Source organism: Sorghum bicolor, chromosome 4 (genome assembly GCF_000003195.3).
Source record: "Sorghum bicolor cultivar BTx623 chromosome 4, Sorghum_bicolor_NCBIv3, whole genome shotgun sequence".
In the NCBI taxonomy this organism is placed as follows: Eukaryota; Viridiplantae; Streptophyta; class Magnoliopsida; order Poales; family Poaceae; genus Sorghum; species Sorghum bicolor.
The window spans coordinates 57,584,230-57,639,586 of NC_012873.2; the positions used below are offsets into that span (position 1 = coordinate 57,584,230).

Sequence of the window (55,357 nt, forward strand, 5' to 3'; positions counted from 1 at the left end):
GGCTAGAGGGGGGGTGAATAGCCTATTTAAAAATTCTACAAACTCACTAAAGCAAGAGGTTAGTAAATAACAAAGCGAAGCTTTTTGCTCTAGCTCTAAAGGGGTGTTTGCAAGCCACCTATCCAACAATTCTAGTTGTTAAGATCACTAGGCACACAAGAGCTATGTCACTACTTACACTAGAGAGCTACCTAAAGTTTCTATATAAGTAAGTAAGCTACTCTAGTTTGCGGGAATGTAAGAGAGAATGTTTGATCTTTATACCACCGCGTAGAGGGGATGAACCAATCAATAATATGAAGTCCAATCACCGGGAGAAATCCAATGAACAAACACAATGGAGACAACAATTTTTCTTCCGAGGTTCACGTGATTGCCGGCACGCTACGTCCCCGTTGTGTCAACCAACACTTGGTGGTTCGGTGGCTAAGAGGTGTAGCACGAACCTCGTCCTCACTAGGACACCACAAGAACCTACCCACAAGTGAGGTAACTCAATAACACGAGCAATCCACTAGAGTTACCTTTCGGCTCTCCGCCGGGGAAGGTACAAGACCCCTCACAATCACGGGAGATGGCCACGAACAATCACCAACTCGTGCCAATCCTCCTCCGCTGCTCCAAGCCGTCTAGGTGGCGGCAACCACCAAGAGTAACAAGAAAACCGCAGCTAGAACGATCCCCAAGTGCCACTAGATGCAATCACTCAAGCAAATGCACTTGGAATCACTCACAACCTCACAAAGATGTTTAATCTATGAAGGAGATGAGTGGGAGGTGTTTGCTTAGGCTCACAAGGATGTTATGTATGCTAGAATGCCAAGAGAGTAAGCCTCAAGCCGGCCAAACACGTATTTATAGCCTCTCAAACAAATAGAGCCGTTGGCTCTTTCACTGGGCAAAATACGGGGTCACCGGACGCTCTTAAAGGGGCACCGGACGCTCAACACCAGCGTCCGGTGCTCCAACGTCAGCCGTGTGTCAGAGTCTAACGGTAACCTGCAGTGCACCGGACGCTGAGCAGGTTGGCACCGGACGCGTCCGGTGCACACCGGACTCATGCGCAGAGAGCTCTGCAAACTCGCAGGGTCACCGGACGCTAGCCACCGGACGCACCCTCAGCGTCCGGTGCTCACCGGACCCATGCGCAGAGAGGGTCGCAAAACGCCCGCACACCGGACGCTCAAGCCAGCGTCCGGTGCCTATCGTCCGGTGCCTTACCCTAGCTGGGACAGGCACTGTCTGCACCGGACGCTCAGACTCAGCGTCCGGTGCCTCTAAGCCAGCGTCCGGTGAGTGTTTCTCGGCGAGAAACACTCCCGCAACTTCTCCAAAATTTCCCACCGGCGCAATAGAAAATATGCACTTCATTTTCTCGAAAAGCGCCGAATCCCGCCGAGCTTACTCGGCGGGAGGGAGAGAGGAACCCAACCTCTCTCTACCTTCCAAACTCCACCTCCTTCTCAAAGTGTGCCAACACCGCAATGTGTAGACCAACAAGTGCACATGTGTTAGCATTTTCACAAACATTTTCTTCGAAGGAGTTAAGTTAGCTTACTAGGTTCTAAATGCATGCACATGAACAATAACACCTAGTGGCACTTGATAACCGCTTAGCCAAAGAATTCTCCTCTTTATAGTACGGCTATCTATCCTTAATGTGATTACACCCTCTATGGTGTCTTGATCACCAAAACCAAAACCCTAAGCAATACCTTTGCCTTGATCTCCATAGGGTTTTGTTTTTCTCTTTCTTCTTTTCCAAGTTGAGCACTTGATCATCTTTGAAACGACCTAGATTTTTCCACAAAGGGGAAAAATCCTCAGATTCGAATTATAATGTGATAATTCAGAAATTGAGCCATCACATTATCATATATCAGCTGTTATCACAGTCATACATCGTGAAAAAGAAGATTACAACACATTTACTTTACAACTCTTAGTCAACAAGCCTATTACATCGTTTTTCTAGCGGGAACACACACGGATCTTTATCAGAGTCGATGTAGAGCGTCAGCGGTGAAGGCTCCTCCTTCACGGGCAATCATCAGAGTCGGCGTAGTTTATCAGCGGGCGTAGCTTTCATCTCCGAACCAAACTTGAGCGCAGGAACGAGACCACCTAATCCTTCTATTCTCCATAGTTATCATCATAGACCGCGTTCAAAACCTGCTAAACAACTTTCAGTACGATTTGTACTGGCCACTGGCTCCCACCCTATGCTTTTGCGTAAGCTTTGTGGTAAGTGGAAGGCAAAGGGTAGATCAAGAGGCCTATATATATGGCTGTAGTTTTTCCTATGCAAGTTCATCAATATTTAATAATAATTCATCAAGTTTTATTCCATCTCATCCACACATCCATCCATCCATCCATCCCATCACACACATCTCACCACACTCTCACTCTCTAGGCGGCAAGTACGACTCCCGCTCGTGCCTTGCCTCAACGGCCAACGCCGGATCCAACACAAACCCAGAGGAAGGTAGAAAGGACTCCTCTCACTAGTCAAGTGAAGCTGTACTTAGGAAAGGTCCATAGCCGACGAGTCGGCATATGTATCGATCGATCAACCAAAACTCTGCAGAGGTTTGCACTAACCACAAGATCACCATCATCGACGAAGGCCCTCGTCTAGGCTGATTCCGGGCTGCCTTCCAACTAAACACGATGCCACCCTATCACTCAGAACTGGGACCATACCGGAGTACCACCGGTACGCTGAGACTGTGAGGCGTAGTACCGGGCCCCAAAGGTCACTACGCTGTCTTAGGAGGGTGTGGGTCCTCATGCCCGTACCTCCCTACACTATCCGCTAACAACCTAGTAGTAGTGGCACCGCCCTAGCTGGTCGTACATCCGTCTCCTTCCCATAAGAGCGAGTGGGGTGCAAGGCTTCCTAAGACCCGGTCCACAGAACATATCAGTCCTTAGGGTGACCGAACAGGACATCTTCACGAGGGGCCAACCGATGCCCGGCTCGACGGGACATCCGATTACCCCGTGCTAAACAGCACCTCCCATCCCGGTGCTTTGTCCCACGAAGACACTCCACTCCGGGACCTCTCCCTGTCACATGTACCCGCCATAGGTATCTCTCGTGGAGAACGCCCAGGTAGCGTTCCCCGGCAAGACTTGTCCCAAGACTCGTCGTAGATCCTGCTCGGTCGACTCGACCCTCACCACACACCCAAGACACACGCCAAGATCTCCCCAAATCCATTACCATCTCATTATCCAGTTATCGGCACCACGTGCCTTATCCACTCACATCCAATCTCCCACATTGCATCACATCACAGATATAATGCGTAGTAGAAGCAGTAGCAAGTAGTATGCAGCTTCTAACCTAACAGCGGGTGTGCGAGGGTTATAGGTTACAACAAGGCAATGGCTCACAAGCATTTCTACCATGCAACCTATCTCAGTTCATTTGCATAAAAGTAAAGCACTAGCATCTACATTATTGCATGTCTAATAGGGTTCTACGAGGTTGGGTGGGACGTGGCACCTGTTGAATGTCATTTCCAAGATCCTCATTTCACTTGTAGTTGTACTCCTCCAAGTCCTTTCTTCTATCTGCATGTCCTTCCTTCAACTGGTTCCGATTCGATCAACGCTAACCGTAGCAACTACCTCGTAAACGTCAAACAAGGCGAAACAATCAGACCACTAGACCTAGAAAGACCGCGAAGAAGGCGACAGAACACTGAAGAACAACTACACTAAAAGAGCACCGAAAGGAAGACGGCTTAGCCCTCTCGGCGGATGTCCGGTCCCTGGGCCAAAGAAATGGGAATGGTTGTTCACTAAGTACAAGCTGGAGTCTTGGCCTAGCCGGTACTTCCCGGGTTAACTGAGTCAACCTGTACGGCTTTAATAAGTGGCTTAGACTCTAACTCATTCTAGGCAAACACCATGGCTTACGGTCTTCCGATCCAAGTGTCATAGAGATCGACGAGAACCGAAAAGACTACGAGCACGAGAAGTTTCGGTCTCTCTCAATCCATACGCCATTGTAGTTGGCGAGAGCTGAGAGAGGGTGGAACAAAGAGAGAAGAAAAGGGGAGTGGTTTACTTCTTCCGATCCACTCGCCATGGTAAGAGACGGGGGATTAGAAAGAGTGACACACAAAGAACACGAGTACTCAAACCACTTGTAGGGTACCACAACCTAGGTGCACTAAATGCACTATGACATCACTAAGGTTCTTTGCGGTGCGGTTGTCACCACAAGAACCAAAGAAATGCTACGATCGATATAGGTACAAGCATACAAGAGTTTAAGCACGAAGAACCAAAAAGGTGGGAAAAGACACGGGATTCACCTTCCTTTGATCCGCTCGCCATAGTAACGACGGGAATCGCGGGATTGGAAACAAAACATCAAACAAGCAAAAGGGGCTTAATCCCCATCTTACTGGATCGACGGGATTGAGAACAAGAGAGAAGAAGAATGGAGTCCATACTCTTTCGACCAACTCATCATGGAACAACGACGGTTGGATAAAAGGAATACGACCCCACGATCCAACCCTACTCGTAGGGTACCACGACTGTGCAACTAAATCGGCACGAGGCTACTCCTAAGGCCCATAGCGATGCGGTTGTCACCACTAGGTCCGAGGGAATGTTCTAGTCAAGATGGTACAAGCATTCGAGGTGGTTAGGATAAACACCCGAGAAATGGGGTAAAGCCCGATGGTCATGGCAAGGGTGACTTGCGGCCATGAGCTTCACCTAACGAGTTGGTCTCCGACAATTCCACGAAGGTTGTCTCCCAATTCGTATCCCACTAGACTAAGTCACTTAGGTCTCGAGTGTGCGGGTAAGAACCGCGTCGATAAAGACATCGAGTCCACGATGACCACGTCTGCGGGACAAGAACAAGAGCTAACGACCGTAGCACGACAGAGTCAACTAAACACAGGGAATGAGTTATGCTCGGCATCGCGATCACGGCGGGACGAACCCACGATCAAAATGGTCGAACGCACTACCATTCCCCTAACCAGCTCGAAGGCTCGGTCCTCAAGCAAATAACACAAGAACAACGACAACACGAGAGAAGGGACATGCTTGGCACTACGACCATGGCGAGACGAACTCGCGATCGCAACATTCAAACACGTCACTCTCTCAACCGGCTCGACGGCTCGGTCCACAACCAACCCACCACACCACATAAGAAACAACGCACGAAGATCCACAACACAACGACTGGCAACACGATCGACGCAAGATGACACAGAGTAGCACATTTCCATAGCACGAGAGATAGATAGAGATGGATAAACAAATAATTAGACCGGCGCGAAGGCACGGCACAGACATAAATAGACAGAGATAAATCATGACAAGGACAGATGATAGATAACAAAATGATGTATGAACAAATATGATTTTAATATAGAGTTCCAGCGTCGACTAGGGTTTAGGGGGGGGGTTTCGACCTTGCCGAACACGAAGAAGGGCGTAGATCGGCTGCAAGTCTTCTGCTTGGCTGGTTGTGGCTCGCTGCGGCCGGCCGGAAAGGCGACACATCTTCGGCAAAAGCACGTCGAGGCCACTGCTTCCCTGCGACAGTGGATGAAACGCGGCGCGAAGGCCGGCCTCAGATAGGAGCACATCGACAAAGTAAAAAGGGATGGCCTGAGGTTTCGGCTACTCACTGGCGACAGCAAGGAGCCCTGTGTGAGGTGGTACCGCTGCTGCACGTTCTGGCTCGGGGTCGCGATCACCATGACCAGCGCTGACGCGGTGACCATGGCGACGTCCTGGCGTCGGGGTCACAGGTGCGTCGGGGCATGGGCGAGGTCGACACGGCGCGGGGACGACGGCGTCGCGGGGTCGGGGTCGGCAAGGGGCTCGGCGGAGCTCCTGCTCGGTGCACGACGAAGGTGGACGGCCCCGGGGCGGCGGCGTGGATGAAGCTCGGCGGAGACTCGCCGCGGCGTCGCTCCTGGACGCGGCGACCGTGGCGAGGGCGCAGGGTGGTGCCGAGGACGAGGCGTGTCGCGGACGCGGCGTCGCTACGGCTGGTGCGCGGGGACGGGGCTTGGCGCGGCGGGGCGTCCGCGCGGCCGGCCAGGTCGGAGACGCGGACACGGAGGGGCTCCGTGCTCGCGGTGCTGGCCGAAGACGGGGCTCGGGGAAGAGCTCGCGGTGCTGGCCGGCGAGGTCGAGGACGCGTCGGGGCTCGACAAGGATGGCCGCGGCGTCGAGGTTGGCCGTGGCGAGGACGGGGACGAACAAGGGCACGACGTCGTCATGGTGGTTCGGCTGCACGGCGAGGTAGAGGATGAGCTCGGTGGGGTCTTGACGAGGACGCACGGCGCCGTGGGGCTTGCTGTCGACACCGGCACGGTCGAGGTGGGGCGTGGCCGCAGCTCCATGGCGCGGTTCGGGGCTCGGCTCGACGGGCAGCAGCAGGGCGAGGCCGGTAGTGGCGCGGCTCGGTGGAGCACCGAGCGCCGTCGTGGGCGTGGAGGCGGCGAGCGGCTCTGCTGGGGAAGGAGATGGCGGCGGCTGGGAATGGAGTAGGGGCGCGCGCGGCTCTGGTTCTTGTAGGGCACCGCCTAGGGCTCCGAGGGCACTGACGGTGATCCTCGGCTTCCGTACCGCGGCTGGGCACGTGGCGGGCATCGGCACGGACGTCGAGGGGTACTGGGCAGGCGCAGGCAGAGGCACGGGTGTAGGGGCGCGGGCACAGGGGCGATTCTGCCCACCCTGGGCGGTGGCGGCGGCGCCTAGGGAGCAGCTGCTCCCTAGGGTTCAGGTGAGGGCGCGTCAGGTGGGCTGGGCCACGCGCGGGATGGGCTAGGCTCGCGAGCTGGGCTGGCCTGGCTGCTGGGCCAGCAGAGGGAGAGGGAGAAGAAAGGCTGGGCCGACCGGAGGGGGGGGGCGAGTTGGGCCGGCCTGGTGCGCGCGACTGGGCCAAGGAGAGGAAGCAGGGAGCTGGCTGGGCTCGGAGGGAAGGAGGGAGAGTTGGGCCGCGCGATTTAACCAGAGGAAGAGGAGTGGGCCGCGGGTGGAGGGGAAAAAGGAGGGGAAAAGAGTGGAGCCCAAGAGAGAAATATTTCCCACTTTTGATTTAAAGGATTTTGAGATTGATCCTAATAGACATTGAAACAATTTTTGGAAGATTACGAGAAAGATTCAAAAGGAGATTGAAAGGGTTTAACAAGAGGAGTCAAGGAGATGAGAGAGATCACAAAGGATTGGAAAGGAGTTGCCATGAATTCAAGGTGGATTTATCAGTGGAGATTTGGGATAAGATCAAAGAGGGAGAAGGTTTGAGAAGGGAATTTTGGGAATAGTTCAAAAAGGATCCGAAGGAGTTTGAGACGTACTCCTATAAAAAGGTTGAGAAGGGATTCGCTTCACCTTGAGATAGGCTCAATAGAGATTTAGAAAGACTTCGATACGAATTTGTGCACTTCCAAAAGGAGCTTAAACCCTAAACAAGACTTAACTCCAAAACGACTCGTGAACAAAAGCACTCGCCTACAAAACAAATCTACATGTATGCCACGATCTGTTAGCGGGTTAGGATCGAGTTAAACCTAAAAACTATATGATTCACACGATTACAGGAAAAATTTTAAAAAGCTCGTATTTTTTGTTTACGTAAAAATCTGGGATGTTACAATCTTGTGGTCATCACCATCATCACCATGATCATCACTTGCTCCATCACTTGGCATGTACCAACCTCAGTAAGTCTACACACACTTAGTATAGAGGTTAGTACTTAGGGTTTCATCAATTATCCAAAACCAAACTAGGGCTTTCAGCTGCAACAGTCAGTACTCGCCGGTCACTCCCGCGGCTTTTCTAAAACTTTCCTCTGGCGCAATAGAAAATATGCATTTTATTTTTCAAAAAACGTGGAATCTCGCCTCGCAAGCTCCTCTCCGACCCTTGCTCAAATGTGCTAAACACCAAGTATTCCACCTTGTGCACGTGTGTTAGCATATTTTTACAAAAAACATTTTCAAGGGTTAAGTTAGCTCACTAGGTTCTAAATGCATGCACATGAATAACGTCACCTAGTGGAACTCAATAACCGTTTAGCCAAAGAATTCTTCTCTTTGTAGTACGACTATCTATCCTAAATGTGATTACACCCTCTATGGTGTCTTGATCACCCAAACCAAAACCCTAAGCAATATATTTGTCTTGATCTCCATAGGGTTTGTTTTTCTTTCTTCTTTTCTAAGTTGAGCACTTGATCATCTTGTGGTCATCACCATCATCACCATAATCGTCTCTTGCTCCATCACTTGGCATGTACCAACCTTATTTAATCTACATGTATTTAGCATATAGGTTAGTACTTTGGGTTTCATCAATTATCCAAAACCAAACTAGGGCTTCAAAGAGTCATGTAGAGGCTAGGCTAAAATATGGTAACTTTAAGAACCAAAAGACAAATGTGGGTACAAAATTAGTTGAAGTAAGCAAGGAGGACGAAAAAGGATATGCGATTCATTTGACATCTTATTTAGAAGTTGCAAGATTTTTTTTACGGAAGGGGATACTTTCTGTGGGCATGACAAAACTTCTTATTCCCTTAACAAGGGTACATACAAGAGATGGTTGAATGTTATAAAGATAAGGTTGAGATAGCGAAGAAGGCATATAAAAAATGTTCTAAAAATTATCAGATGTTATCTCATTATATACAGAAGGACTTTACAAAAGCTTTTGCGGAAGAAGTCATGATTATTATTATGGATGAGATTCGAGGTAGAAAATTTTCGGTGCTTATAGACGAGTCTCAAGATGTATCAATAAAGGAGCAAATGGTGGTGAATTTAAGGTTAGTATTTGATTCTAAGGATAGTCGTAATGAACTAGGTTCTTATGGTATGAACTTGATTGTTTTAGTTTTCTATCAAAATTTGAGTTACTCCCTCTGTCCTAATATATAAGGCACTTAGAGAGAATTAAATGTTTTTTTGGTCTTTGAACTAGATGTGGTTATGACTTATATACTAGAATAGAGGGAGTATATTTTAATTGTCTATCCTTCACAAAGACATGGAACATTGATGTTCTAAACATCATCACGCTCGCAATATCGTTTTTTAGTAACAATACAACAACATTCATACTATGTTACCCTGACATTATTTTTTCCTGTTGAGACCCACGGGTATTTAGCTAGTCATCTTTCATTTGTAACATGGTTCAACCCAAAAACCAAAAACTTTTTAAGATTCCCCTTCAAATCAAATCTTGTGGCACATGCATAGAACATTAAATATAGTTAAAAACCAAAACTAATTATACAGTTTGCCTGTAAATCGCGAGATAAATCTTTTAAGCCTAATTAGTCCATGATTTGACAATAATTACCAAATAAAAACGAAAACACTACAATACTCAAAACCAAAAAAAATTGGAAACTAAACAAGGCCTAGGGCTAAAAGATGTTTAAGGATGTAACCTACCCATGTAGACTTTGCCTTCTCTCCCTCCACGTTCACAAATCTTGTATGGAGTACGTTGCATCTTTATGAAAAAAGTTTTGCCTGACAATTCACTGTCATAGTTCCTCTAAAAAATTCTGACAAAGTAAAATGGTTGGGTCGGGAAGGATTCAGATTTAAGATTCATTCGTAATTCAGAAATGGGGTTGTGAGTGAGGGATAGCAGGGATCATATTTACCATTGTCTACGAGTCACATCAAAAGAACTCTTGAACAAGAAACTATATATATACCGAGGGTGAGAACAAACTTAATCCTCCTCGAGTCATCGTCCTGAGAACAATAATTGTATAATATTTTCATTTAGCAAAACCAAGTTCCTTGGTCCATCCATCAATCCTACTAATAATAACATAATTAACAGAACTTGGAAGACCATACAATTGTCAGCCAATCCAAATGGTAACGTACGTGACACCATGGGAAAACGGTGGAGCATGCAGTCGGTGACTACCGACGACATTCCAACAAGACATTGCCGCGCACAGTAGCCCACAAACTTCACCTTCAACCGCCACCGCCAGACATGAGAGGGGACGCACGCACGCTCGCCCACACCACACGCCGATAATGGAGCGAGCCACGATCGAGCTACGACAGCTCGGAGATCACCTGCTGCATGTACTTGCAGCACCTCTGGTAGCTGACGAAGCCCATGAACCAGAACTCGAAGCCGTCGACGGTGGCCACCTGGATGTACTTCTGCTCCGGCTTGTCGGCGTTCTCGCTCGGCCGCACCCGCTTGATCCGCCTCAGGGGCACCACCACCTTGTACGGCACCCGCGCGACGACGGCGTCGCCGCCCGCCGGGGAGGTGACGGCGAGGGAGCGGTCGCTGCGGAACGCGATCCTGCGCGTGGAGACGAAGAGCATCCCGGCTATGGGCCCGCCCGTGGTGTAGAGGTAGCACTGCAGGGCCTTCACCAGGCGCTCGCCTTTCTCGGCCGAGGAGCTGAAGGCGTGCCGGAACGCGCGTTCCACGCCGCCGGCCTGCAGGATCCGCGCGCCCAGGCTCAGCTTCCCCTTCACCGTCTCCGACAGCTTCGGACCCAACGTCACTGCACCGGCCGGGAGGGGGACAATGTATCAGTTCGAGTACTGCGCTTGTAATCCAAGCTACATGTAGAAAATCTGTTGACTGGTGCTCACCATGGTCCCTGAAGCTCTGAGCTCGTCTTCCCAGCTTGTTCACCCAGTGGATCACCTGGCCCTTGCTGCCTGGAAAACATAGCAATGTTTAGCGCAGCGAATTGAAGCGACAACAAGCTTGATTGAGGGCCGGTTCCGCGGTTCGGTTCGGCCGGCCGGGTGCAGAACGTACTGTGCTTGTAACCGAAGGAAGTGTAGGGGCTCGGGTGCGTCAACGAGACCGCGAGGCGATCGTCTCCGGTCTTGGTAGCCGCCGGGCGGTCCGACTCCGACCTCGTCGTGTCCTCGATGGCGTACGCCGTGGAGGTGACGGGAACTCCGATCACATGGCTGCTGCCGCTCGACTTCTTCATGGCTAGCTCTCGATCAAGAGGGCTGAGCGATTCGGGGGAGGGATGGAGAGAGGGGGGAGGGGGAGGGAGACGACAGGGGCAGGGGAGCCGGTTTTATAAACCGCGGCCGGCGGGCGGGGGGTGATGAAATCTTGGGCGAGAAGGAGGGAGTGGATTCGCGCCGAGTCAGCAACAGCAACTCCTCATCGGCGCAAGGAAAAGCAGCGGTGGGTGGTCCATGCTCGCGAAAAGGGCAAGGCTTTAGGTGGGGCTGTGTCGTCCGCCCGCCGCTCTAGTCAGCTTTCGATCGTGCGCGCCGGCCGGCCGGCCGGCCGGAGTCATCGGTTAGTCAGGCCATGGCGAGCGAGCGGCCGGTCCGGCCAACCGTAGGATATTGCTTCTTTCCGCCGCGCGAGGGCGTGGAGGGCTTGCCCCCATTTGTCCACGGCCGCTGCGTCGCGGGGACAGGTGGCTCGGCGCGGCGGATGGATGGCCGCTTTCGAAGAAGCAGCCCATGTGCTCGCACAATCGTTCGTGCGCCGCCGCGCCGGGTTACGGGAAAAAGCGGAGGGTGGGGGATGGGCCGATGGGGACGTGGTGTGCCCTGCCATGCCCAGGGAGAGAGAGGGAGGCATATATGGAGATTTTTCTTTTCTTAGAGGGTTTATTTTTTTAATAGTACTATATGTAGTAGTACCTAGAAGTAGTTTTTTTTAGCGACGCTTCCTCTTTTTTTTTTGCCTGTATTAATTGCTGTGTGTTTTAGATTAAAAAAATGTTGTGTTTCGAGTTCAGATATTTTTTTTCTTAGGATGTAAGAAAGAACCTCATATCATCCAAACTACTACGTATTAGGAGTATTACAAAGAGAGAAGGGGTCCATGTCATGTGTTCGTGCATTAATTTGTTGGTAGCAAAGACCGCAGCATCAAGCACGGTAAATGGTATTTTTTTTAACAAAATGGAAAAACTTCTGCCTCTACATGTCCATATACAACGTTTACATTATTAAATATAGTTTTAGTGTCATTACTAGTGAATTAGAGAAACGAGGAATACAAAAAAAATATGTATAATATTATCTACTATTAAATTTTCATCTACTAGTATAGTGTCTGTGCTAACATCACGCCTTCTTTTTAGGGATACTCATGAAAACCAAATAATAATATTTTTTTAATAGTTCAAGTTTCATGTAATTGTATATTACCATGTATATAATCCAAAAAACACTTATACATAATAAGGATTAATAAAGTTATGTCACGCATGAACTCCCTAATTTACAATCTACTTAAGACCTTAAGTATGTCTTGGAGTTCTCCAAGGATATTGTCTCTGTATTCATTTGCATAGCTCTTCAAAATGTCCATCAAAAAATTTGTTCTCAGTGAAATTGATAGCTATGCATGATAGATAATAAGTTAACTTATTAATTTGCTATGTAGTCTACAAATTATATATAGAGAATTATATGCTCATAGAATTGATCAGTGACAATCTTACGCCACCCCATGACCGCATGAAACTGTATATACAAGAAAAACATGAGCAAGTGCTGATAATTAACTGATTATTTGACAAAAAATACTATGCTTAGAAATCTTTGTATGAATTTACATAGGGTCACATGGTGAGATATTGTAGTTCTAGTCGAATATTTTGTATGTACAGGCATTAAAAGAGAAAACTCTACAGTGAAGGCATATACAAAAACTCCTTATTATGAAGGAAGTAAGGGTTAATGGTTAATGGTGGTGGAGAATGTTAAATGGTGGTAAACACGTGAAAGAAATCCAAAGCACAGTAGGGACAATGCACAACTATGATCACTTATTCATTTACCTACTTGAGATATTTTGAATAGTCAAGATAAGGCAATGATAGACCTTCATTCCCTGCTGCTACTGTTTTGCTAACGCATGGCTGCAATTGTGAGTGCAAGAGGGGCAATATTTGTCACCTAATATACCAAAATTAGTAAATAGTGAAGTTGCTAATATACCTGCGTATACTTAGATATAGGGAGGATGCCGCAGCACACTTTAGAAGGCACCAGGTCCTGTCACTTGGTGAGGCATCATCGTTTTTACTAAAAATACTATCTTTTCGTTTTTACAATTTAAGAACCGAGCTTGCCATGCTTCTTGGATTACCAAACATACAGTTTACTACCGGCAATCTTTCGGTCCAAACGTTCGGACCGGAGACGCCGTCCGATGATTCCTGCCCGATGATTCCCGCGCGCGTGTGACGGGTTGCCAGGTACGTACGTTATCTTTTTATTTCTTTCCTTTTTTGTTTTTTCTCTCCTTTTCTTTTCTTCTTCTTTTCTTCCTTTTTATGTTTCTTTTATTTTTCCCTCTCGACGTTGCTGTTAGTTTTCTTCTCTTTTTTTGTTTCCTTTTTCTTTTTCTTTTTCTTGCTACATTTTCTTTTCTTTAATTTCTTTTCATTTTTTCTTTATTTTTTTCATTTTATATTCTGTTTGGTTCTTTTTTATCTTTTTTGTGCTTTATTTTATTTTTCTTTTTTGTTTTATATTATTCTTTGTTTTGTATCTTTATCTTTTTTCTTATTTTTATTATTTTCTTTGATGTTCACGTGCTGATGTTTTATTTTTTTATTTTTTCTTTTGATTTTGTTTTTCCTTTTATTTTTAAAATTATGTTTTCTTTTATTCATGTTTTATTTCTTAATCTTTATTTTCTTTAATTTCTCTTCATTTTTCTTTCATTTTTCATTTTATATTCTATTTGGTTCTTTTTCTATTTTTCGTGCTTTATTTTTATTTTTCATTTTTTGTTTTATATTATTCTTTTTTATACATGTAATGTTCTATGACGTATTCAATGATGTTCGCGTCATATACATGTGGTGTTCTACGATATATATTTAGTGATGTTCACGTAATATATATGCGATGTTCTATAATTTATTTAGTGATGTTCTATTGTGTATTTAGTAATGTTCACATATTACACATGTGATATTCTATAGTTTATTTTTAGGATGTTTAAAAATTATTCATGCGATGTAATATCACATATTACACATGTGATATATATGATGTTCTGTGTGTTTCTATGATGTTTATTTATTATACACCTAATGTTCTATGATATTTTTTATGTTCACGTAGTATATATGTGATGTTCTATAATTTTTTTATGATGTTTGCGTAGTATAAATGTGATGTTCATGTAAGTATACACCGATGTTCTATGATGCATTCTGTGGTATTCACATAATATACATATGATGTTTATGATGCTTTTTTATGATATTCACATGTGATATTCTATAATACATTTTGTGATGTTTACGTAGTATATATGTGATATTCGCGTAGTATACCTGTGATGTTCTATAACGAATTTAGTGATGTTCTATGGTGTATTTAGTGATGTTCACTGTGTATACTTGTGATGTTCTATATTATATTTTAGAGTATTTGAAAAGTATCCATATAATATTTTTTTTTTAAATTCTCTATTACTTGTTTTATTTGTTCCTTATGCTTTACTCTAGATTTATTATTCATATTAACATTATGTATTCATTTATTTATTTATTTATTTTTCTATTATAATATCAATATTATGAACCTAAAACTAGAATGTCGTTCTTTTAAACTGGGAACATTAGTTTTATGAAGACGGAACATTGTCCTGTAAACCTATACAGCTTAATAGAAGAAAAATATTCGTTAATAAAAATTTATTTAAATATATTCATGTGGGATCTAGTTTTGAAGGATTTATTATAAGAAACTCGATGGTGTAATTGGATTTCAATTTGAATATTTCGTTTATGAGTTATGACTGTTTTTAATTTGCTAAAAAGTTATTTGCATGGATGGATGAGTAGGCCCTACAAGATGCGGACAACTCAGTTCGTGCGCGCGTGTTCTACAGCTCTGGGTGCTAGTGGCGGGATTTTTGGGCGGGAAAAATAGGCGGAAGGAGTATCCCCGACTCTTTGTTTAGGCCATCCTCAATGGGAGTTTCATGACACAGTTTCTAACACATCAATATTTTGGAAACAATGCATAAGAGTTTCATGGGGATGAAACTCTCTCTACTCCCAGTTCCATGAAACTCTTATCATCTCTCTCTTCATTAATATAGCGTCACATCAGTATATTTAATGTGCATGAAACTCTAATGAAACTCCATTGAGACTGGCCTTACTACCAGTCTTGCAATGTATTCTCAAGAAGCTAACAGAATGGTGAAACGTGAATTAGCAAGAAGAGATGGGCCATGTGAAGCCTTTTAATCATTTTAAGTAAGAAAATAATGTTGGCCTATAGATAAAACTAGAGTTGCTACGAAGTTTGCAAAGTTCAGACTATGACCATGATCTAGAAAATAAATCACAGACTAATACATAGGTACTATTAAGATGAAAGAATGAAATCGATGAGCATTCTTGTGTATAGCTATAAACTATAATCACTACGTTCTCTTGAAAATAGACTACATAAAATAAATATATTAGCAATTTTCAAAGGTTAGATCATTATGACGTCTGTAAATTACCCAACATAATGCGGCTACCTCAACCAGAATATATTTCTTCTCTTTAAATCAAAAATTTGATAGCCAACTTTCTAACATGATGAATTAACTCAGTAGCTATAGAAACAGTCCTTCGGATTGTATTGACATGATGACAATCAAAGAAAGATGTTTATGGTGCCATTATAATGACAGAGACAATACTCTGACTGCCTTTTCAATTTCTCCTTATCATGTTGTTCTTTGTTAAAATTACCTCCGCCGAAGATACCAATGGAAAATCTTGATTTTTAGATGAAGGTTTTTTTAGACGAAGGCACACCGAACACTGTAGGAAGATGACGAACCATTGGGATGGACGGGGAACTTACTTCTAAAACAAGGGCAGGACGTAGGAGCGGTGTTATTCCTTATTCGTTCAAGAAAAATGAAGCTGACTCAGTGAAGAAAGAGATGGTGGCACAGAAAGAGATGGTGGCAGGACTGGATGGTTATCCAAAATTGCTCATCGTATAAATAAACATTACTAAACCATGGAAAACATGCCCACATGATCCGACTCATAGTCATAGCAGAAGAAAACACTGACCTGTGACCTTTTCCTTCCAAATCAAAAAGGAAAAAGTTACGGGAAAAACTCAACTAGCAGCAGCCTCCTGCAGAGATGAGAAGATCCACAGCAAGGGCCCACGTCTAGGCTTCGGATGATGCAGATCCATGGCGATCCAACGTGTAAAACAACGCCCCCTTTTTTTCCAGCGAAAATCCTCTGTCCTCTGGGTTTTGGTCACTTCGGGATCGGAATCGCCCGACCGCTCTCCTTTCTCATGTCTCGTCGGGTTTCCCTCCCGTCCGAAGTCTCCGCTCGCCACTCGCGTCCTCGGCCAGCGAAGTCGCCGACGTCGAGTCCGTCCGTATTGCGTCCCACGCGGCACGGACTCAGCAATGGCCACTTCGTCGTCCTCGCCCAACGTCCGACCAGCGACCATCGCCGCCCTGCTGTCCTTGTCCACGGTTCCACCGGCATCCGGCAGATGGAGAGGATCATGGCTGCAGGGCCAGGACAGCCTCCTCTGACAGTACTCCACACTTGTGCATTTGCAGAGCAAGCTCCTGGCGATCAATTTCAAAGAAGTACTACACTCGCCGGCGCCGTGTGAGTGACATGGAAAGCTCGGAGCATGAGGGCGATGAGCTGGGTCCTTCCGGTGTCGAGGTCGGCAAAACCCAAAACCCGAGTCATGGCGATCGACGTTTCGTTCGTGTCGATCCTGCTGCCATGGATGGAATCATGCCACGCTAGAGGTGGTGGAACCTGTTGGTTTCTGTCGGAAATACCTCCACGGTGCAGCGTTTTTGGTCCAACAGCAACAACAACAATGCTGTCCTGTCTTGTCAAAGAAAAGATGTGGAGACTGATCACTGCTAGCGCCCGAAATCCAAATCCAAATCCAATCCAGACTGTCCAGCCAGCAGCCCTGCAACTGCGGCTTTGGACCCGACCCAAGTTGCCGATCAGATCACTTTGCATGAGCTTGTTATGGTTAATGGATCGGCCCTTTTTTTGCTCCAGTGGTGCTCCTGCGCCTCTTGTAGGCGATAGCTTCATGGGCAAGACAAACCGTGTTGCATTGCATGGCCTTTTTGCTCGGGTCATCATCAAGTGGGGGTAAAAGGCCATCTCATCTGAATCTGATCGGATAACTGGGAGAAGATTCTGAAAGAGGGTTTTGCCTGATCCTGGTCCTGGGGGAGGTCCAAAGCGGCGGGACAGAGCACATTGTTCATCCAGATATGGAACGGAAATGACTGAAAGGGAGGAGGACCATGGACGAGACCACCAGCCAAACCAAAGGAAGCCGTAAAAGTCGAACCGCGTATCGTTCGTTTCGTTTCCTTCCCTTGGCCTCCAAACAAAAACTCGCCATTGGGCGCTTTGGCGCTAAGGTTTGAATGCTGTCGTGGATACGATTCGGCATTGCCGATTTGGACAGAGTCCGTCAGGCACGCCGCACGCATGGTTCTTGACTAGTTCAAGGCCTTGTTTAGTTCTCAAAAAATTTTGCAAAGTTTTTCAGATTCCCCGTCACATCGAATCTTTAGACACATGCATGGAGTATTAAATATAGACAAAAATAAAAACTCGGAATTGACGAGACGAATCTTTTGAGTCTAGTTAGTTTATGATTGGACAATATTTATCAAATACAAACGAAAGTGCTACAGTGTTGATTTTCCAAAATTTTTTGGAACTAAACAAGGCCCAAGTCTGCGTAGTTATCCTTTTTTTTTTTCCTGGAACCTGTAATCCTGTATACTCCGTAGTTTATTTGCCGTGACTATACTAAAGAATTGATGACCCAGCATTATTTTTCCTTTTTAGTAACAAAAGATATACCAGTCTGTAGTAATTGATAAGATATTAGCTCTCTTTTTTTTGTTTTGTTTTTTGAACGAACCGACATTGATAGTAGTGTTTGTTTCTATTGATACGGAAGAAATAAGACATTAGCTAATGGGTTTATTGGTCTCTCTTAGTTAAATCTTTACTTTTTGTTTCTTTTTTTTTCCAAAGTAAATTGTGTAAACTTTGGAAATAGTGCGCTGAACAGATGTTCAAACTATGTAATAATTGGTCTGATTCTACTTGTTGGTAGATGAAGCCGGATATAAACTATCCTTTATCTAAAAAAAAGCTAATGGTTAGTGGTCCTTCTTAGCAGATGCAGCTTATGATTATAACTTGGATGGCGAATGGCACATGAAGCTGCCTTCTGAACATCTCTGTTGTTCTGTAAGCAGCTGATGATTGATTTACCTGCACTTGCAACCAGTTCCAACAAGTAGCAGCAAAAGGGTATGAACTATGAAGAGATGGTATGAAGCTCCATGTTTTTCCTTCTTAGTAGCTCTCTGGTGTTCAGTCTATCCTGGAGTTCCTAATAAATACATTTGTTGGATCAGAAATGTTGCTGCTGAGGACGGATCCGAAAGCTTAGTTCACAAGCTAATCGATTAGGAAGGTCAGAGGGATATGGTTATTGATTTCTGTGTGTCTGACATGTGGTCGTCCACTAGTCCCACGTGATATTGTGAGAACCACTAAGAACCACAATATCATGTCTTTCTCCTTTTTAGCGAATAACCAAGCTGTACATTGCTACTCCATCAATGCAGCCGCACCTGACTCAATAAGACATGATAGTGTGAGGACCATTGAATTCAATTGAATTTCTTTCAGTCTGGTTTTGTGTAGTTTCTGTAGTCTTTACGAAAACAGAAAACTGAATTCCAGTCTCTATCATTCAGATATATATGCTACCTTTCAGTCAGAAATTTGTGTTGGTTTTGATTTTCTTTGTGCTACATCAGTGCAGTTATGCCGGGACCTGATTGAATAAGACTAGATTCTGTAAGAAACCAGCGAATTGAATTCAGTTGTTTGAGTCCTGATTTGTGCAAAAACAGTTAACTGGATTCAATCATTCAGTCAGATGTAGCATCAGTACTTGTTGGACAGAGTAATAAGTGTTGTGAACACGCTTAATGTCGGAATTCTTCAGACATCACCTTAATCAAAGCAATAAGAAAACGTAGCTACACTTCGATCTTGTATCATCCTGCACATCAATTTACACTTGCAAAATCGTTGCGTTAACACTATGTGGGAGCTACACCCTGTTATGTCAAAAAGAAAGAAGAATAATTTGGATAGGCCCTGTGGTGTGAATACTGAATACCCTTTCGGCACATCTTTTTTTTTCTTCAGAAAAGAATGGATATTGATGGCGGTTTTGCCATTTCCACACAGCCATTTTCTGTTCCAAATCCATGAATTTTCCTCTTCCCCATCCCACCAAAAAGACCACATGCCCCGATCGATCGCCTCTAAAACCAACCTGCTTCATCAGCCGATTAGTCAGTCGGCAAACCCATCCCCCAAGATGTACAACGACATGTTGCAGCCTACACATACACAGCCAGAACAGAAACCAACTAGCCCACCCTACACGTACACAAACCAGCAAGCACACGCAGCAGTCGCGCACGGCGCTCACATGATGACATGAAGAAACTACTACCCCCATCGCCGGCCGGCGAGGGGCCTGCCGTCATTGCGCCGCCTGCTGCGCGTAGGCGACGGCGCGCTCCAGGTGGTGCAGCGACTTGTTGTAGGTGACGAAGCCCATGAACCAGAACTCGAAGCCGTCGTTGGTGGCGAGGTGCACGTACTTCTGCTCTGGCCGGTGCTTGTTCTCGCTGGGCCGCACGGCCTTCACCTTCCGCAGCGGGATGGTCACCTTGTAGGGCACGCGCAGCCCGGCGCTGTCGCCGCACGGGGTGGGCACCGCCAGCGACCGGTCGCTGCGGAACGCCACCCGCGCCGTGGACACGAACAGCATCCCGGCGATGGGACCCGCCGTCGTCGACAGGTAGCACTGCGACGCCCGCAGCAGCTTCTCGTTCTTGTCCACCGAGAACCACTGCCGGAACATCTTCTCCACGCCGCCGGCCTGCAGGATCTTGGTGGCCAGCGACAGCTTCCCCTTCACCGTCTCCGAAAGCTTTGGCCCCAGGGTCACTGCATCAGGAGGTCAGAGCAAGCAACTTCGTCAGTCGTCTCGTCTACTTCCGTGGCCAATAAGAAAGCATCGACTTCCTTCCTTTCCAGTTTCCACACACCCTTAAATTAGCTACAATTGTTCCATTCTCCAGCATGGAAAAGAACATTAGATTAAACTAATTACCGTGTTCTTTGATGCCCTGAGCGATCCTGTCTCCCTTCCTGCTGGCTGCTTGTTGTTGTTGATTGCTCGTTGGCCGATCGGTGGTCGTTGTCGTCGTTGAGCTGGTAGCATCTGAATGAAAAGGTGAAAACAGCTTGATCAGCAACAGGCTTCGATTTTCTTGGTTCCTTCCGTGCTTTCTTGCAGGAGTGAACTTGACTCGAGCAGACAAATAATCAACAACAGGGGTATGTTAGGTGAAGCTCTCACCATGGCTATGGCTGCTGTACTGGAAGGAGCTCGGGAATTCTCCACGGTCGGGCGTCTCCTCCGCCGGGAAGTCGGGCTCCTCGATGCCATACGCCCTGGTGCTCACCGGGATCCCAACCACATGGCCTTCCGTCGTCGTCGATCCCTCCATCGCCGAGTCTTTACACAGAACGAAGACGAAGACCAAGACTTGGCACTTTGGCAGGCAGCTAGCTGCCCTGAATTGCTCGGTTCTTGCCTGCCTGCCTCTCGATCGGTACCTAACGTGCGGTGCGGTGGTTGCGGGTTGCTCAGGCCCCAAATGAGAAGGGGGGAAGCTTCTTTTATAGCGTTGGTGTGCCTATCGTCCCCCAGAAAGATCCAAACAGCCTCGGTGGACGCCTCCGGTTCGGCACTTTGGAATTGGGAATAGATGCAAACAGTCCTCATCTCTTCATCATGATAAAAAGCCCGGCCGCGCGACAGAAAAAAGCTCGGTGCGTACGTGGTGGCTACCCAATTTGCTAGACCACTGACGAGGGGGCCGGCCTCCTAGCTTTTCTGCGTGTGTGTAGCAGCAGCAGCAGCAGTAGTATTTTTGTATTCATGGCGCTTTTTCTGAAAGTCATGGATTTGTCGAGCTCGTTTAGAGTAAGAGCATATGGAATTTATGCCCTTCGATGCGTCCGCATGCGAGATAGATGCGTGGGAATTCATGAGATGGCACCAAATGGTTGGATCAGGCTGCATGTTGGGTGCGGCTGTGGCTTTTTTGCTGCCGGCGAGTTTTTGGAGCTTGGCAGTTTGGCAGTGTTCACTTTTTTATTTTGGGCCTTGTTACCCTGAGAAGCATCGAAATGGATCAAGCGTTTGACTCGCGTTTGCGTTGCGTACAAAGAGATAATGCTAGGGTTTTGGCAATGATTTTTAATAGAGAACGTGTCCGTCAAATGACTGCCCTTTCTGCTTGGATTCTCATCAAAAGTACTTGCATCCTACGAAGCAAGATAACTATTGAGGGCAACTTTCCGTTGAGTAAGATTTGGGCAAGCATTTTGACTGTTAAGCGCTATTGTTCTTTTGGGTGGGGGTGGGTAGGGAAGAGGGTAAACTGCATTTGAAATTAGTTCTGGCGGCAAAAAAGTTCTGAACAAACTTTTATTATTATGTCTGCATAAAAGCTCCAAATGCTTTTGGGTCATGGTATTTCAGTCTATGCAATTGATACCACAAATTCCTATTTACTATAAATTTGAAGAATCAAGCATAGTTTAAATGGTTAACGGAGGTGATCATACCACATACCCATGAGGGAAGGAACCCCATGTTTGATGTCATTTACGTGTGTGAATAAGGGCGTCTATGGTGATATCAGTTTATTAATTACAAAATCTTCATGCCTAGTCTCTATAGACATTTCTATGTCTACATCGACCACTAAGCATATGCATACAAACGTGTAACTCTTCCAAATTATATTCTCACAAGCGTTCAATCGTTTCCAATCCTATGAACGATCCGAAGGAACGAACACTCAACACCACGTGTCCAACTGTCCATGCCATGCATTGCTCCTTCTCTCGTGTAAAGCTAGCTGTTTCTCTGTCTCTTCCTTGCCTCTTTTTGTTACACGGAGTGAAGGCTGCCGAGCTGGTCAGATGCGTGCAAGTGCTCACACGCTAATCGAAGGTGCGTCCATCTTTCACTCTCTTTTATTTTCTACTTTTCTCTTCCCTTTTTATACATTAACCTATCTATTTTACATGATTATATATGTATAATGTATTCATATACTAGTTGTAGATGTATAATATAAAACAATGCACCATGTTTTTTCTTTTCACCAGTTTTCTCTCTTCTCACATTTTTCTTCTTTCGATCTAATTGAGCCTCATGCATGATCATAGATCTAGAAAAGTTATAATAAAAAGTTGTAATACTGATTTGTCACATAAAAAGTTATTTACATAAGTTCTGAGTATAACTTTGTAATTTAATTTTGAGAAGAAAAACATTTTAGTTTTCTAAAAAAAAATTCTTTTTCCAAAAAAGAAAGTCTAAAAAAATTAAGATGATAAGTTTTTTCCGCAAAACGTTATGCACATAATTTATGTGTAGAACCTGTAACTTTCTAAGAATAAAAAATGTGAAAATAACTTTAGAAAACATTAAAGTGATGGTGAAAAATCATGATGATAAGTTGTTAAAAAGTTGTGCTTACCAGTTACATGTGTAATCTTGTAATGTTCCAAAAAAATGTGGGAAATACTTTTTCCATAAAAGGAAATTTTGTTAAGTTATGTTTTGTGAAATATTATATATAAAAGTTATCTGCATAACTTTGCAACATTCTAAGAAAATACGGTGAAAAATTTTGCACAAAAAGTTATTTGATTGGTGCATGGCAGAGTGCGTGATAAGAGAATGAACAGTGTGTGCGTGACACTGTCCAAATAGGGAAAGAGGTGGGAGTTTATTTTTTACGAATAAAGAAACTCGTGGGACTTTTCTAATTGATCATCGATCTAGAATTAAGTGAGCGTTCCCGAATTAATGGGTCAGCAACTCTATTTAAGCCCAAGGTTTTTTAACGAAACTAATAATAAGGAATTTTCCCAAATTTCTAAAATACATTAGCTTGCTGATATTATTTGGCTCGTGGAAAAACACGTACTTTTTTTCCTTTTTTGTTGTTAGTATGGTTCTTATTGTGAACTTCCTTTTCACTTCCGCTTTGAGATATTTGTGCAAACATCTTGGGTCTTATATAGTAAAATAAAGGAGAAAAATATTGTACCCAATTACATTTTTTTTATTTTCTTTTTACAAAAAAAAAAAGCAAGAGCTTTGCTGTTAAACTTATTAGGCCTTGTTTAGTTCTGAAAAGTGAAAACTTTTCGGAACTGTAGCACTTTCGTTTGTTTGTGACAAATATTATCTAATTATAGATTAACTAGGATCAAAAGATTCGTCTTGTGATTTACAGCTAAACTGTATAATTAGTTTTTATTTTCGTCTATATTTAATGTTTCATGCATGTGACACAAGATTCGATGTGACGGGGAATCTTAAAAACTTTTTGGTTTTCAGGGTGAACTAAACAAGGCCTTAGTCAAAGAAAGAAAAGAAGAAATGACGGTAAAACAACAATAAAGGAGGAGGGGACGGGAAAGAATAAGCAAATCAAACCAGAACCACTGAGCTTGATCCTGGCTACCCCCACCCCACCACCATCTACACACACTCACAAAAAAACAGAGGGAGTGAATTTAGTAGAGACAGTTCTCATGGAACATTTATGGAAGTATCCATCGTGGATTCATTAACACTATGACTATACAACAACACATGAGACTATTGCTTACATTTATGAGGAATAATTAGAAAGAAACTATAATTCTCTTATGCTTTAGATGTATATGCGAATATACACGTGTTGTAAATTCATGGTGGTTGCCCATAAGTGTTCCGCAGGACAGTACGTCCCCATTGATTTTTCTTTTCTAAAAAAAGGGAATTATAGAGAACCAACCAAAAAAGAAACAAAATCGAAAAGGACCAATCAAAAAGAAAAAAAAAGAGAGAGATCCTGTTACAACTTTTGGAATACAAGAAAATCATCTCTAAGACAACCTACGCTTGACAAATAGCATAACCAGTGTCTTGCTTGAATTGACTGTCCATATTTAACAAAAGCTAACATTACATCAACATTAATTTGCTAAGCAAAAGGGAGCATAATAATGAGATTCTTAAAATAATATAAAGGCATAGGCTCTTGTATATAAATATACACTTGAAAAAGAAGTAGGTTTTCGCACGGACAGACTTGGTGTTCAAGTCTCAACAACATGCTCTCTAGTGAGGGAAAGTATAGCAGGGAATAGGCGACGTGTTTGCAATTGCATCCTCGCAATCTGAAGCTACACGCAATTGTGTTCCCGGATTAATCTATACTAATTAATCTGAACAGCGCTTACAGCAACATAAACACGCCTGGACAAAGTCAATCAACAATTGACCAAATCCGCAGCAATCATTGGAGAATTCCAGGACCCCCAATTGAAGCAACCTTCTTCAATAAAAACCGGTTTTTGCTAGACTGGCCCCTGCTAGATCCGCACCGAATCCAAATCTGGGCTCCCCGGTGATTGTCGCTGTAAAGAAAGCACGGCTTGGTGACACCTCCTCGACGAGGCGGTGGAGCCTCCACAGCACGACGGGCCACTTGCTTGCTTCGGCCTTGGCCAATGGCGGGGTCAGAGGCACCGTCACGAGTTCGGCCGCCGGGTCCTCCCATAGTCCCATCCCCGGCGGCCCCGGCGCCCGTTGCTTTATCGCCGGCCACGGAGGACCGGGCCACTCGTCGGCGTCGCGCCCAGTCAGACGCCCGTGGCATGCCATGGCATGCTTTGCTGCTGGAGTGCAAACTCAGGGCGGCATGCATTTGTTGGTCGCTCGCTCGGTGGTGCGGTTGCGAGCTGTTTTTCCTTTTCGCTATTAGTGCCATTTTTTTTCTTTTTTCTTTTCCTTTTGCTCTTGTTGTTGTTGTTGTTTTTTTTCTTTATCAACCAAGTGGCATTACTTTTTTCTCCCCCTCTGTCGTGTAAAGTTTGATGTTGGACCATGTACTTACGTGGAGTGGGATTCTTTTCAAGTTTGAGCATTTCCTTTCCACAATATATGTTAGTACGCGAGCTGAAGAATTGTTTGTTTGGAGTTGAGAACATTCGAGTAACCGGTACCTAATGTCGTAGACTGATGGATTATTCTATCTCTATATATGTGTTGTTGCTTGGTGTATCGGTGTATGTACTTGTGTTTGCGTAGGGAGACTGCACTGCAAGGTCAACGACGACGACGAGCGAGACCTTTCTTTGCTTGGTAGCGTGCGAGTGCTACCATGTCGATCGCTGAATGAAACGGGAAAGGAACCGAGGAATCTAAGCGCGCGGAAACTTGCACAGCACTCCGTCGTTCCTTGCTCTATCAGATGTAGAAAGAATCTGCCAAAAAAAGGGGGTTCATACATAAAGAGCGGTAACTGGGGCACGAAAGGTACGGAGACGGTGTGTGTACATCCATTGTATCTCCGTAACAGCAAAACTGAAGTTGCCATCAGCTTGATGCTTCAGGCAGCAGAGTTCATTCAGACTTCCGGGACGGTGACCAGCTGGTACTGAATGCAGCGTCAATGCATCTAGAGCACCAATCCTAGCTAGTTCAACACTTTTTTTTCAATCTCCAGCTAGAACTCTAGGTGCTTTGGGTACGTAGAAACCTATGCAAGGTCCTACCATTCTGTTCGTTGGTTCGATCCTTTGCCTCTGGTGGCTTCAGCTTCAGTCATATATCTTAACGTGCAATACAATTACTAGATGATATTTGCTCATTCTTACTTATACTGGCTTATAAAGGCAAGATAAAGTGGCCAGCTTATCAACCAAGCAGCGACCGAACCGAACGACAAGACCGGCCGGTAGGAGGAAACTAAAGCACTTTTTGCGTCGTGTGTTTGCCCCATGGGATCCCCCTAGGAACACAGCATGCACTGGCCATTCTCAAATCTCCCACCCCACCCCACCCCACTGTTCTTTCCTTAATGAGGAGGTGCAGCAACCGTGCGAGCGAGACCATGTATAGAAAAAGCCAAGCCAAGCCATGGGCCATGGCTCCTCCCTCTCATCGCGGCCATCATCAGCCAGCTAGCTCCTGCATGCTCCCGCCTAGTGGTCGTCCTACCTCCTTTCCACTGATCGAAATTAAACACATCTTCTGCTCAGATTTCAGTCACAACGAACGGAAAAGGATCCATCGATCAGAGAAGCCGGCCTTTTGACATTGACCTCGCTCCACCCGCGCGGCTGCAGTTGCAGTCCGACGGCAAAAGGCGGCCGTGCCCGTTGTAAAGGCGCCCAAAGCTCGGCGGAAAGCATATGCAGCCGATGCGATCACAGATTATTTATTTACTCGGCGAAATCGCCAATCATGCGTGGGCTACTACCTCTCGCCTCTGGCCTCCTCGTTGGCTCGCTCGTGCGTGCGTGCGTGCGCGGGGGCTCCACCTCCTCCCCATCCCTATCCAACTCCACTCCACTCCACCACCGGCAGATAAGGATGCATGGCTTCCCCTGCGTAATGTAATGCGCTAGCTAGATTAACTTAACACGGGCTGTTACTCTGGTGTACTAGCTTCTTTTTCTGCTTGGTTTGTGCGTTCCAGTCGAAAGCACATGAAGAAAGGCTCGTAACTTAGCAGCGATCCGAGTCCGACGTTGCCGACATGACTTGGTGCGCTTAGTGCCCCCCCTGGCTTACATTGCAAATTGCATGCATACACTTGCTGCAGCAGCTAGCAGCAACATGCCCGATCCGTGTCACTGCTGATTCGGCTCTCGAGTAAACTAGCCGCTGGGCTCCGCAGCCACTGCATGCATGGTGGCTTTGTCAAGTGCCTGTGCCGGCCGCCTTTGCTCGTGCGCCGTGGCAGTCGTTGGAGGGTCTGGATCGTTCGTTGTTGGTGACTCGGTGAGGAGCAAGAGGTAGCTGCTGCCTGTATATATGTTGGCGGTCAGGAGTCGGGACCGGCAGCTCGATCCTGCAGGTTTGGAGAGCTTTTCGGTGCGCCACTGTACTCTACTGGGAACCATATATGTATCTGGTTGTCGTTTGGTTTTGGGTCGCTGTGCTGTGATCTCCCATTCTCCCGTGCCCTGTTTGCAGTTGCAGGTGTCAACACTGAACAGGATGCATCTCCTGTCCTGAGTCCTGGTCCTGACATCGCCAACTGCCAATCTTGCATTGGCGCCCCACTTATCTTATCGGATCATATTTGGTGTGCTTTCTCAGAGCTAGCAGACCAAAAGATTTGGAGAGCTAGCTAGCTAGGAGCAGGGGGGGACAGGGTTGCGGTAGTTAATGGGGCGTTTCAGTTTGCAATTGGAAGATTGTGCCTGCGTTGGTATGGTTAGGTATCAGACTCATGATGGAGCATGGTTGGCAGTAGATACATAAATAACCTATAGTTAAGCTAGCAGGATTTCAGAAGAGCACATGTTTGGTCTGACGATTAATTAGTTAATATAGTTGTTCAAGTCACTGTTCTAGACACGGCCCTGGCTTTGGCTTGCCGGCCGGTAGGAGCACGAGCAAGAAATTGTTGCAGGAAAACTGCAACCAAGAAATGGTTTACGCTGTCTTCCTCGATCCTCATACGTGGGACTACAGGGAAAAGTACGAGACAGCGTTACAGAACGGCTGGAAACTTGTCTGCATGCCAACAGGCCTTGGGTAACGAAATGTCAAAATTGCACCTACCGCACTACTAGCTCCATGCGATCGATCGAGCTACTAGCTAGCTGGAGTAGCTAGCAAAGGGGGCAATCAGGCAATGACCAGTTCGTCGGAAGATTTAATTTGTTCCCGGCCGCATTGCTTGGGCCGGCGATTCTGGATTTCTTGGCGTTGTGACACTTGGAGCCCCTGGCGGCTTTGCTGTTCGTAAATGGAGTACAGTAAAGCACAGACGTCGGTCGTAACTCGGTGTCGTTAGCATGGCCAGATTACGGGCTTTCGCAAACCATCGATAGGCCAGCCCACAAGAGCACGGCTTGTCTCAGGAGCGCAGAGGGCATGTGGGCCGCGACTTGCCCCTCGTCCTCGTGGGCTCACCATAGTTCGCCGCGTTAGCTTGAAATTAATAAATTACATTGCTTAAATTTGACAGTTGGGGATGTAGCTCAAATGGTAGAGCGCTCGCTTTGCATGCGAGAGGCACGGGGTTCGATCCCCCGCATCTCCATTGTCCTCTCTTTTTTTTTCAGAGCCCGTTTTCCTGTGATAGTTTCAAGGCTCAAATTTCAATATGGGTGTGACTAATTGCTTGGTGCTTGCAGTCTTAGGCCTTGTTTAGAATACACCTAAAAACACAAAACTTTACAAGATTCTCCATCACATCGAATCTTGCGGCACATGCATGAAACATTAAATATAGATAAAAAAGATAACTAATTGCACAGTTTACCTGTAAATCACGAGACGAATCTTTTAAGTCTAGTTACTCTATGATTAGATAATGTTTATCAAATAAAAACAAAAGTGTTACAGTGTCAAAATTCAAAAAAAATTTGGATCTAAACAAGGCCTTAGCCTATATCAGTCCTTGTGTAGAACCTTAAGCTAGTAGAATAAAAAAAATGTATGCAACGTGTGATTGTTTCGTAATTCTCGTGTACGTCAAAAATGCATTTGTAAGATTGTGTTGGATTGCTTATGCAGGGATATGAGGAAGAGTAAATTCGGAGGTATTCTTGTGGTACAAAGATTTTACCACGAGGTGTGTATATGATGAATATTTTATCATAATTACTGTTTTTTTAGCATGGATGCACCCTCATTGCCTAGCCTATATGTAGCTTTGCCCTTGCCTTCATGTTCTAGTAGAGTTCATGGGCAAGTGAGGATATTTCATTTCTATATGCTTATTTGCTTAATTTGCATTGTTCAAAATATGACATATGAAGTGCTCCCTCCGTTCCTAAATAAATCAATTCTTAGAATTTGTCCCAGAGTTTGACTAACTTTATAGAAAAAAGTAACAATGTATATGTCATAAAATGAACACCAAATAAAAATATATTTTACGATGAATTTAATGATACTAAATTGATACCATAAGTCTTAACATTTTTTTTAAAAAAAAATTAATCAAACTTTAGAAGTTAAAATTAAGATAACTCTAGAAATCTATTTATTCAGGAAGACAGTATGAACTAATGCAGTCATGAGACCGCTGATATGAGGATTATGCATTGTAGCCCGGCCCTGTCCCTGCATGGCTCCATATGAAAATATATTATGTGCTAGATTCCTTTTTCCGCTTCGTACTCAGCGCATCCGCAACCAAGTTCCTGCATGGCTCCAAGCAAACCACCCAAGCGAACGAAGGAAACACGCATCCACGCTGAACTCCACTGTTTAGGTTAATTAGGAGGCAGAAATTTGTTAGCATTGGTTTGAGTCACCGGTGTGGAAGCATATTTTACTTTTAGTTGGGAGTAAAGCTACACTGGCGACTGGCCTATGTAAATTGCAGTCTAGGTGCTCACATGACTAGTTTAGGAGGCAGAAATCTGTTAGGGTTTGTTTGGATGTTGTTGGATTCATTTTAATCCATGTGTGTTGGTGTGGGTTGTGATGAAATTTAGTTTAAATTCTACAACAATCCAACTCAACACATGTGGATTGATGTGAATCCGACTACATACAAACAAGGATGTAGTCGGATTCACATCAATCCACATGTATTGAGGTGGATTGGTGTGGAACTTGAACTAAATTCCACCCCAATCCACACCAACGTACATGGATTGAAGTGAATCCGACAACATCCAAACAAGCCCTTAGCAGTGTGTAAACCAAGGCTAAAACAGCTGTGGCCTGTGGCTTGTGCGGTTACGGCGGGAGCTAAACACCTAGCCTGCTGGCCGATGTGGAAGCATGCACGCTCCCAACGCCATAAAATGCCGCAGGCCGCACTGTGACCACTGCCCACAAACCACAAACAGACGCATCGCAAGATGTCGATCACCACCAATTTCCTCGTGCTCGCGCTAGCAGCAGGCCTCGTGCTAGTCGCCTTCCCGAGCCTCTGCCGCGGCGGCGGCGATGACGACGATGAGTGCCAGCCGGTCGGCACGCTGTGGGCGCCGACCCAGAATAACCACTCCTGCGAGGAATGCTGCGAGGCCGGGCACTCCTACAAGACGTACCGGTGCTCGCCGCCGGTGGTCGTCTCGGGGCCGGGGGGCGGCGGCGGCGGCGGCACCAAGGCCATCATGACGCTCAACAACTTCACGGAGGGCGGCGACGGCGGCGGCCCGTCGGAGTGCGACGGCGAGTTCCACAGGAACTCGGAGCGCGTCGTGGCGCTCTCCACGGGGTGGTACGCCGGGGGCAAGCGCTGCGGGAACAGCGTGCGGATCTGGGCCAAGGGCAGGTCCGTGCTCGCCGAGGTCGTGGACGAGTGCGACTCCCTGCGTGGCTGCGACCGTGAGCACGGCTACCAGCCGCCGTGCCGCTACAACGTCGTCGATGCATCCCAGGCTGTGTGGGACGCGCTGCGCATAGCGGGTGACGACGTCGGCGAGTACCCTATCACATGGTCCGATGCGTGTAGCGTTGGATATCGAGACTGTTATAGCTTTTTTCGAGCTTTTTTGGGAATTAGCATAATCTTATTTATCATAGTCTTCTGAATTGTTTGAGATCTAGCTTTATAGTGAGATCAAACAACATTCTTAGAAACCGGAGGGAGTACCTACTAAATCATGTCATGTGTAATCGATCCGCACTGCTAGCTCCAAGCGTGTGTCATGGATTTACTAGTACAGAAATCATTTTTTTACGGATGGCTTTCATTTCCAATGAAGATGGAGCACTTAGGAAACCGTTTGTAACCTCGGAGGAGAGCACTATAGCTAATTAAACGGTTACTAGAAATCAATTTTAAACCATCATTAAAAATACACCTATTTTCAAGGACAGTCAGTTTAAAAGATCCGTCTCTACAAAAGTAAGATTTTGAAGGATGGTTATTATATTAACCATCTCTAAAAATAGGTAATTTATAGGGATAGTTTTGTTAAGTCCACCGTCATCAAAAGTCGACTTTTAAGCGCAACAGAATAAGTCAAGAGTCCTTAAAAATAGCTACAGCACAAATAAATTCATATATTTTTTTCAAATGAAGTTGGATAAAGACAAAATTTATATCAAATTTGTGGACCTTTATGAGATCTAAAACTTCCTAGTTGATAAAATAGCTACGTCCGTAATGGTTATCTATCTTTAGCTATCATTAATAGTTCTAATTTATTATTTCAAATTTTACCTTGTGACGATACTGTTTATTATAATAGTTCCATAGTAGCTCGAGAACACATTGATTAATTAGAACAACAACAACTAAAAGGCACTTTGGTGCTGACAGTTTTTTTATGTGCCCTCCCCACCCCTCCCCCTGCCCTCCACCTCCCCCGAACTCTCACCAGCATCGTGCGGCACGTACCGAAAGGACATCAAGATTGGCTCCTAAGAGCATCTTACCTAAAACACACTACCTAAATATTTATTTAGGTAGCCTTCTATTTTTCTACTATTTATATTTTGCTCCAAACTCCAACAACACTACCTATTTTTGTCGTCCAAGACACTCGCCATGGATGGAACTAAAGGGCGCCGGAGGTACGTTGGGGGCAGTTACCGCGCCGAGTAGGCCACTGCGTCGCTGGGGAAAGGCCGCCTGCGCTACTGGGGATGGGCCACCTATGCCGCACCCTGTGCACCGACCAAGAAGGGGGTGCTCGGCACATCGGAGGATCGGGCGGGGACGAATCAAGCGGCGCCGGTGATGAAGCCACACTGCACCGAGGAAGAAGGCACACCCGAAGCCAATGAGTCACTGGTGGCTGGGCATAGTCGGAAGAGGAGGACAACGTGGAGCTCCCGAGATTGGCGTGGCTTCTTGGCACGAGGACAACCGAGGTGGCGTCGGGCAAGATACAACAGAGGAGGGCGCGAGCTATGGCGGAGGATGGCCAGAGCCGGCAAAGGACCTCCTGATCTGGCACGGAGGAGATCCGGCGGCGGCATCGATGCCAAGAAGAGACGGCGATGGCGGTGGAGAACTCACGGGGAAGAAAACCCGAGTGCGTGTGTACGTGAAATTGGCGAATAGAAATTTGGGTAGCCACCCTTGGCCCAACAAATAGGTAGTGCGAGAGGGGGAATTTGGGTAGCCAACAAATTTGTTAGGTCAAATAGGTAACTTGCTGGAGCTCGGTTTCTTGCCCCCACTACTTAAATTAAGAATAGATAGTCTGTTTAGTTAGTTTGCTAGAGATGCGCTCTTGGATCGAGTTTGCTCTTACGCTTCTTAGCTTCTTGATTTATGCCTTGTTTAGTTCACCCCAAAAATCAAAAACTTTTCAAGATTCTTCATCACATCGAATCTTGGGGCACATGCATGAAGCATTAGACATAGACGAAAATAAAAACTAATTACACAGTTTGCCTGTAAATCACGAGATGATTCTTTTGAGCCTAGTTAGTATATAATTGGATAATATTTGTCAAATAAAAACGAAAATGTTAAGTTTTCGGAACTAAACAAGGCCTCAGGTGAGCTATGATAAGTACTGTCGTCAAGATTGACGCCTATCACGAGTTTGCTCTTACACACCTTGGCTTCTTGCTTGAGGTACGGTGTGTCAGCTATGACAATACTGTCATCATCAGGCGGAGCCACGGAGCCACGGAGGTGCGCCGCCGGTAGTGAAAATACAGCGTGTCTGCACTGACCAAAATTAATTACAGAGGTAAACGAAGAAATGGAGGGCTTATGTCGTCCCCATCAAAGTTAACTACTGGATACGAGTATCCCATTGCCACTTGGCAGGCATCGTTGGCCACGATGGCTCCAGAATCTAAGAGAATACAGTCAGCTGCTGGCTGTAAGATTTTTTTACAGCCTTCTTGTAGCTCACTTATATAATGATTAGTTCATCACTATTAATACATGGCTCACTTGTCTATCTCACAGGTTTTCTTGGTTTTTGTGTCTGAGTCGGCTGTAAACTTACAACCCGCTTTTACTCTCTCTTCTTCTCTCTTCTCCACCTCAGCATTTAGCTGGCTTACACCTGCTATAATACTCGCCGCTCTGAGAGACTAACCCATGCGCGTAGGCTCCCTATAAATACGAACCACATGGTGATCTCCAGCTGCACACAACACAACGCAACGCAACACAACACAGAACAGTTTTCATCACAAAGATGTCGACGGCCAGCCTACTCATGCTTGCTCTGGCAGCGCTCCTGCTCGTCATCACCTTCCCAAATCTTTGCGGCAGCAGCGCAGCAGCTCACGGCCTAGACCAGTGCCGGGGCGACCCGCTGCGGGCGCCGAGGACGGGCCACACGTGTGGGGAATGCTGCAAGCCCGGGCACATCTACAAGACCTACCGGTGCTCGCCGCCGGTCTCCGGGGACACCAGGGCCATCATGACGCTCAACGACTTCTCCGAGGGCGGCGACGGCGGCGGCCCGTCGGAGTGCGACGGCAAGTACCATAACAACACTGAGCTAGTAGTGGCGCTCTCCACGGGGTGGTACGACAAGGGCGAGCGCTGCCACAAGCAGATACAGATCCACGCCAAGGGCAGGTCCGTGCTCGCTAAGGTCGTCGACGAGTGCGATTCCCTACACGGCTGCGACCCCAAGCACGCCTACCAGCCACCGTGCCGCCCCAACATAGTCGACGCGTCCCAGGCCGTGTGGGACGCTCTACACATCACCGGGGATGAGGTTGGCGAGTACCCTATCACCTGGTCGGATGCATGAGCTAGCTAGTCGTGTGTATATCTCTGCTGGCTTGACGGCAGCTATATATATATTTACCGTTTTGTTACAACTATCGATATGAATGTGTGGTGATATAGTGTAAGTTCATGAGTGCCTCAGATGTCGTTGATCAATGGATCAATAAATGATACTTCCTTCGTATAAAAACATTTATGACATTTAACTTGTAGGATCTTTGATGTGTGTTTGTGGTTATTTATTAATATGCTCTTAAATCCATCAAACTTATAGGGTTTTGTAAGTACTTGGTGAGGACGGGGTTCCCCATCTTTCGTTAGGTGGAGATAACTCTCATTTTTGGTTGGAACACGACACGCCGATCCAACTTTAAGTTTCTTTCTATCGTGCCACCACACTTCAACTAGGTGGCAATAGCGACGACATAGATCATTGACAAGGCTAGTCATCTAATGCTATCAAGGAGCATTGGCTCACCAAGTTCAAAGGTTGTCTCAATACTACATAAAAGATTTTGCGAGGCACTGCCTAAATGTTAATAGAGAAGGACATAAAATTTGAGTGCGTCCTAAAATATGCAACAATTCCGAGAGAGGAAAGACAATTTTTGGAGGCACCAAATAAATTGCCATCTCCATAGTCAATTAACGAAGGAGGGGCCTTATAAAAGATCCATCTTTGAAAATGGACATCATTTTCAGATATGCATCTCTCATATGGTCCGCCTCTATTAATCTAGCAAAACCATCTAACCTAAAAAATGAGAAAGAAATTTTGGTTCTTTGATATTAAGATAAGAAGATAGGTATAGATATATAGATATGGATTATCCTACCAAATATACGTATGTTGGTTCTTCAAATGTGTCCGGCCTCTTTGTTTAGGATAAAACCCATGAATGCAAAGCAAGACTTTCTTCAAATTTCATTCAACTGGATGATCATCTCGGGCGGCCTCATGTGTACGCTGTGCTAGTCAATATTGACCTCGATTGTGTCCGGGCCTTGTTTAGTTCCAAAATATTTTGCAAAATGGACACTGTAACTTTTTCGTTTGTATTTGACAAATATTGTCCAATCATGGACTAACTAGGCTTAAAAGATTTGTCTCGTCAATTCCGACCAAACTGTGCAATTAGTTTTTATTTTTGTCTATATTTAGTACTTTATGCATGTGTCTAAAGATTCGATGTGACGGGAAATCTGAAAAATTTTGCAAAATTTTTTGGAACTAAACAAGGCCCTAGTCTCGCAACTTCGACCGCCGGGCGAAGTCCACTTCGCATTAATGATCTCTACGGAGTATGTACCATTAGCTTTCCATTGGCATCTTTGTCAAGTCGACGAGGCCCCATCCAAGAGTCCAAGAGCAAGTGGTCTCTTCAATGTGAACAACTCAGCATATGTATATCGTATCGTACGCCACCGTGAGTTCTATCTCGGGTACTACGTACGCATCTGTGTCCTACTACCTGTCTCCAGCCTCCTCAATGGCGGCTTGGGCAGATTAGTTTGACTTCTCTTACAGGGGTTTTCCACGAGCTCAGGCCTCAGGACCAAGCTTAAGAATACCTACAAGGAGCAACTGCATCCACACACACACACACGTACATCCTCACGGCGCGCGGTCTCTATAAAATGCAGCAAGGATTGCTCGTCACATAGAGTGTCTTTGGTTCGCTTCTTAAATAAGCTTGGCTAGCAAAATTAAGACAGGCCAGCTCTAGTCAGTTTTAACTAATGCAAGCAGCACATGTTTGGTTGTCTGTACTAGCTAAGTTTGGCTAAGAATCGACTGGTTTAGTTTGCATAGACTCACTTGTTCCTTCACTTGGTAATTTTACCCCATTTGAAGACTTTAGTCGAACATCTTGTGGCAAGCACCTCGACAACCATGGCAGCATGCCACCACGCCATTGTGAGCTACGAGCTAGAGAAGGCCGAGTCAGCGAGATGGAAGAGGACGACCAGAAGGCTCGAGAGGCCGAGCTCTCATCCATGGCCGCATAGCCGAGCTCGATTTAGAGGCAGCGACTAGGAGAAGAAGGCCATGATGGACTCCGAAGGATGTCCATGAAAAGCCGGCCATGGTGGACTCCGAAGGGAGCCGCAACCATGCCACCAAGCGAGCGTAGAGGGGCCGAGGGAAGGGGGGCAGACCTCCTACCGTGGCGGACTTGGAACGCTGGAACCTTGCCGTCGGGCAAGCATGACTTCTATGGCAGACTCCATAGGTCGCGACCCACCCGCTAGGCGAGTCCAAGGCCGTGCTGTTGCCACCATGCCATGCGAGCCAGTAGAGCGTTGGAGGAGGCGAAGGAGCGGTGGTGCGCGAATCAGAGGAGCACCAGTAGGGTTCGTTCGGCCGGATCTAGAGGAGGAGGAGGAGGAGGAGGAGGAGGAGGAGGAGCCTTGCCAGCGGTATGGGGGAGTAGCATGAGCCTGTCTGGTGGCGTGGGGGAGCAGCGCGCCCTCTCGGCGACGTGGGGGAGCAGCGCCCTCTCGGCGGTGTGTGGGAGCAGCGCCCTCTCGCCGTCTGTAAGGTCCAAATGGCTAGAGGGGGGTGAATAGCCTATTTAAAAATTTTCTACAAACTTCAACTAGACAAGTTGATTAGTAAAACAAAAGACGAAGCTATTCTAGCACTAGCACAACTAAGCTATGCAAGCCACCTACACAAGTCTAGCAAGAAAGCTAAACACTTGTTACAACAAGAAAGCACAACAAGAAGCTTGCTACACTCCTAAACCAAAAGACTAAACTAAACAAGCTAAACAACTAGCAAGGTAAACAAGTAAGTAAAGGAGTGAAGAATGATTGTTATACCAACGTTGTAGAGTAGAGATATATCCAACCAATCACTCACAATCACAAGAGAATCCTCGGCAAGAGATGACACAAGATTTTTTACCGAGGTTCACTTGCTTCCCGGCAAGCTAGTCCTCGTTGTGGCGATACACCCACTTGATGGATCACGAGCTAATTGGCAATCCAAAGCCAAACCCTCAGCGGGTGCCGCACATCCATTCACAAGATGGAGATCCTCCAAGCCACAAGCAATCCACTAGAGTAGCCAATTGCTATCTCCTGCGGGGAAGGCTCAAGAACCCCTCACAAAAGACTTGGTGAGGCTCGAAACAATCTCCAATCACGAGCTCAACACCACCGCTGCTCCAAGCCGTCTAGGGCGTCGGGAAACACCCAAGAGTAACAAGAAATCCGCAGCAAACTCAAGAAACAAGTGCCACTAAATGCAACTCTCAAAGCAATACACTTGAATGTCACTCAATCTCACTAGGATGAGCAATCAAGCAAGGAGATGAGTGGAGGGAGTGTTCTCTAGCTCAAAGTATGTCTCAAGTAATCAAATGTGCAAGAGTTCACCTCCCAAAGCCGGCCACCTTCTATTTATAAGCCCCCTTAAGGAACTAGCCGTTGGCCACCTTCACTGGGCAGAAAACGGGGGCACCGGACGCTACCAAGTGATCACCGGACGCTCGACCCTCAGCGTCCGGTGCTCAGGGGTTGGCCACGTGTCCTTTTGAATCTCGCGTGTCAGTCTCTAACGGCTACCTGCAAAGCACCGAACGCTCTGCAGGTCCACACCAGACGCGTCCGGTGCACACCGGACTAAAACTGAGAGAGATCTGCAAAACCTCGGGGTCACCGGACGCTGAGCACCGGACTCTCTCCGGTGCGTCCGGTGCTCACCGGACTCATACCCAGAGAGGTTTGCAAAACCGCGCGGACACCGGACTCAGAACACCGGACGCTCCAACCTGCGTCCGGTGCCTAACCCTAGCTGCGCCAGGCAGCCCTGTACACCGGACGCACAGGCACAGCGTCCAGTGCCTCCAAGACCAGCGTCCGGTGAGTGTTTCTCAGCGAAAAAACACTTCCGCGACTTCTCCAAAATTTCCCACCCTAGGAACTCCACCTCCTTTGCAAATGTGCTAACACCAAAAAGTGTCCACCACTAAAGTGCATGTGTGTTAGCTTTTCACAAACATTTTCCCAAAGGAGTTAAGTTAGCACTTTACTAGATCCTAATGCATATGCTTCAAGATGTAGACCTAGTAGCACTTGATTCGAGAGATGACCGTGATTTCCCCTCTTGATAGTCGGCTATCTATCCTAAACCCGGTCAATCACTTCTCTACTCATCTTAGACCGGCAAAAGTAAAACCCTATGTTTATATCTTTGCCTTGATAACTTTGCTCCTCGTCTATCACCATGATCTTCACTTCATGCTTCATCCCTTTGTGATCATGTGGCCACCTTTCCATGCCACCTTGCTCCTTCATCACATGTGTTACTATGCCTAACTCAAATTACTCAAACACAAGGCATTAGCAACTTGGTGTCATTAATTACCAAAACCAAACTTGTGCTTTCACCGTCGAGGAAGAATCATCGGGAGGAAGGAAGAAGGCGGGGCGGACGCTGAGGTGAAGGGGCAAGAGGAGGAGGTGAGCGGATGCGGCAGTACAGACTAGCCAAGCCAGGCTTGCGGAGAACGACCGAATCGGCCGTTTCCAGCAAGCCACCCAAATCCCTCGGTTTGGGCTTGCTGAAGCCTGGTTAGCAGGCCATCCAGCCAGCCAACCAAACAAGCCCATATTGCATTCCACAAGATTGCCTAGGCCCTTATGCACGCAACCAAATACTCACATAGTTCACAATTCACAATTCACAGCAAGCTAAGCACAAAAATGTCGACAACCAGCCTCCTCGTGCTTGCATTGGCGGGGTTCTGCTGACCGTTAGAAGATTTGGACTGGCCTAAATAATAATTTCAAATAAATCCCACAAATGCATAGTATGGTGGAAAACTTTAGTCTCACATGCTACTCTAGGAAAAGTGAGCCCAACTTAAAAAGTTGAGTTTTCTCCATTTAGTTGAAGCTATTGGAGAGAGGGTGAGGCAAGGTGATGGTTCGATGATTTCCCACCTTAACCTTATAAGTGAACAACTTTCTTTTGCTACTCGATATTTTTACATGCATAGAGAAAAAGGTCAATCAATATTTCTTTTGCTACTCTATATTTTTGCATGCATAGAGAAAAAGGTCAATCAACATTAGTGTTGTGATTACATGGCTAATTACTTACCTTAGTTGCACTAATTGAAGCTATTGGAGAGAGGAAGCAGAGGAAACACACATGCAAGTTCGCTTGCCTCACCTCCCCGGACGGCCCCATCTTGACCTAACGATTGCGCAACTTTCTTTTGCTACTCAATATTTTTACATGCACGAAGAAAAAAGTCAATCAACATTTCTTTTGCTACTCCATATTTTCGCATACATGGAGAAAAAGGTCGATCAACATTAGTGTTGTGATTACGCACCTAATTACTTATCTTAGCACGTGTATATATATTTTGGATGCTAATTACTTACCTTAGTTTCACTAGTTAAAGCTATTGGAGAGAGCAAACAGAAGAAACACACGTGCAAATTTGCTTACCTCTCCTCCCTGAGGCGGGGCAAAGCGATGGTTCAGTGAGGCCTTGTTTAGATACACCCAAAAACCCAAAACTTTACAAGATTCTCCATCATATCGAATCTTGCGGCATATGCATGGAACATTAAATATAGATAAAAAAGATAACTAATTGCACAGTTTACCTGTAAATCATGAGACGAATCTTTTAAGCCTAGTTGCTCTAAAATTGGATAATATTTGTCAAATAAAAATGAAAGTGCTACAGTGTCAAAATCCAAAAAAAAATTGGATCTAAACAAGGCCTGATTTCCCTCCTTTGACCTTACGAGTGCGCACCTTTTCTTTTGCTACTCAGTTTTTTTAAAGGTATTTGAGCTCAGTCTACAAGCCCACGAATTCCCAACTTTTGGGCCATTTTCACTTCAGCCCGTTATTTAACGCATTTGCATCTGAGATTAGACCACACGCTGCTGCGTCCATCCCCGTCCGATCGTGCTTTGTCGTAGTAGTACAATGCTTCACTAGTGTCACAGCTATCGTGCGTGATAAACATTGTACCTGCGCCTGATAATCCAGTAGTACATAAATTATTACGACCGAGAAGCCAGCGAAAGCACATCCATTGGCACTTTTAATCACTTGACGATCCAGACATGCGCCATCGCTTTTTGGCTTTAGACGATGCCAGCGAGATGCTTGTTCCATTGGACCACTCCTGATGATGCCTTACCCACTCGAGTGCGCCAGAGTCTTTTATTATCGTTTATTTAAAACGAGATAAACTCAGCCTTGATGGTCAGATGGTGGTGATCTTGTTTATCAAAACCTGTTGAATCAAAATTTGCACCGCAGGATATTGCCCGTCAGTGTGGATGCCCAAGGATATATATTCGGCTCAACTTTTTGCGTCAAAAGTACCCAGCCTTACGGAGGAAAGAATATGGATGGATGAGACGACCGGACGGGCAACGGCTAGGTGTACCCAGCCTTTCACGTTTCTCTACACTGCGCCACCAACTTACTCCTGCTAGGTGTACTCCTAGGTTGCTTCTACTTCTACAGTGCTACACCTTCTTCCTCCTTTCGAAAATCTCATGGCCGGGCCCAAGAAATTGAACAGGCTTGTCACTCTCGTCTCCTGCATGTTTGGCTCATCAGTCGACAGTCGTCACCGTATACTACTTCCATCCCATGTGAAAACTGGAAGACCTGAGCTTTGCCCATCTTGCTGCTTCCCATCTCCGTGACTGCATTGTCATTTTGTCGTGTGGGCGCATGTGCAAGTGGCAATTGGCTCCCATTCGGGTTTGCCCGCTCATCCTGACTAGTAGGGACTAGAAGCTTTTTGTTTGTTCCTGACAAACGCTTGTATTGTATGCAAGTTCTCTTCTTTTTGTGCGCAAAACATACTACAACTACTTTGTAGGTTCTAAATCTAGTTCTACAAGAGCAATCTACGTCCACAAATAAATACGCTTCTCGAAAAGTTAAACTTTTTTAAATTTAATTAGAAATATATCAATATTTGTATTTACAAATAAGTATATTATGAAAGTATATTTTATGTTCAATCTAATAAAATATATTAGATATGATAAATATTAATATATTCTTATATATATTTAGTCAAACTTAAAAATGTTTGACTTAAACGACTCCTCAAGAAAAACGAGATGTATACTTATTTGTGGACCGATGGAGTATGTCATAAACATCAGTTATATGATTGTAGACATTTTTTCCTTTCCACTAAATGCTCCTGTTCTAGCGTTGAGAATTTGGAGCGGGGGAGGGGGGGGATCGCCTAGCAAAAGTTTTCCTACCTTCCTCCGAAGTTCAATTCAGTAACTGTACACACGCCTAGCTTTGAGACTCGATTGCTGCTCAGCCGAAAGAAACCTTCGTAATGGTACCATAAAGGTAAAAATTTGCAGGATGAACCACACAAGGAATTGTGAAGCACAAGCAAGAAACACTCCCAGAAACGAAGCATCATGGAAGCCAACAAAACACATGTGTTCTCCCTGCAAATCATGGTGTTAGATCTCGAGAAGAAAGCACCGCATCGCCGAAGGCGCAGAATTTGCATTCCAAATCACCAGAAACCGGGGGCATCTCCTAGCTGCGACTGCGCGTCAATGCAAGAATCGCAGAACGCAAGGCCACACCACACCACCCTACCATCTTTCTTCCATTACACAACCCTCTTCTTGCATCCGGAACAGGAGAGCCGAGACCAGCAGCCGCCGCATCCGGAGCAAGAAACCCAGTTGGCAGAGCGGATCGGCCGGACACCCATTCACCGGAGCGCGTCGTTGTCGCCGGGGACAAGGACGACGAGGTCGGCAGCGGCGGGGGCCGGGGCGGCGCGGCCGTCGTCGAAGTTGAGCGCGTAGCTGAGCGCGTCGTAGTGGAAGCTGAACCTGCGGCCGCGCCTGGCCCGCTCCGACCGCAGGCGCCGCAGGACCGCGCGCAGGCGCCAGTAGAGGCCCCGCACCAGCCGGCTGCTGCATCCCCGCCCGCTTGCCACCGCCACCACCCCCGCCTCCACCGCCGCCACCACGGCCGCCATCCCCTCCTCCGGCTCTCCCTCTCCTTCGCGCACGCTCTCGCCTAGACTCTACTAGACTGTGCAGTGGTCAGTGGTAAGCCGGCCGGCGCATGGGAGGAGATGGCGAAGCGGGGAAAGGCGGAAAAGCTATGCTGCTGCTAAATAGAGAGTAGTACTAAACACTAAGGCCTTGTTTAGTTTGGGAAAATTTTTGGATTTCGCTACTGTAGCACTTTCGTTTGTTTGTGGCAAATATTATTCAATCATAGACTAACTAGGATCAAAAGATTCGTCTCGCGATTTACAGGTAAACTGCGTAATTAGTTTTTGTTTTCGTCTATATTTAATACTTCATGCATGTGCCGCAAGATTCGATGTGACGGAGAATCTTGAAAAATTTTGGGAACTAAGCCTAACGCCGTCTCTCTGCGCTTCGCCATTTCCGCTTCGGCGCATCTTGTCATGCGAGACACAGACACCGAGACGGCGGCAATAGTTGCCTCAACAGACACTTTGCGCTCTCGTACACTCGTAATCCCTCCCAAAGAGTTTTCTACGGCTGTCTTAAGTTAAACTTTTGAAACTTTGACCAAATTTTTAGAAAAAAATACTAAGATTTATAGTATCAAATTAGTATTATTAGATTCATCATAGAATATATTTTCATATAATATGCATTTTATATTATAGATGTTGTTACTCTTTTCTATAAAGTTAGTCAAACTTTAAAAATTTTGACTGGCACAGATTCTAGAAATTGATTCTTTCATGGACGGAGGGAGTATCCGTCTTCCGTGAGACAGCAGGCAGTGTGGCTAGTTTCTATGATTTTGGTTATTTCTCTTCAATAACTACATTATCACATAAATAAAATACTTAGATGGTACTACAATTAATGTTTATAGAAACTATGATGGTACATTAAGAGTGCTCTATTAAGTACTCCTACTCCCTCTATCCCAAATTACTCTCTCTATATAAGATTTTAAAGACATTTTGGACAAGGTTTGGTTCAAATATTGGGAATATAAATCATCAATAGATTTTAAATCATTGAGTTTACAAATATGAAATTTATATGAATAAATTTATCTTAGAAAAATACTTTCATAAAAGTCTTTAACTCCCTCAATCTACTTCACCCTCTCACTTATAAAAATAGGTATCTGTAAGTGCAATCAAGCCTATTGTGGGTTTTGTCGTTGATGACCACTGAATTAGGGAACTAATGAGTTTTGCTGAGATGACAAGCAGGGAATATAACAAAGAGGTTGTTGAATACCATGGAGGATCCCCCATTTCTAAAGGATGGCTTTCCTAGCTCCAAAGGAGGTTTAATTCATTTTCGGTTTGAATTTGAGTATAGGAAAAGCCGTACTATAAAGAGGGACTCCAAGGTTGTGGATCAAATTGTGAACCAAAGGCTCAAAAGCTCATCAACATTCTCAGATCCAAGCCTAGCCAGCATATCTTTCTCTCTACACTTTGGTGTTTTCAGGCTGGTTCAGGCAAGGGCGGCACTGCCGCCCTACCCTGTGACAGTTGGAGAGCTGGGTATAAATACCCTTCCAGACCGTCTCAAACGGTAACCTGCTCATCTTCCTCGCTTCCAACCGTTGCAAACAGACCAGAGCTCACTTCTCTCTCCCTCCTTTGTTGCTCCTCAAGCCCCCAAGCCAATCCTTGATTCTAGCCATCAAAACTTGAGGGAAAAGGCAGCAAACTTCGATTGGAGAGCAGATCCATTGATTCCCAGCGTCAAAAAGAGCTTTTGGTTCACGTTTGGCCGGCAGCCTTGAGTTTGTTACTCTTGGAGCTTGCTCCTAGCCGGCTAGGCGTCGCCCTAGAGCTTGCCAACTTGTGTGGCAGCCAAGGGAAGGTTTGTAAGGTTACCCTTGCAGCTAATACATTCTTTACTCTTTGCAAGGGGTAAAATCCTTGCTTTGAGAACGAGGAGAAGGTAAGCCTGTGTGGCTAAGCCGGTCCTAGTGTGGGCACCTCAACAACGTGGAGTAGGCCAAGCTTTGTTGTGGCAACAGCTGAACCACGGTAAAAATCGTGTGTCTTGTGTGCTTTCGCTTGTGTATGAGTTTGTGTTAGGATTTGAGGCCGATCTACTTGGTGGGGAGGCTCCAGCACATTCTAGCCACGTACCTGTGCTCTAACATCTTGCAGGAAGCTTGGAAATTTAGTCGATCTAAATTTCCCTGGGTAAACTTTGAATCAATTCAATTAAGCTTCTGTCTGTTTTTCTGTTGAGGCCGTCAGTGCCGCCCTGGGAGGGCCTCACTGCCGCTCTTACCTGTGTGACTGATAAACTTTGCTGAAAAAGTTTGAACAGGCCTATTCACCCCCCCTCTAGGCCACTTCCTGTACATCCAGAGATCCTACAGTATCCTACATTTTGGACAAGGTTTGGTTCAAATATTGATAATATAAATCATCAATATCTTTTAAATTGTTTAGTTTATAAATATGAAAAATCTATGAATAGATTTGTCTTAGAAAATACTTTCATAAAAGTCTACTTAACTCCCTCAAACTACTCCACCCTCTCACTTATAAAAATAGGTATCCTACACCTCAAATTATTGAAAACTATCTAAATAACCTCTCATGCGGTTTTAAAGGTGGTTTTTGCTAAGGTGGCATATTAAAAAGTCTATATAACTCCCTAACATATCAAGATTTGGCTGCATGATCCTCTCAACTATAAAACATAATATTATAGCTCGTAAAATATGAAATAGTGTTTCAGATGACTCATTCGATAGTCTTTAGGATCGTTTGGACATCGTATCCCGTCATACTAGCCTAAGCACACATGTTTGACATAGGAGCCAACATGTTTGACATAGAAGCCAGATGACAAGGACACAATCTTGGGTGTTTGGTTGTAGTTGTTAAAGTTTAGCAGGTATTGTAGCATTTTTATTTTTATTTGACAACTAGTGTCCAATCTTGAACTAATTAGACTCAAAAAAATTCATCTCGCAAATTACTCTCTAGCCATGTTTTTAGTTTTATAAATAGTTTATATTTAATATTTCAATGATAGACACTTAATTACAGAGTCTATCACAGAGTCCAAGACACTTAATTACATATTATTTATGATACTTTGCTGATGTGGCAGCTTATTTATTGAAGAAAGAGATAGAAAAAATAAGACTCCAAATCTTATTTAGACTCTAAGTCCACATTGTTTAAGGTAATAAATAACTTTAGACTCTATGATAGAGTCTCTATTGTGAGTGCCCTTATGAAACAATGTGGTGCTCATGAGACGCTAGCACAAGCTACTATAAAATAGTGAATTGAGAGAGGGAGGCAGCCATTAGGACTATGCGCAAGCATGCTGCTTACGTCATTGTGGTGGGATTTACATGACCATTATTTTATTATTATTATTATTATTATTATTATTAGATGTTTTAAGAGATAGATTTTAGATTAATCTATTTCAGATGTTTATGTTTGAATTCGAGTACGAATACATGTTACTATAAAATAGTGAAAACAGATTTTGGATAAATCTATTTCAGATGTATATTTGAATTCGAGTACGAATACATGTTATTATGATTCAGGTTTTAGAATATGTTGAATGATTCGAAATTCTCCGCTATTCATATTTTCAAAAAAAGAAGTGCCGCTGTTCATTTTCAGTTTTCCACCCGAAGACTTGCCGGGTTGTACTTGAGAGTTGGGACAAGAGGGGATGGAGCGGACTGCGGGCCTGTGGGTCACGTGGGTGAACCGTCAGTCCGCCAGGACAGACCACAGACGGCCGCTTGGCCGGTGTGGATGGATTGGCGAGAATTTCTTGCGGGATTCCCATCTGCGGCTTGGATTCCCGGGCCCGGTGCCGTGGACAGTGGACACTGGACTGGACTCTCGTCTCTCGGTCTCGTGCCCCTCGTCCTGCGCTCGGATTGGAGTCGTCGCCTCCTCGCTGAGCAGAGTGTCCGGACTCCGGATCGCTTTTCCGCTGCCTGCCGTCCTCGCCTGCGGGCACGAAAGAACCGAATTGATCGAAGGATCTGTCAATTGTGTCCTCAGCGCAGCACCTCTTCTACGTCGTGCATTCAGGGATGCCGTCGCTCACGGTCACGGGCGCAGTGGTTGTTAACATCAAAACCTAATTTTTTAAGATTTTTCGTCACATATATATTGGGTATTAAATATAGACGAAAATAAAACTAATTACACAATTTGGTTGAAATTTACTTTTGAGCCTAATTAGTCCATGATTGGACAATAATTACCACAAACAAATAAAATACTATAGTGTCACGAAATTTTTCACTTCAGAATGTGAGATTTCCACGCCCAATCGGAAGGTCCTTTGCAGTAAAGATATAAGCCTAGTTTAGGCCTTGTTTAGATTCAATTTTTCTTTTTAATTTTTACACAGTAGCACTTTCAGTTTTTTTTATTTTGATACTGTAGCACTTTTATTTATAGGTAATTATTGTCTAACTATATGCTAACTAGTCCCAAAAGATTCATCTCGGAAACTATAATTAAACTATACAATTTAGTTATTTTTATCTATATTTAATGCTTTATGTACATGCCCTAAAATTCGATGTGACGGAAGAATCTTAAAAAGTTTTTAGATTTTGAGTGAACTAAACAAGGGTTATGTCCATTTTTTTGGATTTTTTTTGACAATGTATCACTTTCGTTTGTATTTAACAATTATTATACAATCATGACCTAATTTGGGTCAAAAGATTCGTCTCGCAAAGTAGATGAAAATGGTACGGATATTTTCCGACCGTATTCGAGACCGAATTCGTTTAGAGAGTTTTAGACTTGTCCGTATCCGAGTCCGAATATTCAACATCCGATACCGTATCCGTATCCGAATACCTAAATCGTATATTTATGATGTCGACATACAATCATATCTTATCCGACAACATTGATATTATCCGAATTCGACCAAAAATATGAAAACAAATGTGGTATTGATGATATCCGTTCGTATCCGATCCGTTTTCATCCCTAAATAATTAGTCATTTTTTATCTGTATTTAATGTTTTATGCACATGACTTTTCAAGATTCCCGTCACATCGAATCTTGCGACCAGTCGATCAGCTTCATCAGGTCTGCCACTTGACCGTCGAACTCTGGGCGATCGGTCCAGCTTACCCTCTTCTCGGGGATGTACCCCACGTCGCAGAACGTGGAGCTGCCCGGTTCTTTCCTGATGTAGAACCACTTCCTATACCATTCAGTCAGGGAAGTGTTCCATGGACAGTGGAGATAACGGTTCTTCATCCCGTCGCGAAGGTTGAGGTATACTCCACCTGCAACCTTGGAGCCTCCAACCGCTCCCTTCTTTCTTAAACAAAAAAGATAGCGAAAGAGATCGAAGTGCGGTTCTATGCCAACATAGGCCTCGCACAAATGGATAAAAGTGGAAATAAGAAGGATTGAGTTCGGGTGCAGATTGCAAATCCCGATCTCATAATACAAAAGAAGACCCTGAAGAAAAGGATGAACAGGCACCCCAAAACCCCTCTTGAGGAAATCCTCGAACACGACGATCTCACCGGCGCGGGGGTCGGGGTAGCTCTCCCCTTCCGGTATCCTCCAGCCGCCGAGCTCCGGGCTGTGCAGTAGCCCCATATCAACGAGGTCACCGAGGGACTTTGCGGTGCTGCGGGATTTCTTCCATTCCTTGGCCATCAGCTCGGCCCTCTTCTTGGAGTCGCTCTTCGCCATTGGAGATGCGGGAGTGGTTTCGAGCTAGGAGGGCGCAGGTGGTTGAAGAAGGTGAGAACAGCAAGCTTGAAGGTAACGGCAGGGTAGGCAATGAGGGGTAAATGTCAGGATTTTATAACTGCAACTCCACCCCTCCCACTTCCCGCATTCTCGGGAAGTGGGCGGGCCATACGGCGGGCGCGGCGTTTCGGTTTTCAATGATTATCGACAATTAATGCGGCGGAGTTTTCGTACAAATTGATGGTTTTCTTTTCTCAAACCGCGCAAAGGGCGGCTTTACAGTTGCTAGGCGTAACTTTTCATGCATCCATCTGGCATCCCGTCAGGAGGTCTCGTCACGTCAACCTTTTTGTGGAATTTTTTTTTCAAAACTAGCAGACAAAAATGATAGAGAGTCAACAATCCGGGGACTGCACCGACCACCGACCACTCGATGCTCGGGGACTGGTCGCCCAGTCTATCAACTCGAAACTTCAAGGACTGCACCGACCACCGAACACTCGATGCTCGGGAACTGGTCGCCCAGTCTATCAAATCGGAACTTCAAGGAGCGCACCGACCACCGAGCACTTGGTGCTCGGGGACTGGTCGTCAAATTTGTTGAAACTGCACCGACCACCGAGCGCTTGATACTCGGGGACTGGTCGCCTAGTTTATTAGTTCGAGACTCAGCAGGCTGTATGGATCTCCGAGCATTGTACACCCAGGGACTGGTTGGCCAGCTTGTTAATCTAAAACTCGATGGTAAATGAGCATGAGATGTCCGGGGACTGGATAACTTTAATTTTTTAGACCTTGCTACAAGGTTCATACTTCGCCTTCCAGCAAGCTCGGGGACTACATCGGTACGATGCATCTAGCGATGCATCTCACATTCAAAATAGCTTTGAAGAATTTTCTTTGGACCCTGACACCACGTGACTACGTCACCTGCTACCAGGCTCGGGGACTAAGTGGGCACACTTCATCTTGCGGTGAATTTGCTTGCCTTTTTGAGGGTCCATACTTTTCAGGAAAGTAAAGTGGGCACACTTCACCAAAAAAAAATATTTTTTCTCAAGAGCACCATGCATTCTTCGAACAATTGGCTTCTTCGATGATGATGTTGATTGGATGTCTTTAGAATTGTTCAAACTATTGTTGCAACTATTTGGGCAATTTTCATAATAATTGAAGACGTTAAGTATCATCGGTCGAAGAAGCTCAAGACGAGGTGTACTTCACAATACATGGTGCTCGGGGACTAGCTGTGGGGGTATAAACCCCTATACCCTTACGGCTAGACTTGGGCCAGGAGGCTTGGTCCATTACGAGACAAGTTCAAGGTGTGATCCGACAGCTTGGAGTTTCACGCAAGGAAACAAGACGTGGAGATCAAGCAGGATTCTAGTCGGTTAGAATAGGAATTGATATCGAACTATCTATGGCAATTGTAACCGACTAGGATTAGTTTCCAGATCTGTAACCCTGCCCCTCGGACTATATAAGGAGGGGCAAGGGACCCCTAGGACATATTATTCTCTCAACACAAATCAATACAACCAGACGCAGGACGTAGGTATTACGCCAACCCGGCGGCCGAACCTCGATAAAAAGCTTGTCCGTGTCTTGCGTCACCATCGAGTTCGTAGTTTGCGCACCGTCTACCGATAAACTACTACCGTGGGCATACCCCAAGGTAGACTGCCGACCAGCTTTCGTCGACACATGCATGAAATATTAAATACAGATAAAAAAATAATTATACAATTATTTGTAATTTGTGAGACGAATCTTTTAAGCCTAATTAATTCATATTAGACAATATTTATCGAATACTACAAAGTTTTTGACAATATTAGACAAAGTTTTTGGATTTTGACACCGTAGCATTTTTGGTTTTATTTGATAAACATTGTTTAATTATGGAATAACTAGGCTTAAAAGATTCGCCTCATGATTTACAGGCAAATTATATAATTAGTTTTTATTTTTATCTATATTTTCAAGATTTCCTATCACATCGAATCTTGCGGCATATGTATGGAGCATTAAATATAGATAAAAATAAAAACTAATTGCACAATTTATCTATAAATCGCGAGATGAATCTTTTAAACCTAGTTACTTAATGATTAAACAATGTTTGTTAAATAAAATAAAAGTGTTGTAGTGTTAAAATCTAAAATTTTTTTTGATCTTCGGGTGCGGCCGTTGCAATCAGCTAAAGCGAGCATTTTTTTTGGTGGCTACGATTCGATGTTCTTCACTTCCCATTGAAGGGAAGAAGATTCTGATGTTCTACGCCAAATGCCCAAATATACTACTTTGAGCTTTCACATGCCAAGTCATTTGCACGTTCGCTGCTTTTTTTATATATATAAAATACTATATTCTGTATATGTCTCGAGGCCACTCCAAGGTCTCAAGTGTCAATTAACTTTGTTCTATGCTTTGGAATGGAAAAATAAAATAAAAAGGCAGGCATCAACTGAATTGCTTCTGATGACGCCCTAGTGGGTCCTAAACTTTTGGTTGTGGAAGGCAGGATCGGTTCCTGTCCTGCTGTCCATGTCCTCCCTCTTCCTCTCCCTAGGACCTAGGGGATAAGGTTAGGCCTTGTTTAGTTCACCCTGAAAATCAAAAAATTTTCAACATTTCTCGTCATATCGAATCTTGTGGCACATGCATGAAACATTAAATATAGACGAAAATAAAAACTAATTACACAGTTTAGCTGAAAATCACGAGACGAATCTTTTTATCCTAGTTAATCTATGATTGGATAATATTTGTCACAAACAAACGAAAGTGCTACAGTTCCGAAAAGTTTTCACTTTTCGAAACTAAACAAGGCCTTAGTTTTTTCGAACTATAAAAAAAGTAAAAAAATAGTATCCGCATCGAAAAAGAACTATTGTGTTGACAAGTCGCTTCGTGATCCAAGATCACGAAGGCTGATCATTTCTATAGCTGATACAGACACGCTAATACTGATTTATTATAAAATAAAAATATTATTTTCTAAAAAAATACTAGCATTGATAAGCTCAAATGCAGAGTAGTAAGGCCTTGTTTACTTTCACCTAAAATTTAAAAACTTTTTAAGATTTCTTGTCACATCGAATCTTTAGACGTATGCATGGAATATTAAATATAAACAAAAATAAAAACTAATTACACAGTTTGGTCGAAATTTACGAGACGAATCTTTTGAGCTTAGTTAGTACATAATTGGACAATAATTACTACAAACAAACGAAAGTGCTACCGTGTTTCTAAAACATTTCCGGAAGGAACTGAACAAGGCCTAATTATGTGAACAGTGTGGCATTTATCGCGAACGAAGGAAGAAATTCCTCGGACCTGAGGAGCATTGATTGATGGAGGAGGAAGGACGTGCACTGCTGGCTGTCAGATGAGCGATGGAAAATGGAGTCTTAGTTCACCTAAAATCCAAAAAGTTTTTAAAATTTTCTATCACATTAAATTTTGCGGCACATGCATGAAGCATTAAATATAGACGAAAATAAAAATCAATCACACAGTTTGACTGTAAATCACGAGATGAATCTTTTAAGCCTAGTTAGTCTATGATCGGATAATATTTGTTAAATAAAAATAAAAATACTACAAGTATCGGAATTCGAAATATTTTCGAGTTGATGGATGGGACTCATGGACAGGTCGGCTACTACTGCGCCCGCCTGGGCAAGCAGCAGCGGGCATCGGCAAGAGCAAAGAAGCTCCGCTTTTTAGGTCCGGCCGGCGTGGGAGTGGGACCATGGATGCCCGTGACACTGTGTGCTTCGCTGTCTGTGTGGGCGCCCCGCCCCCCAGCCTGCCCTGCGACTGCGAGGGCGAGGGCGAGGCGACGGCCGGCCACTTGGGCGTGCCGGGGAACTGGCCAACGTCGGATGGACCGCTGGCTCCACCGCCCAAATCCAGTCCAGATCTGGCGCGCCCTGAAATTCCGTTACGATACAAGAGTCTGCCGTCGTGCATGCCGCGGCTGCCGCTTCGAGCAGTTTGCGATCGTGGATCCACGACAGCAATGTGCTGAGAGCAAGCAAATGTGGTCCGGTCGCTTCGTGCTACGATAGTACACGTACTGTACGTCCGTGTTAAACCAATCGATCGTCCTGGAATTCCGCATCAGCTACCTCGTAGTACGTACAGATTACCAGCCCGTGGTTTGGACCGTTTTTTCTACACCTACTGCATGTACTGTACTGTTCTCTCTTTGGGCGTCTTCACAGAATCACGGTTGACACGACCTGTGCAACAGTACAGGTTACTCGTTCCCGTCGGTTCCAGTTTCCCACCGTCCGCCCATGGTTTAGGGCAGTCACAGCCAGCGAGAGCACGGCACCGGCGGATCCGCTTGCTGGCTGGGATGCTGGGGCAGATATGGATTGGGCTGGTCCGCATGTCAGCTCTGTTCAGGCCTGCCCGCCTTCCAATTTGAAGTAAAATTGGGCCCAACAGCATTGAGGATGAATTCCAGTTCCAGGCTTGCAGCATGCATGACGAACGAATGTTTGTTTCTCGTACTCCTCTGCGTTGCGTTGTGGACATTGTAAATTATTTCTCTCTATATAAGAAGAAGAAAAAAAACATTGCAATTTTCTATTAGCATTGATAGCTAGGCCTACATATGTGAAAGAAACAAGGGTGTTTGTCCAAGGAAGGAGTGATCGATCTGTCCAACAATGTTCAGCTCCAGGGAACAGTTGTCGCATGTTGTGATTCTTCATAGAACATGGCATGTCGACAGTTATTAGGGAACATATATGTGCATCAAAATTTCGACGGATCCAAAGCTTGAGGATGGCGAATACAGGTTGGAAGGATGGTTCTGGATTATAAGAACCAGCATCAGCAGCACTTACAGCAGACTGCACGGTTCTTCACGCCCAAGACATGGCCATGGGACATTACTGCACTTTCATCAGCCATCACATTTTTTTTTTCGCGAGCGGGTTGAACCCGTATTTCATTAAGAGGTGAAAAAATAAGGTACAAGGACCAAAGTAGGCGGCGAGGGGCTACCAAACCAAGGTCGACGAACCCCTAAACTATTGTCAGAAACCGAAAAGACGATTACATGGAGCCCAAATGGCGCGACCATCACATAGTTGAGCGAGCCTCTCCGGCGGATCAGATGCCCAACCTGCAACGACGGCATGCCGGCTGTTGACCACCAGGTGTATTCGGGCAGGCACACGATGCACGAACCAGCTCCGGATACTCCGGACTCCGGAGAGGTACCAACATTTTCATTTGATTCACTCATCATCCCTCTCGATCGCCACTTCTCATCACCTGATGGCAAGCTAGCGTGCATGGACGCTCTCAGGAGGGACTGGGCCAAGCTTCCACGGGACCTCGCGGCGGAGATCGCCGGCTGCCTCCTCGGCATCGACGTGAGCGAGTACATCCGCTTCCGCGCGGTGTGCAAGCCATGGCGGCGGTCCACGGACGACCCGCGCGGCGTCCTCAGCAGCCGCTTCTTCCCCCGCAACTGGGTCATGCTCACAAACTACGGCGAGGGCGGCGACGACGACACGCGCCGCCGCCGTCTGCTCAACGTCGCCACGGGCGCCTCTATCGCCGACGACTTCCCGGAGTTCTCCGGGCACCACCCGCTGGGGTGCGCCGACGGCCTCCTCGTCCTCGAAAACACGGCCACGTCCGGCATCCGCCTCGTCAACCCGCTCACGCACGCGATCACCGACCTCCCGGACCCGTCCTCCTCCACCTCGGTCAGCGCGCTCAAGGCCGCGACGGGCTGGGGCACAGGGTTGTCCTACAGGGGTTTCGGCGTCATCGACGGTGGCGGCGGCGGCGGCGCCATGGCCTCCCCGGCGGCGACGGTGGTGGTTTTCATTTCTGGGAAGGTCCCGCTACTCGCCTTCATCAGGCCCGGGGAATCGCACTGGGCTCTCGCCGACACGAGCGCCCTGACCTGCGGCGCGCACCAGGTGTCCGTGCTCTCGCTGCGCGGCCGCTTCTACCTGTCGACGTCCACGGGAGACGTGCTGGCCGTGGAGCTCCACCCGGTGCCCCGGCTGGTGCACGTGGTTAGGAACAGGAAGACAACACCACCCCCCGCGACCGCGGCCGCCACGGTTCCGGCGGCCACCAGCTGCTCCTTCTATCTTGCCCCGTCCGGCTCCGGCAACGACGACGGCGCCGCCGGGATGCTCATGATCATGGCGCACACCAGCGGAGAGAACGAATTCGTAGAACAAGTTGAACAGGTTGAGGTGTTCGAGGTGGACGTCGACGGACGGAGGCTCATTCCGAGGAGCGCCGTGGTGGGTGCTGGTGAATCATGACCGCGCTCTGTTCGTTGGGTTAGTTCGGGCGTTGTCCGTCTCCACCAAGTTGTTTCCCTCCATCGCTGGCAGCGCCAATGCGGTGTACTTCTGCCATGGACAAGGGTTTAGGGGGGAACTGTTTCGCGTCTTCCACGTCGATGATGGACGGGCTGAACCGGCGGTGGAATTGGAGTTCTTTGAGCAGATGCAAGGGCGAGAACGGCCTTTCTTCGGCCCATTCAACCTCGACATTTATCTAGCTTGCTGCGTGGATGTTTTCTTTTTCTGTTAGAAAATGGAAAAAATTCCGGGCTCTGTGTGCTGCGTGGATGTGGCGTTGGGAACATGCATTTGGGATCTGAGTGGACTTCAAGTTATGTCATCTTCTTAGACTAGTTTCACCCTGTTTCTGATGAGCCTTTTTTTTTGGAGAATTCTGATGAGTCTTTGTTAGAACTTACTCCCTCCGTCCACGAAAGAGTCAATTTCTAGAGTTGTCCTAAGTCAAACTTTTTAAACTTTGACCAAATTTCTAGAAAAAAATGCTAAGATTTATAGTATCAAATTAGTATTATTAGATTCATCATAGAATATATTTTCATATAATGTGTATTTTATATTATAGATGTTGTTACTCTTTTCATAAAGTTAGTCAAACTTTAAAAAATTTGACTGGCACGGATCCTAGGAATTGATTCTTTCGTAGACGGAGGGAGTAGAAGAAAGGGGAAAAAAATATACTCGGCCAATACCCGTGATATGAAAAAAAATGGGCCCTGTTTCTCTTCCAGTCGGCCCAGCAAATGTGAAATGCAATGGGACATCTTCACTATTGTCTTAAGAAAAGCACTTGGAACAGCATCGTTTTTACTTTGTTTTTGTTTATATTATAACTTTGTAAATCCCCACAGAAAGAAATGACCTCCTCGCAAGACATACAGTTGTGTATTGTTTGTCATAAACAATCAAAATGTGGTCATCTATAGTTTGGTACATATGGCAGTGCTACAAACTGCTCTTTGCCACAATGGTACCATAGCTATGCAATAAGTTAGGCAAAATATGTACTATAGCACCTTACTAGCAACAAGTTATTAAAAACAAGTGAGGCCTTGTTTAGTTCACCCAAAAAACCAAAAACTTTTCAAGATTCTTCGTCATATCGAATCTTGCGGCACATGCTTGAAGCATTAAATATACATGAAAATAAAAACTAATTGCACAATTTGCTTGTAAATCACGAGACGAATCTTTTAAACCTAGTTACTTTATGATTGGACAATGTTTGTCAAATAAAAACGAAAGTGCTCTTTTTGGATGTAAACAAGGCCTGAGTTGCCCTGCAATGTCAATCCTAAAGAGTGGATACAATTCAGTTGGGATCCTGGTGGTTTGCATGTGTTGCATAAATTGGCTGCCTGCTTGTTCATTCGAGCTTATTTACCGAATCTACCAG

The 55,357-nt window shown here is 45.5% G+C and overlaps 5 protein-coding genes and 1 non-coding gene across 6 annotated transcripts; 2 read left to right on the forward strand and 4 right to left on the reverse strand.

Moving 5' to 3' along the window:
* On the reverse strand, positions 5,668-6,648 carry LOC110434833 (vegetative cell wall protein gp1-like). The gene has a single exon (XM_021459574.1). It carries the CDS (start codon positions 6,646-6,648, stop codon positions 5,668-5,670), a length of 981 nt encoding a protein of 326 aa, XP_021315249.1.
* On the reverse strand, positions 9,775-11,410 carry LOC8074798 (putative GEM-like protein 8). The gene is made up of 3 exons (XM_002454178.2): positions 10,822-11,410; positions 10,650-10,718; positions 9,775-10,558 (listed from the first exon to the last, which is right to left on the reverse strand). The coding sequence occupies exons 1-3, from the start codon at positions 11,000-11,002 to the stop codon at positions 10,092-10,094; spliced, it is 717 nt and encodes a 238-aa protein (XP_002454223.1). The 5' UTR covers positions 11,003-11,410; the 3' UTR covers positions 9,775-10,091.
* LOC8066191 (GEM-like protein 7) lies at positions 19,089-20,878 on the reverse strand. The gene is made up of 3 exons (XM_002454179.2): positions 20,502-20,878; positions 20,253-20,363; positions 19,089-20,086 (listed from the first exon to the last, which is right to left on the reverse strand). Exons 1-3 carry the CDS (start codon positions 20,650-20,652, stop codon positions 19,617-19,619), a joined length of 732 nt encoding a protein of 243 aa, XP_002454224.1. The 5' UTR covers positions 20,653-20,878; the 3' UTR covers positions 19,089-19,616.
* TRNAA-UGC lies at positions 28,209-28,281 on the forward strand. The gene has a single exon. It is a non-coding gene; the product is annotated as a tRNA-Ala (tRNA).
* LOC8066192 lies at positions 30,013-34,053 on the forward strand. Its single transcript, XM_021459575.1, has 2 exons — positions 30,013-30,733; positions 33,263-34,053. Exons 1-2 carry the CDS (start codon positions 30,059-30,061, stop codon positions 33,881-33,883), a joined length of 1,296 nt encoding a protein of 431 aa, XP_021315250.1. The 5' UTR covers positions 30,013-30,058; the 3' UTR covers positions 33,884-34,053.
* On the reverse strand, positions 41,205-42,076 carry LOC8074800. Its single transcript, XM_021458887.1, has one exon. The coding sequence runs from the start codon at positions 41,880-41,882 to the stop codon at positions 41,610-41,612; it is 273 nt and encodes a 90-aa protein (XP_021314562.1). The 5' UTR covers positions 41,883-42,076; the 3' UTR covers positions 41,205-41,609.

Bases quoted from the DNA above. Each gene is read 5' to 3' on its own strand.
- LOC110434833 (XM_021459574.1), bottom strand. From the start codon at position 6,648: ATGCCCGCCACGTGCCCAGCCGCGGTACGGAAGCCGAGGATCACCGTC.
- LOC8074798 (XM_002454178.2), bottom strand. From the start codon at position 11,002: ATGAAGAAGTCGAGCGGCAGCAGCCATGTGATCGGAGTTCCCGTCACC. The intron at 10,719-10,821 runs GTACGTTCTGCA...TATGTTTTCCAG, and splicing joins TTCCTTCGGTTACAAGCACA to GCAGCAAGGGCCAGGTGATC. The intron at 10,559-10,649 runs GTGAGCACCAGT...CGGCCGGTGCAG, and splicing joins TCAGAGCTTCAGGGACCATG to TGACGTTGGGTCCGAAGCTG.
- LOC8066191 (XM_002454179.2), bottom strand. From the start codon at position 20,652: ATGGAGGGATCGACGACGACGGAAGGCCATGTGGTTGGGATCCCGGTG. The intron at 20,364-20,501 runs GTGAGAGCTTCA...CTTTTCATTCAG, and splicing joins GTACAGCAGCCATAGCCATG to ATGCTACCAGCTCAACGACG. The intron at 20,087-20,252 runs GTAATTAGTTTA...CTCCTGATGCAG, and splicing joins TCAGGGCATCAAAGAACACG to TGACCCTGGGGCCAAAGCTT.
- LOC8066192 (XM_021459575.1), top strand. From the start codon at position 30,059: ATGTCGATCACCACCAATTTCCTCGTGCTCGCGCTAGCAGCAGGCCTC. The intron at 30,734-33,262 runs TGAATTGTTTGA...GGTGATCTCCAG, and splicing joins TCTTATTTATCATAGTCTTC to CTGCACACAACACAACGCAA.
- LOC8074800 (XM_021458887.1), bottom strand. From the start codon at position 41,882: ATGGCGGCCGTGGTGGCGGCGGTGGAGGCGGGGGTGGTGGCGGTGGCA.